This window comes from Schistocerca nitens, chromosome 1 (assembly GCF_023898315.1).
Source record: "Schistocerca nitens isolate TAMUIC-IGC-003100 chromosome 1, iqSchNite1.1, whole genome shotgun sequence".
Classification (NCBI taxonomy): Eukaryota; Metazoa; Arthropoda; class Insecta; order Orthoptera; family Acrididae; genus Schistocerca; species Schistocerca nitens.
In genome coordinates, this window is record NC_064614.1 from 585571360 (window position 1) to 585643448 (window position 72089).

Genomic DNA, 72089 nt, shown 5'->3' on the forward strand with positions numbered 1-72089 from the left:
TTGATCCATTGTAGAACTTGGAAACCCATTCAGGGAATATTTGTTCCCATTTTTGTTGAACGCAGTTGGTTTTTACCATCCTGTATTAAAACATTTCCTTTTATCAATAGTGCAACTTATAAACAATGTTTTGTGAGTAGAATAAAATTTCCAATGGTAAACTTAACTGCTTTTTCGACGTTATTTTACCAGCTAACTAAAAATAGGAAAGCCTTGAACCCCTTCCACTAAATTTAGTTAGTATTAAGATTCTTTTACAGGGAGTGCAGTGGACCTGGCGCTGAAATCATTAAGTATTTGGTTATATCATCGCTAGTCTCACTGAACTCTTCTGAATTCTACATGTCATGTGTGGTCTGACGTCTCCTTACCAGCAACAGGTCCCAGGTTCAAACTAGTCAATTCCCTAAAAAAACACGGTCAGAGTGTCGTTGCGCAAAAGTGGTAGGGAGACACGGTATAGAACCAAGCGAAAGCAGGTCCGAAAAGTGAACTCATATTTTGAGTGTTATAGTATCCAGTCAGTCGCCTAGTGGAGCAAAACATAGAACTTGCCGTTGTAACGAGGAGTGTATTTTCGTTTGGTACAATAGAGACTCCGAGGAGAAGAAACATTGAAAATAAGCATTTCTCATAGTAATACTGGAGCAGAATCTGGCATCACGAATTGGGGTTTCATTACGTACATAGTAGAGTTCTCTCTGGTTCGCGTGGCCTGTAATATGGACAGCAACTGTTACATTTTTGACTTGTTACGAGCCGGGGCTGTGCCCTGTCAGTGATGTAAGTGTGACGTCACCTTCCAACAGGATAACACAATACCTCATGTTGTCCTTCCTGTCTTTGCCTACTTCGATACAGCGCGTGTTCGATTGTTGCCTAGGACAGAAGATTCTCCATACGTCTAACACGCTGAAAACATCTGGACTGGATTCATCGAGAGACTGGCATGGCATCATGACTAATGACCCCAAGCACAGATTTTACGTACCATCAAATGTTGTACCTGTATTTTTCCTCCAAGCTCATTTCGACTTGGTTCCCAGTTGGATTAAGGAGGTTGGTGTTGCCACAGGTGGCAAATATGTTTCCCGAAGTTAATATTGTGTTTTTCCTGCTATGCTGTAAACGCATAATGACTAAATTTTCCTTGCTCCCATCGTTTCTCGTGTTGCAATTTTAACAGCGAGGAATGTATTTACTACATTGCAAACATTTTTCGATTCAGACTACAGAAAGTTGTTTAATCGTTGCAGCGCGGGATTAGCAGAGCGGTCGCAGGCGCTGCAGTCATGGACTGTGCGGCTGATCCCGGCGGAGGTTCGAGTCCTCCCTCGGGCATGGGTGTGTGTGTTTGTCCTTAGGATAATTTAGGTTAAGTAGTGTGTAAGCTTAGGGACTGATGACCTTAGCAATTAAGTCCCATAAGATTTCACACACATTTGAACATTTGTTTAATCGTCTGTTAGTTGGAGGAGTGACCCATACTGAGGGAATCTGAGAAGTTTCTGAGAACATTCTTCGGTTGTAAGAGAAAAGAAAAAAGTTCTATCTCCTTCCTCAGACAGGCCAATTGGCACCGACCGACCGCCGTGTCATCCTCTGCCGGTGGCGACATTCGGATGCAGTATGGAGGGCCTGGGGTAACCACATCCCTCTCCCGACCATTGTCAGCTTTCTTGACCTTGGAACCGCTACCTGTCTTTGAAGCAGCTCCTCCGTTGGGATCAAGAGGCTGAGTGCACCAGGTTCCAGTTCTCCCACAAAGGAAAAATTCCTGACTGTGCTGGGAATCGAGCCCGGACCCTCCAGAAAGCTACCAGAAAGGTTAGCTATTGTGCTACGGAAGAGGAATGTTTCAAAATTTGTGAAGATGTGTTTTTGTTGTCTCTCTATCCAGCTTGTAATACGACAGCCTATTGTAAAGAGACGCACAGGCGGCGGCGGCTAAGATTGGGTTATAATCGTTTTGACGGCTGAAATCAGCTTGACAGGAGCACCTGGAGGGCCAGTAACACACTATGCTCTGGCCGCTAAGGTGACCGGAAAACACGTCTGTTGGGCAGCGCAGTGGCGGCTCGTTTCTCATGGCCGCTTTTCGCGTCCAGTGAAAAATTAAAGCTTAGTCCAAAGTTTAAAAAAAAAATATTAGACCACACGTGTCACTGAAGAGCCAGTAGACCCATCTGAAGCGGGAAATATGGACGATTACGCCTGTGAAGACGTGCCTTCGATATCTACATTAGTTTACAAGTTATTTTGAGTTAAAATATTATAAATAATTCCAGAACTGTAAAAGTGTATAAGTCGTTAACGCATTATCCGATTGCAACAAACGAGATGTCTTCTGATACATCTCGTAGAACTGTATCGGACTGTGATAGTAGATTTACCGAAATTATTCACATATTTAAATGAGAGGCCGAAAAGTGGATTTCGAACAATTAAAAACAGCTTTTCTTACAAAATAAATAGAGAAACATTAAAAGTAGCAGCAGTGCTGTAAACTTTAGATATATAGGAAATTATTTAATGTTAATTTAAATTGTTTGTTAATATTTGCACTTATAAATCCGAAAACGGAGAAAATCGTAGAAATTATTGTTTATAAATATGCCATGATAAATAAAAGAAAACTGATAACAGCATGACATTTCTCGGAAAATTTACGTGTGATTTGATGCATCATATGTGTATAAAACTTCCCCTCATGAACCATGGACCTTGCCGTTGGTGGGGAGGCTTGCGTGCCTCAGCGATACAGATAGCCGTACCGTAGGTACAACCACAACGGAGGGGTATCTGTTGAGAGGCCAGACAAACGTGTGGTTCCTGAAGAGGGGCAGCAGCCTTTTCAGTATTTGCAAGGGCAACAGTCTGGATGATTGACTGATCTGGCCTTGTAACAATAACCAAAACGGCCTTGCTGTGCTGGTACTGCGAACGGCTGAAATCAAGGGGAAACTACGGCCGTAATTTTTCCCGAGGGCATGCAGCTTTACTGTATGATTAAATGATGATGGCGTCCTCTTGGGTAAAATATTCCGGAGGTAAAATAGTCCCCCATTCGGATCTCCGGGCGGGGACTACTCAAGAGGATGTCGTTATCAGGAGAAAGAAAACTGGCGTTCTACGGATCGGAGCGTGGAATGTCAGATCCCTTAATCGGGCAGGTAGGTTAGAAAATTTGAAAAGGGAAATGGATAGGTTAAAGTTAGATATAGTGGGAATTAGTGAAGTTCGGTGGCAGGAGGAACAAGACTTCTGGTCAGGTGACCACAGGGTTATAAACACAAAGTCAAATAGGGGTAATGCAGGAGTAGGTTTAATAATGAATAGGAAAATAGGAACGCGGGTAAGCTACTACAAACAGCTTAGTGAACGCATTATTGTGGCCAAGATAGATACGAAGCCCACACCTACTTCAGTAGTACAAGTTTATATGCCAACTAGCTCTGCAGATGACGAAGAAATTGAAGAAATGTATGATGAAATAAAAGAAATTATTGAGATAGTGAAGGGAGACGAAAATTTAATAGTCATGGGTGACTGGAATTCGAGTGTAGGAAAAGGGAGAGAAGGAAACGTAGTAGGTGAATATGGATTGGGGCTAAGAAATGAAAGAGGAAGCCGCCTGGTAGAATTTTGCACAGAGCACAACTTAATCATAGCTAACACTTGGTTTAAGAATCATGATAGAAGGTTGTATACATGGAAGAACCCTGGAGATACTAAAAGGTATCAGATAGATTATATAATGGTAAGACAGAGATTTAGGAACCAGGTTTTAAATTGAAAGACATTTCCAGGGGCAGATGTGGACTCTGACCACAATCTATTGGTTATGACCTGTAGATTAAAACTGAAGAAACTGCAAAAAGGTGGGAATTTAAGGAGATGGGACCTGGATAAACTGAAAGAACCAAAGGTTGTACAGAGTTTCAGGGAGAGCATAAGGGAACAATTGACAGGAATGGGGGAAAGAAATACAGTAGAAGAAGAATGGGTAGCTTTGAGGGATGAAGTAGTGGAGGCAGCAAAGTAGGTAAAAAGACGAGGGCTAGTAGAAATCCTTGGGTAACAGAAGAAATATTGAATTTAATTGATGAAAGGAGAAAATATAAAAATGCAGTAAATGAAGCAGGCAAAAAGGAATACAAACGTCTCAAAAATGAGATCGACAGGAAGTGCAAAATGGCTAAGCAGGGATGGCTAGAGGACAAATGTAAGGATGTAGAGGCTTGTCTCACTAGGGCTAAGATAGATACTGCCTACAGGAAAATTAAAGAGACCTTTGGAGAAAAGAGAACCACTTGCATTAAATCAAGAGCTCAGATGGAAACCCAGTTCTAAGCAAAGAAGGGAAAGCAGAAAGGTGGAAGGAGTATACAGAGGGACTATACAAGGGCGATGTACTTGAGGATAATATTATGGAAATGGAAGAGGATGTAGATGAAGATGAAATGGGAGATATGATACTGCGTGAAGAGTTTGACAGAGCACTGAAAGACCTGAGTCGAAACAAGGCCCCCGGAGTAGACAACATTCCATTGGAACTACTGACGGCCTTGGGAGAGCCAGTCCTGACAAAACTCTACCATCTGGTGAGCAAGATGTATGAAACAGGCGAAATACCCTCAGACTTCAAGAAGAATATAATAATTCCAATCCCAAAGAAAGCAGGTGTTGACAGATGTGAGAATTACCGAACAATCAGTTTAATAAGCCACACCTGCAAAATACTAACACGAATTCTTTACAGACGAATGGAAAAACTAGTAGAAGCCGACCTCGGGGAAGATCAGTTTGGATTCCGTAGAAATGTTGGAACACGTGAGGCAATACTGACCTTACGACTTATCTTAGAAGAAAGATTAAGGAAAGGCAAACCTACGTTTCTAGCATTTGTAGACTTAGAGAAAGCTTTTGACAATGTTGGCTGGAATACTCTCTTTCAAATTCTAAAGGTGGCAGGGGTAAAATACAAGGAGCGAAAGGCTATTTACAATTTGTACAGAAACCAGATGGCAGTTATAAGAGTCGAGGGACATGAAAGGGAAGCAGTGGTTGGGAAGGGAGTAAGACAGGGTTGTAGCCTCTCCCCGATGTTATTCAATCTGTATATTGAGCAAGCAGTAAAGGAAACAAAATAAAAATCCGGAGTAGGTATTAAAATCCATGGAGAAGAAATAAAAACTTTGAGGTTCGCCGATGACATTGTAATTCTGTCAGAGACAGCAAAGGACTTGGAAGAGCAGTTGAACGGAATGGATGGTGTCTTGAAGGGAGGATATAAGATGAACATCAACAAAAGCAAAACGAGGATAATGGAATGTAGTCGAATTAAGTCGGGTGATGTTGAGGGTATTAGATTAGGAAATGAGACACTTAAAGTAGTAAAGGAGTTTTGCTATTTGGGGAGCAAAATAACTGATGATGGTCGAAGTAGAGAGGATATAAAATGTAGACTGGCAATGGCAAGGAAATCGTTTCTGAAGAATAGAAATTTGTTAACATCGAGTATAGATTTAAGTGTCAGGAAGTCATTTCTGAAAGTATTTGTATGGAGTGTAGCCATGTATGGAAGTGAAACATGGACGGTAAATAGTTTGGACAAGAAGAGAATAGAAGCTTTCGAAATGTGGTGCTACAGAAGAATGCTGAAGATTAGATGGGTAGATCACATAACTAATGAGGAGGTACTGAATAGGATTGCCCGCATCTCGTGGTCGTGCGGTAGCGTCCTTAGGTTAGTTAGGTTTAAGTAGTTCTAAGTTCTAGGGGACTTATGACCACAGCAGTTGAGTCCCATAGTGCTCAGAGCCATTTGAACCATTTTTTACTGAATAGGATTGGGGAGAAGAGAAGTTTGTGGCACAACTTGACCAGAAGAAGGGATCGGTTTGTAGGACATGTTCTGAGGCATCAAGGGATCACCAATTTAGTATTGGAGGGCAGCGTGGAGGGTAAAAATCGTAGGGGGAGACCAAGAGATGAATACACTAAGCAGATTCAGAAGGATGTAGGTTGCAGTAGGTACTGGGAGATGAAGAAGCTTGCACAGGATAGAGTAGCATGGAGAGCTGCATCAAACCAGTCTCAGGGCTGAAGACCACAACAACAACAAAATGTGTATAAAAGGTTAAAATTAAGAATTTCAGCAATTTTCGTCTTCAGTAGTTTTACTGACTTCAGTGGTGCTTGACCGAGTTTTCCTGGGTGAACAGCAGCAATTTGGAATGGAGGCTAGGTTCGGACGCCGAGGGAGGTGGTCAAACTGTGTTAGTCTGTGTTAGGAGAAAGTTTCATATGAAGACCGGTGAAATAATCACTAATTCGCGTGTGTGAATTATTCAGAGTTTCTTCTTTCACACGTAGATATTTTTCGGCTTCTGGTGAACTTGTTATGTGATACAGTACGCACTTATAATGTTTCAGTGTGGAATTTATAGTTTGATATGCTGTGGAGCTCTAACGATTATCTAAAGATAACTCACGCAGTTAATCGTTGTTTATTCAGCCGCGTCCAAGATCGTAAAAAAGTCGCTCAGGCTCTGAAATTAAATTTTTACGAGATGTGACTTCCGATTTTTCTTTGTTCTTATTGGAAATAAACTGGAATTTGTGGAACTTTAAAAAATACGTGAACGAGTATGAGATTTTTGCATAGTAAATCCTGCTTGCGGAACATTGGGTACATTGCGACAAATGTGAGTTTGCGAACTATAGACGAAACGTAGCCACACTTATAAGTCCAACCACATCTACCGTGGCCTGTTGAAGTCTTTGTGTTGTGTAATGTGTGGGTAAATCTTTTCATGCAGTGGCACGTGTGGACTCCGAGCTCATATAAAACTTGGTGAATATTTTAGAACTTTGATTTTCGGCTAGTTGATGAGAGAGAGTGTATTTTATTTAGTCATCCACACCACATTTCCGTACAACCCTTACAGTCGCAAACTTCATCGAAGAAGCGGTCATCTGTTCAGAAAAAATTGCTACATACCAGAAGATACTGTAATTGACACGCCATGTGCGATTTTATGAAATTTACAGTAGCATTCTGCTAACATCAAAACGAAATTTTGAGTCACATTATTCAAGGTGATTAGCTTGGTCATTCCCGACAAGGACTGAGTCGTCTCGTAAATTTCGGAACCCCGAACGTTCTCGTTCAGTGAGGCTATAAAGTTCCTAGTTGCCGGGACAAGCCAGTAGTCTCGCTCTGTATGAGCAGGTATTCACGAAGCAGAACTGTTTCTTTCATTGGGATAAATGCTCCATGGCAATGGGATTTCTACTGGCGAGTTGATGGAACGAACATTTCGTGCGTTCGTATTGAATATCAGAAGGGGAGGTTCCAGGGATATGATCGACTTTTTTAAACTATTGTAACGGAACTGAAATGATGGTAGGCCGCCAGTAATTTGGAGCCCGCGCGTCGGAAACGGGCGCGCTGGTGTGAGACTGCCAGGGAGTGCACCCTGATGCCATCTATTGGCGAAACCGGGAGTTAGCGCTACCTGTCAGACAATGCACCAAGCTCTCGGAGTCAAATGTATTCTTTTTCTTGGTAATTATAAGTTATTACTGTATAATTTAATGTTGTAAAGCGCTAGTAGTAAATTATTATGACTGGTATGAACTCCAGGGTAATAAATATAAATTTTCTTAAATACTAAATGATTTCAGTAAAAAGGTGGTAGGGGAACGCCCCCACTCTTGGTGATACGAGCGTAGCTAGTGGTAGCTGGAGACACAGCGTCTGAACAATAGAATGGCCTGGGGAGTGTTGACGTGATCGGACGTGTGTAACTGTGCTCACGCAAAAGTGATTGTGCAACACCAAAGAGGCGAATATCGTCGCCGTTTGTGGAGTAAAACGCGACGAATGGTTATCGAAGCCGCCTCTATGCCACTGGGGCTGATTGTAAGAGTTCCTGCGCCCAGATTTTATGGCGGGCGTGCAGTAGCTTATACGAGTGCTACGGCTCGTAGTTCCAACCGCCATTAAGGACATGAGGCGTGAAGAGCTGCGTTAGCCACATGCATCTCACCACCAGCACCGACACGTCTACCCAAGGCAAGACTCCTTGCAATTGTTAATTCGAACTTTGTGGAAATGTAAAAGGAGAATACCAGTTTTCTTTTATGCAAGTGCATAGGACAGAATATAGTAATGAGTAAAATTACGACACATGTTGTTCATTGTAAAGTGTAGTAACCTCAAACATAGTATAGTGAAATCAGACTGAGGCCACCATCGCCTCGCTATGGTCACACCAGAATGAGTCGCCTATTTATAGTTAACTTAAATTATTCTGAGTAACCTATCAAGTAACGTCACTTAAGTAATTCTATATCAATTGTCCAAAGAGTAATATCCAAAATCATAACATAAAGTTGAAGGATAGAATTTTGTTAACCCAAGTTGCATAAATAGTCTTGGTAGTAATTACCAAGCCAACACACAGAAATTGAAAGAGTATTTGCTTTGTAGAATCACCTTGAATGATCAGAAATAGTAATATTCAGCATTAAGTTTAAATTCAACTGAAGCCATTTCACTTTGAAACGAGCCAAAAATTGATTTATTCTTTTGCTCCTTCAGAGCTGGCGACCGTAGTTATAAGTATTTTCAGGAGGATTCGACGGTAAGTCTGCTGCTTTCGTCGTGCTGATAGGATTATCCACTGCTGCTAGCAGTGATGATTGGATACATAAGCTCACTACCAAGTTAAGTGGGTCTGGTAGGCAGTGTTACCGTGTGAACTGTAAGGCACTATAGGCCGTGGATCGAACCTGTTCAATCATCACAGCTCTTTGGGAAATAGTCCGATTAGGAGTGTGCTAATTATTAGGTAAATACTGGCGAGTAACGGTCAAAATGTACACGCAAGTGAATTTAATAGCTTAGCAAGGTCCACGTAGCACATAGTTAATGTGGTGCAATGGCGAGGGTAGGAGTGGAGTAAAAGTGAACTGAGCTTGTGGCAGCTGTGCTGTATTCAAATATTAACAACGTGAATTCACTGCTACCTCTTCCCATTAGCACTGAGCCATTTACTGTTAAAATACGTAGCAGTAAGCGCAAAGGCATGACAGCTACAAGTTCGTATTGGTTTTGTACATACGGAATTAGGAAGTGGGTCATTCCGTCGGTGGAGGGGGTTAAAACAACCGAGTCAGTTGAGATCATACCCCATTTACTGATGGAAAGATTCGGCGGTTCGGTCGCATGTGGCGACCATGACAGGACTTACCAAGTTTGCAGAATAATGGCTGCAATAAAAGTGTTTTATATAAACTTGTAGTTTCAAGAAAATTTTAAATTTAAAATTCTGTTGTAGACAAATATACCACAATTTGTAAGTTCAAGACGACAACCTGCAAAGCAGCAAAAGAAAGTCCAATAGTAAGAGTTAAACAAGTTATACTTGATTTAATAAACATTTGTATTAGGTACGAAATACAGGAGCATAAGATGGAGTCGAATATTAACAAGCAAGACGAAAACATTACAAGGTCAGACCCAGAATTAGGGACCTTAGATACTGTTGTAGGGTTGGAAAATCTTATAGATGAATCCACACCCATAAGACAGGAGGAAGTTGAAGTGAAAGCGAAGGTAGTGAAAAGTGAACCCAATATATCTGTGGATGCAAGTCAAAAGGGGGAGGATATGGAATTAACAAGTTTGTTAAATAGGATGATGGCACAAATTCGAGAAGGGAATGCTAGTTTGAAAGCAGAAATGGCTAGTCATATATCTCAATTGGATGAAAACCTATCTGGAAAAATAAAAGCAAATTTAGATATTTTGAATACGCAAACCAACGTATCATGGAGGTAAACAAATCAGTAAATACCATTAGGGCTGAAATAACAAATGTTCAGAGAAAGGGCACAGAAATAGAGAAAAGATTTGATACCGAAATTCAGAGAATAAAGAAATCAGTGGAACCTTTGGCTAGTGAAAAATTAGAACCGATAATTGAAAGTAAATTACAGGTAATAGTACCAGTTGTAAAGAAAGAGATTGTTAAAGAAACGGCAGCTGATACTGAAACACTGTGCAATACCATGTTGAGTTTAGATGCATGTGTGCAGGAGCAGGAAAATACACTGCGTAATGAGATAAAATTGTTAAGTCAGCAAGTTCAGAATCAGACGTTCCTTAACTGTAGTGGTATCCCATTGGTAATGCAAAAATCAGAAATACTGAGTAGGGAGGAAAAGTACGATCCTCAAAAGAAACAAGGTGGATGGCATCCAATGGATTTTATAAAAAATTGTGAATGTGTCTTACCAACAGACATGTCGGATAAAGAAAAAATTAATTTAGTAATAGCAGGTCATGCTAAACGTTGGGGACTGAATTTGGATATCGACAATTTGAAGTTTACAGACTTCAAAGAAAAGTTCCTTGAGGAATTCTGGGGCACACAACAGAGAGATAGGTTGTGGAGAGAATTCGTTGTCGCCAGAATGCCAGAACATGGGCGTGGGCTCATGAAAGAATACAGTGAAGGATGGTTCAAGCATTTGGAGTATCTTAAAGATCGTAGATCAGAATCGGAGATAGTGTGGGAGCTGTGGAAAAAGCTACCTGACGATTCAAAGCGTTATATAGGAGGCACTCATCGAACATTCGATGAATTTTTGGAAAAAATCGAGAATGAAGATAGGTGGCGTGAAACTAGAGAGTTTCGAGGTTTCAGAAATCAGAATGGAATAGTAAAAGGTGGTAGGAATGAACCGCAAATTAACATGATGAGAGGAAGAGGTCAAGGAGGTAACTCTCAGCGAGGGAGAGGAAACTATCAGGGAAACAGGATGCAATATCAAAATCAGGAAAACTAAATGCCGCGCATGTCAAGGGCCTAACGCGCGCGGAAAGAAAGAAATAGCCCAAATATAGGGAAGATCGGAGTATTCAGTACTGTTGTAGGATAGCGCATCGTTCGCCTGAAGAGCAGTTTCATAAACGAAACTTTGCGAAGTATAATGCAGGGATACAAACAGAGGAGAGAGAGCAGGGAGGGATTATTAAGGGAAATTAGGTAGGAAAAGAATATCGGTCGGATGTGAAGGCTCAGGTGAATGGAATATGTACAATTCGAGGTCAGAGTGACGAATTAATGAGGGAAGAGTCAAAGAAGGCGTTGTTTGTCGGTAGGGATGGCAACTGTGCAGAGAGGCAGGGGCAAGGGAGGAGTGATGTTACTTATGGTAAAAGGTTCATACGAATAGTCGACGAATCACATCGAGAAGTAATTAAAGAGGAAAGGGTGGATAAGAAAAAGGGGCATAGTGCAGAGACGCATGCCGATTCAGAAATTACCTCGTATGCAGAATATGTACATCAGCTCAAAAGCCAGCCAGCACAATTAGAAAGATCTTCTGCTCAAGTGATTAATTCGGACCCGAATATGACAGTGTTAGAGAGCCATACCGATTATGATGTGTACCTAGTGACAGCAAGAGTACATGACTGTGATGAAGATTCTTTTAAAGAAATTAGAGAAAGTGTATCTAACCAAGAGAAAGAGTGTTGTGATCCCTGTAGTACTGAAGCAAATGAGTTGAGTGAGACTGGAATTCCATTAGTAGGGGAAAATAATGAAAGTAAGAGTGGCGGATGTACTATCCAACTAAGGGAATGTAGAGAAATGGATTATAATTTGCGAGAATTATTTGAATCCGAAGAAGGTCATATTTCTAAAGAGGAAGAATTATCGTCAGAGTCATCAGAAACCATCCAGGGAGAAAAAGAAGTAGAGGAAGTTCCCGATTCCGCAACTGAGAGTTCAGGCATTACAGATTCGGATGAGAAAGAGACAGCATTAAAGAGCCTAGACGAAGGACTATTGGAAAAAGCGGTGAAAGAATTTAGGATGAAAAGGAGAAAGAAACGTCCGGATGGAATGGTCAGTATAAAAACCAGAAAAATAATATAGCAAGACTTGGCAGTGGAAAAGGATTTATTATGGGACGATAAAGAAAGTATGAAAGAGTACAATAGGATGCAAACAATCATACCCATTAATGTATGTGGGTACAATTTATATGTATTGTTGGACACGGGTGCTCAAATAAGTGCTATTTCGCACGCATTTTTTGAAATGATCAAAGAGCAACGAGGAGTAGTCATGATGCCAGTAACAGGTGTTAAAGTGATAGGGGCGACAGGGAAGTGTAGTAAACCTGTTAAGCATCAAGTGATGATGGAATTTAAGATAAGAAACAAGCTATTTTCGAATGCATTTTTAGTAGTTCCAGAGCTCAGTGCCGAAATCATTTTAGGCACTGACTGGTTAATAAAACAGAAAGTAATTATAGATTGTGACAAAGGGATAATAGTTTGTCAAGTTGATAGTGCGGTATTAGAAATACCATTTGAGTCATCTAGTGTAATGGAAGAGAACCAGCTGAGATGGGTAGAATTTAGAGTGGTCATGACTCGGGAATAGGTCAAAAATTTGATTGGTTTCTGGTGAGGCAGATACTTGAAGATGGAGATAAGGGGACAATCCTTCAAAAGGTAGTGGATAAAACGGAAGGACTATCTGATGCCCAAAGGGAGGATCTATGGCAAATTCTGAAAGAAAATCAGGAGGTATTTTCGGACAAATCGGGTCGAGTGATAAATTATGAGTACCACATGGAGGTAGAGGAACATGAACCTTTCTTTAAACCACCATATAATGTACCTTTGTCTAAGAAAGAAGCAGTTCAAAAAGAAATAGATAAAATAGTTTCATGTGGGGTCATTGAACGGAGTTCTAGCCCATATAATAACCCATTGGTGATAGTAGGAAAGAAGGATGGAAGTGTACGAATAGTGATAGATGCTCGTACTCTGAATAAAATAGTGAAGAGGGAGTTGGATCGTCCAGAGAACATAGATAATTTATTGCAGAAGTTTAATGGTGTAAAGTACATGACTAGTTTAGACCTAACTGCAGGATACTGGCAAATCCGATTAAGTGAGGAGTCTAGGAAGTACACGGCATTTTTGTTCAATGGCAAATGCTACCATTACACAGTGGTACCATTTGGCATAAATACTTCCGTTTCAGTGTTCATTCGGGCTTTAGACAAAATTTTAGGGAGTGAACTTAGTTCGTTAATCACGGTTTACATAGATGACCTGTTAATTGCTACAAGGGCATGGGAAGAGCACATGGAGTTATGCGACAGGGTGTTCAAAGCTTTAATTAAAGGAGGAATGACGCTGAACCTGAAAAAATACGAGTTTGTGAAGAAACAAATAAAGTTTTTAGGTCACATAGTAACACCAGAGGGAATTGAAAAGTATCCTGATAAAGTCAAAGCAATAAGAAATTGTCCGGCTCCCAAGAATAAAAAACAACTAAAGTCGTTTATAGGACTTTGTTCCTTTTATCGTAAGTATGTGGATGATCAGGTGTTCAATAGCCCACATCTGAACAACCTACTTAAGAAGAACAGTGTGTATATATGGACTGAGGAATGTGAAACAGCATTCAACTGGCTAAAAACATAAAGTTATGGCACCCTAACCTGTGTGAACCATTCCAAATGGCAACAGATAGTTCAGATTATGGACTGGGAGTATCCATATTTCAGGAGGTAATGATGGGTGGGGAAAAAACTCATAGATAGCATTTGCGAGTAGAACCATGTCTAAGTACGAAAGAAACTATACGGTTTCAGAGAAGGAGGCTTTAGCTATAGTATGGGGTTTTAGGAAATTTCAACTTTTCTTATGGGGACATAAGACTGTGGTCCATACAGACCACAAAGCTTTAATACTTTTGAAGGACTGCAGATTGTTACATAACAGGTTGACCAGATGGGCGCTGTTTCTAAAACAATTTGATATAGAGATCAAGAATGTTAAAGGGAAAGAACATGCAGTACCGGATGCTTTGTGGAGATTACCGGAAGGATGTGAGACACTAGAAAGTGTAAAGAACAGGGAAGATGTTTTTCAGGTGAATTACTTCAAAAAAGTGGAAGGAAGAGAAAAAATTAGGGAAATATGTCGGAATATGCGAAGGTATCAAAGTGATGATGACGCACTCAAGTCGGTAAAGGTCAAGTTTGACAATCCGGATGCAACTAACATAAGGGCTTCATGTAAAATACATAAAGGTGTACTGTATCTTCAAAGATTAAATAATCCAGGGAAGTGGAGAGTATGTTGGCCGGGACAACACACTGAAGTGCTGATAGATTATGTTCACTTGGCATATGTCCATTGTGGTGCACGGAAGTGTACCGATAAGTTAGATGAATGCATTACCTTTAACAACATGGCACGAAGGGTAGCACAGAGGATAAGATCTTGCGATCTATGCCAAAAGGCGAAAGTAACAAATGCAACTAATCAAGGGCCCATGCAATCAATAAGACCTGATGAAGTATTAGAAATAGTAGCAGTTGATATCTTTGCACCATTACCGAAAACCATGGGGGGTTTTGTGTACATATTTGTAGCAGTTGAACTTTTCTCAAAGTATATAAAGCTATATCCCTTGAGAAAAGCTACTGCCAGAGCTGTGTATGATAAAATTGTGTGTGATTATTTTGTGAAAGTAGGGAAGCCAAAGAGAATACTATCAGATAATGGTGTTCAGTTTTGCTCAAAAATGTGGAAGGATGGGATGACTGAGAAACAGGTAGAAGTGGTACATATTTCAGCTTATCACCCATCAAGCAATCCGGCAGAAAGATATATGCACGAGATAGGTCGGTTATTTAGGACGTACTGCCATAGTAACCACAAGAAGTGGGGCATGTATGTGAGTGAATTCGAAGAAATCATGCATTCATTAACAAACGAGAGCACTGGATTTACTCCAGAAGAAATCCTGAAAAAGACAAGAAGTCTAGTAGAAGACCTACTAGAATTTCCAGATAGAGTTGAATTAGATTGTGATGGTAAAAAGAACTTAGTAAAAGACAAGATGAGAAAACAAGCAGATGTGAGAATTCGTCGTCACGACGAAAAAGTAAGGAATCCTAAATTCAAAATAGGTGATCTCGTTCTTGTAAAAACACATGAAAAGTAAAGTGAAATTAATAATGAGATCAGCAAATTTAAATATATATATATAATGGACCATTTAAAATAGAGTCCATACCCAATGTGACTGCTTATTATTTAGAGTATCCATTAACAGGCCAACGCCTGGGAGTAAGAAACATAGTGGATCTCAAAAGGTATGAACCACGAATTCTACCGGATTGAAAATAAATATATAAATAAATATTAAAGTAAACCAATATGTAAATAGTTTTGTTTCTTTTGTTCTATGTGAAAGGTAAATGTTCACTAAAATATGTTGCAGTATTCTAATGAAACTTCTAGTTTAAATAGAGACTAAACAGAAAGGGAAAGACTGAGCTTCTAAGAAAGCCGGAATAGATGTGTAAATAAGTGTTGTGGAAGAGATAGAAAAGTGAGGCGGTAAAGTGAAAAGGACGGGCTATAAAGTAATAGGCGCATAATGTGTGTTTTAATTGCCTGAGATAAAAGAAGTGTATTTAAAATTTTGTAAAAAAGATGTTTAAAGTGTACTGTGTATAGAAGTAAGACAATTGGAAAGAATATATGTAAATCATTTATGTAAGGTTTACCAGTAAAGAGAGAAAGAATTGGTGTTTGATTTTAAATATGTAATATAAGTATGGAGGTGTACCAGTAAGAAAGGGAAAAACCCTTGGAAAAAGCTTAACGAACATTTCAGATTCATTATAGGAGAGACTTCTTATTGAATTATCACTGTTAGATACTTCAATAAGAAGTGGGGCATGTGTAACGGAACTGAAATGATGGTAGGCTGCCAGTAATTTGGAGCCCGCGCGTCGGAAACGGGCGCGCTGGTGTGAGACTGCCAGGGAGTGCACCCTGATGCCTTCTATTGGCGAAACCGGGAATTAGCGCTACCTGTCAGACAATGCACTAAGCTCTCGGAGTCAAATGTATTCTTTTTCTTGGTAATTATAAGTTATTACTGTATAATTTAATGTTGTAAAGCGCTAGTAGTAAATTATTATGACTGGTATGAACTCCAGGGTAATAAATATAAATTTTCTTAAATACTAAATGATTTCAGTAAAAAGGTGGTAGGGGAACGCCCCCACTCTTGGTGATACGAGCGTAGCTAGTGGTAGCTGGAGACACAGCGTCTGAACAATAGAATGGCCTGGGGAGTGTTGACGTGATCGGACGTGTGTAACTGTGCTCACGCAAAAGTGATTGTGCAACAGCAAAGAGGCGAATATCGTCGCTGTTTGTGGAGTAAAACGCGACGAATGGTTATTGAAGCCGCCTCTATGCCACTGGAGCTGATTGTAAGAGTTCCTGCGCCCAGATTTTATGGCGGACATGCAATAGCTTATACAAGTGCTACGGCTCGTAGTTCCAGCCGCCATTAAGGACATGAGGTGTGAAGAGCTGCGTTAGCCACATGCATCTCACCACCAGCACCGACACGTCTACCCAAGGCAAGACTCCTTGCAATTGTTAATTCGAACTTTGTAGAAATGTAAAAGGAGAATACCAGTTTTCTTTTATGCAAGTGCAGAGGACAGAATATAGTAATGAGTAAAATTACGACACATGTTGTTCATTGTAAAGTGTAGTAACCTCAAACATAGTATAGCGAAATCAGACTGAGGCCACCATCGCCTCGCTATGGTCACACTAGAATGAGTCGCCTATTTATAGTTAACTTAAATTATTCTGAGTAACCTATCAAGTAACGTCACTTAAGTAATTCTATATCAATTGTCCAAAGAGTAATATCCAAAATCATTACATAAAGTTGAAGTATAGAATTTTGTTAACCCAAGTTGCATAAATAGTCTTGGTAGTAATTACCAAGCCAACACACAGAAATTGAAAGAGTATTTGCTTTGTAGAATCACCTTGAATGATCAGAAATAGTAATATTCAGCATTAAGTTTAAATTCAACTGAAGCCATTTCACTTTGAAACGAGCCAAAAATTGATTTATTCTTTTGCTCCTTCAGAGCTGGCGACCGTAGTTATAAGTATTTTCAGGAGGATTCGACGGTAAGTCTGCTGCTCTCGTCATGCTGATAGGATTATCCACTGCTGCTAGCAGTGATGATTGGATACATAAGCTCACTACCAAGTTAAGTGGGTCAGGTAGGCAGTGTTACCGTGTAAACTGTAGGGCACTGTAGGCCGTGGATCGAACCTGTTCAATCATCACAGCTCTTTGGGAAATAGTCCGATTAGGAGTGTGCTAATTGTTAGGTAAATACTGGCGAGTAACGGTCAAAATGTACACGCAAGTGAATTTAATAGCTTAGCAAAGTCCACGTAGCACATAGTTAATGTGGTGCAATGGCGAGGGTAGGAGTGGAGTAAAAGTGAACTGAGCTTGTGGCAGCTGTGCTGTATTCAAATATTAACAACGTGAATTCACTACTACCTCTTCCCATTAGCACTGAGCCATTTACTGTTAAAATACGTAGCAGTAAGCGCAAAGGCGTGACAGCTACAAGTCCGTATTGGTTTTGTACATACGGAATGAGGAAGCGAGTCATTCCGTCAGTGGAGGGGGTTAAAACAACCGAGTCAGTTGAGAACATACCCCATTTACTGATGGAAAGATTCGGCGGTTCGGTCGCACTATCTATACGGTGATGTAGGTTAGGCCCCAGCCATCACACCCTGCAGCCATTTACCTTGATAGGTCCTCGTTTACGATTAATCAACGAAAAAAGAAAAAAAAATATTCGAAATTTCGTGTGATGTCCTAGAGCCTTAAAACTGATAGCAATACATTTAAAGGGGTTGTGGTGTAGTGGTTAAGGTATGTTTCTAGCAACCAGAAGATTGTGCGTTCAGGTCTTTTCGGGTGGTTTAAAATTTATTTACAAATTTTATCGAAATGACTGTGATCATTATTTTCATTCAGTTAATTAAATGTATTTTTTTAATATCCTTTGTCAACTCATTTTAATCATCGTATTATTTATTTCATTTGCTGTTATTTTGTCTTTGGATAATCCTTTTTTCACTTGCAATTTTCGTGCATATGATTTTGCTTATTTTTATGTATGAATTTTGATTTAATTTCTTCCATTTTAGTATTTTATAATTACGTCCATCTTTATGCCATAATCATTGCTACTCCACACGTTTCTTGAATTTCCTTTTATCTATAATCGCTTCTTTAGTCTAAATCTTCACCTGCATTATTTTGTCCGTAGTGCAGCAAGAATTTGTGTTTTAAATGTTTTTATGACGACTACCATCCAAAAAATGTACATCTTGTAAAGAAAAACACATTTTAAGACCACTGCACAACCAATATGAATGGACCATTTCGTCTTTTGTTTTTTAACTGATAGATCGGCATTTTCAATCGTTTAAATATTATAATATATACTGTATATATATGTAAGTAAAATCACATGCATAAAGTTTCCAAACCTTCCTTTTTTAAACACAAAAGAAGAGCACACGAAATAATTAATACGATGATTAAAACGACATGACAAAAGGTTAGAAATTTAAAAAAATGCATTTAAACCAGTTAACTGAATAAAAATAATGATCAGTCTATTCGATAAGCATTTGAATATAAAAAAATTGTAAAGTACCTGACGAAATCTGAATCTTTTGTAGATCAGGTACGTATCTCAAGCACTATGTCAACTGTGACTCTATGTGTACTGCAGTCATTTCTTGGGAGTCTAGAATATCAGGCAAAATTTAGAACTTTTTCCCCTGACAATTAGTCGCAAACAAGGGGCCACCTGTCTGAATGACTGCAGCGTGTTATACCTGGAGTGTTGACCTGAATCACCGTGTAGATGGTTTCAGAAACTCGGTGCTATCCCTAGCTCTCATTGTCACAACAGCGAACGGCGTCACTGTTAATGTGTACCACACGTTAGAATTCGCACTGCAAGTAAACAATTTCATCAGTTCAACGTTCGATGGATAAGTCTGAATCAAAGTTTTCACCTTTAATTGTAATCAGGAACTTTAGCCTCGTGAACTTCCATTTTTCAGTGCAGTAATCTTAAATTTACAGCGGGTTGCCTCAGAGAAGCGTCGTGTGAAAAAGTTCTGAATAAATTTATGAACTGCTCAGGGGAAGTTGTTCGAGAGTTGTTTGAGATATCAGAATATAGCGTAGTTTTACTTGGAAGCTGACTTGAATTATTTAGTAGTTGTTAGCACACCTTGAGTTTCATACTGAAAAGTTCAGAGCAGCTGTATCGAGAAGTATTCAGCAGAGCAAGCAAAATAGTGGGCAGCCTAACGTGACTAATGATGACAGTATTTTGCTAGCCATCAAGATAGTTCGCCGAACTACCCCTGTCAAGCGGAAAGTATCACAAAGCATTAGTTAAAACCAGCAGGCTGAGAGGCCGTGGTCGATCTGTAAAACTTCTTCTTCCTGACGTTTCGTTGCCAACTGCGGGCAACATTTTCTGAGGTGAATCAACGATATCTGAAAGCAATTCTACACAGAATTTTACGGCAGCGTTTGGCGGCAGTAGCGTTGCCGTCAACACTGCTGCAATGTGGCTGCAAAGACGGCAATTTTGCGCTATGGTTGGGCAGTATTAGTGCTGCAAGCTGTTGCAGATAGCTGCCGACGTACTGGAGAGGACTCCTGGAAGTGCCTCCCTCTCGCTCTCACCCTTTGTTTCCTACGTCTCTCAGCGAAAGAGCTGTAATCACTTGTCTAAGCGAAAACAACATCGCTTCACTTCTGTTGGGATGTTTGTGAGCGTACAGTAATGAGGCAATGAAGTAGTGGACAAACGAGAGCTATGAATTTTATAAATGCAGTCCATCTGCTACCAGACGTCGGTATTAATGTATGCTATACAAAGATCGCATTCTGAAAAAAAAAAAAGTTTGTAAGCGTTGACGATGAGTTGGGAATCTCGCTTAATGAAGCATACAAAGAAAAAAAAATCCAGTCTTCGAACCTACACCAAACGCGAATCAAAACAGAGGCATAGCAGAAGTGGAAGCGCAGATGGTTATCCATCCATATAATTTGCATCCGGTGTCATGAGTTTCATACTATCTCGAGATGTAACTGAAGCAAGAATTGATAGTGTTAACAATGGTATATGCTGGTGAACAAAAATAAAATAAAAATTCTATTCTTATTGCAAACTATTCTTAATGAACCCCCTCAGTTTTTATACAGAAGCATTGCGTACTTCCGGTGCCATGAATTAATAATAAACTTTAAAAATGTGGATTATATTTCTATACTAACCGCGAGCAGCTGAAATCTGAACAGTGATCGTCAATTGGGTTATTTCTGGTGTAAACTCTCTCATATTTGTAACAGTTTTAGCTGTTCTCGTACAGATTGTATGAGATATTCTGAATTGTTTCGAAATTCTGGTAAAATTCTGGTACGGGTATGTATCCAGCATCAGTTCACCAGTTAAATTTTCTTAAGAATTTCGCTTACTTAAAAAAGAACGCATCCACAAAGCCGATTTCTCTTGTTCTTTCTCTTGATTCCATGTGTGATGTAAAAACAATAAAACCGCACCACTGCCACCAGTTCGCGTTCGTCTGTAAAAGCTTTTTGCCCGGGGAGGTATTGCCGCAAAAGCTGCTGAGCAGTGGTGGCCGGTGATGCTGTAGTACATGTGGCTGCCATTTGCGTGGCCTCAGTGTTATTAGACAACATTGGCGGGAATACAGCCGTGATATTCAATTTTTATCGCTCATGTAAACGTGGTTTAATAGACGCTTCGGCCCTCTCTACCTTACAGTTCTGTGTCGATATCGCTGATTATTTTCTAGTAACAAGAAAAATCTTAATTTTGATTTTGGTGAAATGTACCATAGATACGTTGATTAAGTGTCGTTTCTCATCACAATATTCTCCAATACTTGATTACGTCTTGAAAGTGTATCTGTAACTTCTGCTTGTTCAAAGAAAATAGGCAAAAATGTTATTTCCAAATGTTGTGTTTATGCACCATCTACTTAATGCCAAATTTCAATGACTTTTGCGTTCTCAGCTAGAGGATTTGTTCTTTTATTTATTTTATGTGAATAAACTTGTCGACAGATCACAAACTTAAGTTGTAGACGTAACTAGCACATTCAAAAATATCGAGCAACACCAAGCGCCTTGAATAAGTTAAGGATTTTCCGTAGCAATCACCTCCCCCCTCTCCCCCACGAAAGCAATCGTATTGGCACCCATGCCTGTAGATTTAGGCTCCAAACAATAACTTCCTCATCACATACACGAGACACTGCTTCAAACTACTGTAACTCTTGTTGTCTCACGGAGGGTACGTAAATAATCAATGAAACATTGCTTTATTTTGCCTGTCAATACTATTATAATATGTTTTGTTTTACTGTTATTCTACAGTACATAATATATTGCCTGATATTGACTTCAGGAAGCGTTTACTACGAAGCAATGGTATACGAAGTAGTTTCACTTCAAATGCCAAAACGTATTAGTGCCGTTCAGGGGAGTTAGGAAGTATCAATAATGTAGTCTAAATGATGTTTTCTATGGGTCTTACTTTCAGAACATTTTCTGCAGCTATTTGCACGGAATTAACCATTTTTGCGGATTTGCCGATTTGTAATATACCATTAGCAGCTCTACTACTCAGTCAATACATCCATAACATCAATAATTCTAACTGTTGCCAGGCAGTCCGTACTGATGTAGGCCAAATTTCATCCATTGTAAAAGACGTGTTCCTAAACCGTGCAACTGCGTAAATAAATATTTAAATAATAAGTCAGAACGCTTTGCAGGGGAGTTTAAAGAGGTATTGAAGGTAATGTTGGCACAGAGTTGGCGGCAGCGTTTCCGGTGCCAGACAGAAAGAAATAATTTGGCGCCCCCAGGTACAAATCAGTAGGTAATACAACCCTCGTATGTATTGCAATATTAACTGTGTCATAAATTTGCAATGTAGTAACTTCGGGTGCAAATGAATAATTAGTTTAGTGATGTATCGAGTGCTCAGCTTCCAGATACGGCCGACTCGTGTGTATCGGAGGAAAATTAATTTAAATTTTAAGGTCTTATGATTGCAGTGATATCGTTAGACGACGGCAGGGAAATAGACAGAACGAGCAAACGTCATACCCAGTACCTACGTAAATTTCAACATCACTTGAAAACGGGAGCAAATTCCTGAAACCGAATTCCTGCTCATGAAAAACATAACCGGTGCAATATTTAATTGTGTAAACCAAGATTTAATTACTTAGCTTTTCCATTATTTCCACTAATCGTGGTAAAATGCTGCGATTAAAAGGCAACGGTTAATTTCTTCGTTGATAATTACCCGATTCGAGCCCATGCACTGCCCCTAATCATCTTATTGTTGACGAGCATTAAACAGTAATTCATATTTAAAAAAAAGAATCCTTATAAGAAACATGAACTTACATACACAACTTGATTATTAGCATTAAGAAGGTCTACATAACATGCAGCATCGGTGGTTCAGTGGTAGAATGCTCGCCTGCCACGCGGGCGGCCCGGGTTCGATTCCCGGCCGATGCAAATATTTTGTTTCATCCATTTCACGTCATCATATGTTCTTGTATCATAATTCAACCAAAAATTCACTTATAAGTCAAAACTGTTATGAATGAAAGAATTTAAGCCTTATCACAAAGATAACGAAACTATTTTTTGCAGCGGGGACCACGATAAACAACACAAACTAAAAAATATATCGGAAAGAAAAAAGGCCGATTAATCGACGAAACATTGGAATCCACGCCGAAACACATGAGAGAATATGTTGTCTCTCATACACAGCAGTGACTACAAAATAATTTATCCCGAAGCCAATGAAAATCTGATGGTGGTATAAAGAAATTAAATTTAAATTTTGATAAGAATTAACGTCACATCAGCCATTACCATTACGTTATTGGTCAAAGCCGACGACTAGTGTCGCAAATTCCTCTTGACCTACATTTTTATTATAGAATTCAAAAAACCATTATGGTTTTTCCTTATATATTTCCAAAGATTATAGTCTTAACGTAACGTGGCCTTTAGACGGGGATAATATTGTACAATATTATTGAAGTAGCGCAGTAAAACTGCACAATATTATTGAGGCTTGGAGTGTTCACAATGATGGATGATAAAGACACTGCTACTGTGATAATTGCTTAACTTTGTTGCAATCCGAAAGAGAAAGGAACATGGATGAAAAATTGGTACAAAAAGCATGAAAGATTTACTCACGAAAACTTGTTGAGGGGAAAGAGGCTGAATGAAAAACAAGATAATCATTATTTTTTACAATTGAGCAATAGTATTGAGAACATCAAAAATTCTGAAATATTTGTTGTTTCCTGGAAACATTGTACCGTGTTTGGGTCATATTTAGAGCATCCGTGACAGTGTTTCGCTTGCTACAATCTCTGGGCACATTTTTATTTTCAGTTTAGTGTTTTATCATCGACGTTAAAAAGAAAAGAAAACGGGAAAGCATTTTTATTGGTGTGCACAGAGCTCTACAAATCGATGCCCGCCGTGGGGGAAGTAAAAAACGTTACAAAACCAGAAACATGAAGAATCAGTGTTATAGGGTTTTACTAAACGAAAAGCAGAGAACGGTATCGCCCAGCCACAAAGGAATATGTGGTAAAAAGTTTAATTATTGAAGGAAAAATTTCTCGAAAGAGGTGAGAACAATACAGGATTCTAGAAAAAGTGGTGCTGGCACGGATGAAGTATTAGAACCCACTTTGTGATGTTTGGATGAAAAACGTTTTCTTCTCGACCAAGAGGTAGTGAGCTCGGTCAACGCAATGGAATCGTAAATGAACTGGATGAATCAGTCAATTGCGTAAGTATTTTTTCAGTTGATTTATATATACTCCTTTGAAATGCACATTAATCGATGATAATACTGATGTCAGGTTATTAAATTCGTATGTGATGCTGTCAAGAGCCATTCAAATACGAGAGTTGGAACTTTAATAGCGGCAACTATTTATTTACAGCTCGTACAAAATAGGTATGTGTTTCAAAGTTTTACTGAACAACGCAGTCACCAGCACTGTGTATAACCCGTTACCAGGAATGTGGAAGTCGTAGGATACTGTTAGCAGTGCCGCCGTGCGGTTAAAGGCGCTGCAGTCTGGAACCGCAAGACCGCTACGGTCGCAGGTTCGAATCCTGCCTCGGGCATGGATGTTTGTGATGTCCTTAGGTTAGTTAGGTTTAACTAGTTCTAAGTTCTAGGGGACTAATGACCTCAGCAGTTGAGTCCCATCGTGCTCAGAGCCATTTGACCCATTTGTTAGCAGTGCCAGTTGTGTTAGTTCGAGCGGCGCCGTCTGTCGCCCGACGAATTTGCAGCAGTTCTGAAGTGAATGCTGTGAAGTGTTTACTTCAGTTTAAAAATCGAGTTGAACTCACGAGGGCTTAAGTCAGGGGAGTGCAGTAGGTGGTTTAGCACTTAGCAGCCCCATCAGTCAAACGAATCAGTAACGGCTTGCACTGTACGTGCTTGAGCATTGTCCTGCTAAATGATGGTCAGGTCCTGCAGAAAGGGTCATCACTTCTGTCTCTAAGCTGGTCTTAGGTTGTGTTCCAAAAATGAACAGCATAGAGACAGAAGTGATGGCACTTTCTGCAGGACCTGACCATCATTTAGCAGGACAATGCTCAAGCACGTACAGTGCAAGCTGTTACTGATTTGTTTGACTGATGGGGCTGCTAAGTGCTATACCACCTACTGCCCTCCCCTGGCTTAAGCCCTCGTGAGTTCAACTCGATTTTTAAACTGAAGGAAACACTTCACAGCATTCGCTTCAGAACTGCTACAAATTCGCCGGGCGATAGACATCGCCGCTCGCACTGTCAACACAACTGGCACTGCTAAGAGTATCCTACGACTTCCACATCGCTGGCATCGGGTTATACACAATGCTGGTGACTACTTTGAAGGTCAGTAAAACTTTGAAACACGTATCTATTTTGTTCGAGCTGTAAATAAATAGTAGCCACTATTAATGTTCCAATCCTCGTAATACTAACAAGGTTTATCTTTCCATTATACATTACCCTCTTTCTTAAGCAACATATAAGAGAAATTACTTTGTTTAGGCTTTCAATTTAGCGTCATTCTAATTACCAATAAATTTCGTTGTAGGTTAATGAAAGTGAGGCCGCAGGTTGTGCATTGCCTCCAGTCAAAAAGAAGAAGTTGTTAAGCGGGAGTTAGACCGTCAGCTCTTGCTTACTACAGAAAGCGACTAGACACAGATTGCCAAAGCTTGGACTGTGGAGCTGGGCACAATGACTACACAACACTAGATACAAGTCAGAAAAGAAGTTAATGAAATATTCTCTGAAAGGCAACTTAGAAATTTGTACAGAAACTGTGTAGAGATGCACCCCACATCCCACAGTCACAGTTTTTGTTTCTGCATCTACTTCTGCGTATATTTATGTCTCACCAGCATCGAGTCCACAGGAGACTTGTAACAATCTGTGCAGCAGTTACGGTCCCGTATTTTCCGCAGTTTGAGTAGTACATCCTTGTTATTTTCGTCGAAATACCATAAGGTGAGTTCTAATGGCTCTGAGCACTATGGGACTTAACATCTGAGGTCATCAGTCCCCTAGAACTTAGAACTACTTAAACCTAACTAACCTAAGGACATCACACACATCCATGCCCGAGGCAGGATTCGAACCTGCGACCGTAGCAGTCGCGCGGTTCCAGACTGAAGCGCCTAGAACCGCTCCCACAACGGCCGGCGGTGAGTTCTAATAATTCATCGGACCCTCCATCTGTTTCCATGGAATCTTTTATTCTTTTCACTACTTTCTGAAAATTTGGCGTTAAATAATTACATTTTTTAACTCATCTTCCTTTGCGGCTCTGTGATATCGTCCCTTGAATTTTGTTAGTAAAACCTCAAAGTAAGTGTTCCTTACGTTTTTGTAACAATGTAGGGTTTATATATACAGGGTGACGATTATTGAACTATATGAAATAAAATCGTCATTACTTCTGAACGTTTTGCGTTAGGACACTCAAACTCCACGGTTGGCTGGTGGCATAATGGGCACTAGTATGTGCATGCACGAATGGTTTAGCTATGAAGCCCACTTTCATTTGGATGTGTTCGTCAATAAGCAAAACTGGCGCATTTGCGGGACTGAGAATTCGCATTTCACGATCGTGAAGTCTCTTCACCCTCAACAGGTGACAGTGTGGTGTGCAATGCCCAGTCACGGAATAATTGGTGCGATATTCGTTGATGGCACGGTGACTACAGAACGGTACGTGAAGGTTTTGGAAGATGATTTCATTCCCTTTATCCAAAGTGACACTGATTTCGACAAGATGTGGCTCGTGCAAAACGAACCTCGATCCCATCGAAGCAGGGCAGTGTTTGATGTCCTGGAGGAGCACTTTGGAGACCGCATTCTGGTTCTGGGGTACCCAAGGGTCATTGACATGGGCCGTGATTGGCCGCTATATTCTCCGGGTCTGAACATATGCGATTCCTTTCTGTGGGGCTAAGTTAAAGACAAAGTGTACAGCATCATCGCTGAGATGAAAAAGAGTCATTTAGAAGGTCATCGGCAACATCGATGTTCCGACACATCAGCGAATCATGCAGAATTTCGCTATTCGTCTGCGCCACATCATCGCCAATGATGGCAGGCACATCGAACATGGTATAACCTAAATCCGAATATCTAAAGTGACTTTTACATGTGCACGGCGTAGTTTGTACGTAATTTACGTTTTTTCATGTAGTTGAATAATTATCACAGTGTATGTGTGTGAATGTGTGGTGTCTGTTCTTTCGGACACGCCTGAAAGAACAGACACCATACATTCATACAATTTATTCGCCTCTATGGACAATGAATTCACAAACTTCAACACGGATGCACAATTAAGTTCAATCTCTAGCGGGAAACTAAAATTAGCGGGCTTGGAGGACTTTGGACGAGGAATGCGCATAGATGGCGCTGGGTGTGAATGAGAGTAGGTCGGGGAGCGCGCCGAGATAGTTCGTGCATTTGCGATAAACGCTGTGTCCGGGTGGCGCAGCGGTTAACACAGCTGCGTAGCAAACAGACCTCGGGTTCGAGCTCAAATCCGGTACATATTTTTCACTCGCTGCCGCTGATTCGGCATAAAGTCCCAATGCAGCTGATACCATTGGTTCCCTCCCTTCCCTTTCCTTTCACCCTCCTCCGCCGTCATTTTGCATTGTATACATTACTTACCCCAATACAGTCCTTTAGTGCATCTATTATTCCACGGCAGGTTCGCATAACTATTTATGCAATACTGTGTTGTCACTGAGTATTATGTGCATGATTGGGAATGGCCGGCCGCGGTGGCCGAGAGGTTCTAGGCGCTCAGTCCGGAACCGCGCTATTGCTACGGTCACAGGTTCGAATCCTGCCTCGGGCGTGGATGTGTGTGATGTCCTTAGGTTAGTTAGGTTTAAGTAGTTCTAAGTTCTAGGGAGCTGATGACCACAGATGTTAAGTCCCATAGTGCTCAGAGCCACCATTTCTGGTTAGGAATGAGTAGCAAACAAGGCGAAAGAGCCTTTTCATTGGAAATAAGATCATTGCGGGCTTTGTTGGATCTGAGGGCAGAACACCACGAAAGAATTTCTGTAAATAATTTTGTTATTGATTTATTGTATTTATGTGAAACGCACATTAATTAATGAGAATACATGTAAGGTACATATGATAACTGGGTAATACGTATCAGGTTATTAAAATGGTTTCAAATTCAACTAACACACTTTATATTGCCACGATACTTTCCCCTCGTTACTAAGTGTCTCTGACTATTTTCCTGCTTTCACGTGGGTTTGTTGTTTATGTCGCTTGGTTCAAATGATTCAAACGGCTCTGAGCACTATGGGACTTAACATCTGAGGTCATCAGTCCCCTAGAACTTAGAACTACTTAAACCTAACTAACCCAAGGACATCACACACATCCATGCCCGAGGCTGGATTCGAACCTGCCACCGTAGCGGTCGCGCAGTTCCAGACTGTAGCGCCTAGAACCGCTCGGCCACCCTGGCCGGCTATGTCGTTTGAGGACAAACTAAATCGCCTCTTTCTCTCCATGAGCCTGTATCGTCTGTCCCTCCTCATTTGGCCTGTATGACAGGAAGATACAGATTTCCTCCTTCTGAAGTACATAATTGTGGAAATAACAACATGCCATGATTATTAATACCTTATCCTATGCAGACAGAGCAACAGACCTTTGAAACACACCAGATTTTGAATTTAACATTCCGTAAGCACTTTCACAATCCCGCACGCACGACAGAGACGATAGTTGAAAATTATTTGTTCCTGGTCAGTCCTGCCTGACTATATGGTTTCAACAAACTGTCATTGCAAAAGTGTCACCCACGACAAATACAAAAGTATCAAAGATGTCGCTGTTTGGCTTGCCTTCTTCTGGTGGGATGTTCAGATTATTCGAGCTAAGCAAGTCCCCAAACTTAGAGTAATAATGAACTCAGCCATCTGATACACGACCATTCATTCCGACATCCACCATTAAAGAACTCAATGGGCACTTATAACTCCCAGCGTAACAATACTGAAAAAGTGTTTATAAGTGTAGGAAAAGGATCCAGAGGCAGGTAGTTTCTTGATGGCTACGTGGTCCCTTGTGCAGTGGCGAGACAGTGCGGAAAATTCCACTGTAGCTCAAACTCTTCTGCAGTTTCTTTCCATACTTCTTGTGTACCAGACAACTGTAACATATCAGAACGTTAAGTTGCTCAGTTCGAATACAATAACAAAAAACTTCATCTGTGCTACTGAATGCATAGATGTAAATAAAAGTGTACATATAGTTATTTTTGTCTGTGTATACGTTACTTACCGAATATAGTCGTTCAGTGGACGTATTATTGCGTGACACGTTTGCATAAGTATGTATCCAGTATTCTGAGGTCAAACTGCACTTGTAAACTTCAGGTCTTCGAATGAATTGTCTGTAATAAGGTATCGTAGCATAAGATATAAGCGCTTACTTGGTGAAGCTGCGTCTCTCATTGTAGTGTCTTGGTTTTGGATCGTGGGAGCAACAATTTCCATTGCTGCATCAAACGTTGGACCATCAACAGGTAAACACTTAGGATAACCATGTTTTCCGTACAACATCAATCCCCTCAACAAGTTTTCGTGAGTGAATCTTTCACGCTCCTTGCGCTAAATTTTCATCCTTCTTCTTTTTTTTTTCGGACTGCCACAAATTAGCGCAATTACCACAGCAGCAGCGTCTTTATCGACTGTTGTTCAGAACACTTCAAGCCTCACTAATACTGTACAAAATTATTGTGCAACATTATTGAACAGTTTAGGGACAACAGTAATATTGCAAAGTATTACTGTACAATATTATTGCCCGTCGAGGGGCTGCTTTATCCATCAGCTGATTTTATCTGCTGTTTGTTTCACAAAACACCGTTGTGCAGAAAGATGAGGTTCTTGAAGGGACAGAAAGACGCGATGGGTGTTTCGCACGCACAGAGAAATAGATTGCATCTCGGCTGACGTAACTCTCACTCTCTCTCCGATCCGGCTTTTCCTTCCGTTGTAGAGAAAAATGTAAGTAGTCTGATATTATTTAAAAATAGTATTTCTAATCACACAGTGAGTAAATAAGTATAAAAGTAATGGATTATGTTCCACTGCATGGAAGATGGAGACTGTAGGTCTTTAAATATTTCCACGAAAAAACCTTAGGAATAACGCAAAAAACATAACGCACTTGATTGGACACTTAAAATTGCACTATATTCCTGGTAATGAATTATCGTTAACTGTAGATATACAATCTCGGGCTTTTATCTATGAAACTAATGCAAACTATTCACGTAAGATTTTTGTTTCATTTGAACAAGGCAAAGCATTTGAGAGTAATATGGATATAAATTTCAAGCAGCAGTGAGGTCGGATTCTGTACTAAATGCTAATCCAGCATTCGAAGTTTTGAAATCTACAATCGCGAGCAGTTCACAATATGTATATATCTATACTAAGATGGTATCTGTTCTTTCGGACATCTCCGAAAGAACAGATACCATCTTAGTATATATATATATATATATATAGTTAAGGCTCACCGGCCACTTGACCATCTTCTTCTTCTGTGCGAATGCACAAATAGTGCCCGAACTCTTACGGGAATCGACAACGCGCCGCGAGTAATGAGTATAATGTTAGGGGGCACTACCAATGTAGTGCGGGACAATACGTTGAGAATGTGGGCTTCGCGGGAGGCGTGTCAGAAATAAATCCCTGCAGTCGCACTATCCTCTGTGTCTTCGGTGGCTCAGATGGATAGCCGGCACGGTAGCTCAGTGTGTTCGCTCAGAGAGCTGGTTGGCCTCTGTAATAAAAAAAACGGAGTGGAAGGATCAACAGAAAGAAAATACGGATGTCATGTGACGTCCGCAACGACCAAACACAACGATCAACAACGAACAAAGTGAAAAAAAAAGATGGATAAAGCGTGTGCCATGTAAGCAGGGGATCCTGGGTTCGAGTCCTGGTCGGGGCACGCATTTTCATCTGTCATCGTTGACGTATGTCAACGCCTATAAGCAGCTAAGGGTGTTCATTTCATTGTAAAGTATATATCTTACATCGATTTGGGTCGACTTGGTAAAAGCGGAACAAAGTATCTTTCCATATTTTTCTCCGCTAACGAAAATAATGTAAATTGACTAATTTATGTGATTGTCCCTTCTGTAAGTTGTTCGACGGAAGTTTTTCTTAAAAATCTTTTAAAATTTTATTTATGGAACCACTTTTTGCGCCGCAGCACTTTGTTTTGTTGTGACGATTAGGGTATAACATATCATAGATAAACAGGGCACTAGAGACGGAGCAAAAGTGCAGATTGGACAAAAATGGGGAAGGGATTTAGCCACGTCACTTTCATAAAAATCATCTCGGCATTCGTCTTTTTCGAACAGGGAAACACGGAAAATCTAAACCTTAACCGTCACTCTTCCCCAACAGATGTTCAAAGAGCGCAGAACTACCACCGTTTCCTTTATGTGGAAGAAATCCCATCGTTAATTTAGTGTATTTATTTCTAGCCTCTTAGCGCAGAGCTGAAGGGTGTACTTCAACTGCCGTTAACTGAATACGAGTTTTGTTTGTATGTATAAGCTATGACTTCAAAGCGGTTTCTTCTGGAATTACTGTTTTCCGTCATTCATAGTGACTTCTGAGTTAAATTCATTTGCTTTCTCTAGCAATAATGCACTAACATTCCCCCCCCCCCCCTTTCGCACCGGGCGACACAATGAAGATTCATCACTTTCCTCATTACGTAAAGAAATCCCTATCTATATTACTAACTGTACAAAAGCTGTATTCTTTTTCATGTTACCAATAAAATTATTCCAAAATTATTTATTTATTGACCCAAATTTTCTCTGTCAATCCAGCTAGTAGTGTCGTTAGATCCCTCCACAAGATTGGAATTGTACAAAACTGTTAGACGCATCATAACGTTCGAAGTAATTTAACCTCACTGCTATATCGAACACATAACATAATCTCCTTTACGTTTTCCATTTTCCAGCGAGAACGGTTCTACGAAAGAGCATGTATTGAAGTGGTAGTATCAGTAATACGACTTTAAGTACAAGCTTAACTAAAATGTTTGTTTATGTGGTTCACATATCAAACAAACGATGCCCGTATGAGTCGTCAGAAATTTCCATCGTATGGTTCATGTTGGACCTGCTGTATGTTGGTATTGTCACCATTAACCTCCTTTTACCGCATTACAATCAGTCATTGACATCATTCTGTGTTCATTCAAAACTAAAATATCCACGCTGAATGCATTTGAAGCAGGTATTATCAGAAACATTGAACGCGTTTATCTCCGAAACATTGTTTTTCTGGAGCACTTGAAATACTCTGCGTTAAGAAATTACTTGATAAGCTTTAAGAACAGCGATTCATATTTTTTGACGATTATTCTCTAGCTGTTGAACTTGAGTAACTAACATGTAATCATGATAAACATATTTCACAATCACAAGAGAGTTTAAATGAGCTACTTATCAACACATTTCCCTTTCTTAAACGTTATTGGACGTCATTTACACAATGTTATAGGTTTCTTTAAGATTAATATTCCTACCACGCTGAAGAAAAATATTAGCTGTTTAGCCAAAATATTCTGATACGTAGCTAAAGAGAATATTGTGTGCTTGGTAGTTTAAAGAACAATCACTTGGTACTACTATTTTTCATCGGATGATAAAGGAGATAATGTTTGTATCGGTAACGAGAATAAGTAAAACAATATAAGCTGTCAGTTAAGTGGTAAATGTCAAACACGGGAACACGGTACGGTCATCTACGAGTAACTACAACCAGAGACGATACTTACTCTTGATCGCAGCTCATTAGCATACATGAACAAATGAAACTAAACACTAATATTCATAAATCGCAATATTATAAATGCGATGATGATGTTGGTTTGTAAGGCGCTCAATATCGTGGTCGTCAGCACCCGTGCAAGTTCCCAATCTTTCCATTTCCAGTCTCGCCACTGCCCGAATGATGATGAGATAATGACAACACAAATACCTTGTCCCCAGGTGGAGAAAATCCTCGACCCGGCCGGGAATCAAACCCGGGATCCAGAGGTAGCAACGCTAGCCACCACGCCACGATCTGCAGACTATTATTAATGCGAAAGTAAATCTGTTGCTTTTTCACGAGAAAACCGCTGAACCGATTTCGACGAAATTTTTTATGGAGGTAGTGTGGATCCTGAGCAAAGACTTAGGCTACTTTAGGAAGGGTGTAGTAGATGATGTTTTATTGGCCTGAAGAATATAACAAGAATTAGAGAAAAAAATTCTACTCTTCGAAAAAGCTATTTAATCTTTGACTTTCAAACTTTATAATATTTGTGAAAATGCTTTTATTGATTGATATGTTCTCTGGGTCTATGCAGTATGATTCAGCTTAATGAATATAGTGCTTTTACAATCCTCAACATGATTAATCCAGACTTCCATACTCATTTAATTAAATGCGAAAGTAGCACTGCATGTTGTTTTTTTCACGATTAAACCACTAAACCGATTTCGATGAAATTTGGTATGAAGAAAACTCGAACACTGAGGAAAAACATAGACTACACAAAAAGAAAAAATAAGCAGAAATCAACGTCTAAGAGGGTGAAGTATGGAATGGAACAACTTTTTTACGTCAGTGATGCGAACGATGTTAAAAATTATTAAAACTGTTGAATAATGTACACGATGTATAATGTGTAGCTACACTAATACCACGTCGCATATATACGCGATTCTGGCCACTCACTTCCGCACGCACTGCTTGGCAGCGACACGTGCTGCGGTGTCGTGTGTTGGGGCACCTGGGGAGATGGGAGGCCGCACATCAGCAGCTAAGCGTCTCCAAACAGGCAGATACGTGACGGCAGCTGACGTTATTGCACGCACAGCTGCTTACTTACTCACCGTCATTCACTGTAACATAACTACTGATATGAGAGTGCAGCACTCAATAATATTCAGCAACATGGCACGAATGATCATTCGAAGCAAGACAGACTAGTAAACACGAGTTCTGAAATGCATACCTTAAGAGATATGAGCACTTTTTCACATTCGATATTGCGAAACATATCTCTTGTACTGAATAAGTGCTCGTAATTGTTAAGGTATGCATATTACAACCCATGTTTACTAGACAATTTTTTTCTTCTTTTTGTCCATATCACCTCCTTTCAAACTATGGAAAGCAAAGAAGTTGCAGTAGACTAGATTCGTTTTCTAGTATCCAAGATGAAGTGGTGCTCTTAGCTCTTAAGGTATTAATTTTGGATCCCGCGTTAACTTCACATTTTTGCTTCGAATAACTGTTCCTGTCATATCTCTGCATATTGACCATTCCTCCTGTAACGCCGTGTATATGTAACCACACGCATATCTGCGAATGTGTGTAGGCTTGAAGTTAAAGAGAGCGGATAATCAAAGAATAAATCTTATTAAGTAAAACGAATGTACACTACTGGCCATTAAAATTGCTACACCGCGAAGATGATGTGATACAGACGCGAAATTTAACCGACGGGAAGAAGATGCTGTGATATGCAAATGATTAGCTTTTCAGAGCATTCACACAAGGTTTACGCCGGTGGCGACATCTACAACGTGCTGACATGAGGAAATTTTCCAACCGATTTCTCATACACAAACAGCAGTTTACCGGCGTTGCCTGGTGAAACGTTGTTGTGATGCCTCGTGTAAGGAGGCGAAATGCGTACCATCACGTTTCCGACTTTGATAAAGGTCGGATTGTAGCCTATCGCGATTGCGGTTTATCGTATCACGACATTCCTGCCCGCGTTGGTCGAGATCCAATGACTATTAGCAGAATATGGAATCGGTGGGTTCAGGAGGGTAATACGGAACGCTGTGCTGGATCGAAACGGCCCCGTATCACTAGCAGTCGAGATGACAGGCATCTTATCCGCATGGCTGTAACGGATCGTGCAGCCACGTCTCGATCCCTGAGTCAACAGATGGGGACGTTTGCAAGACAATAAGCATCTTCACGAACAGTTCGACGACGTTTGCACCAGCATGGACTATCATCTCGGAGACTATGGCTGCGGTTACCCTTGACGCTGCATCACTGACAGGAGCGCCTACGATGGTGTACTCAGTGACGAACCTGGGGTACACGAATGGCAAAACGTCATTTTTTCGGATGAATCGAGGTTCTGTTTACAGCATCATGATGGTCGCATCCGTGTTTGGCGACATCGTGGTGAACGCACATTGGAAGCGTGTATTCGTCATCGCCATACTGGCGAATCACCCGGCGTGATGGTATGGGATGCTATTGGTTACACGTCTCGGTCACCTCTTGTGCGCATTGGCGGCACTTTGAACAGTGGACGTTACATTTTAGATGTGTTACGACCCGTGGCCGTTATTACGGCAGGAGGTGGTTGTTCTGGGTACTGATTTCTCAGGATCTATGCACCCAATTTGCGTGAAAATGTAATCACATGTCAGTTCTAGTACAATATATTTGTCCAATGAATACCCGTTTATCATCTGCATTTCTTCTTGGTGTAGCAATTTTAATGGCCAGTAGTGTAACTTTACTATGAAATAAAAACAAAGCAATAACCAAGATGAAGGCAATTCATACGAAGGTGCACACCTGTGGAATCAAAAATTGCTGCTGTGTGAAATGCAACCCCGCGATTAACAACAGTCTTGTATTTTCCTTGTCATTCTTTCCGTAGAACTGTCGAGAGTTTGATCAATGTGTGAGAAGGATTCCTGCGATGACACACTGCAAATCTGAACTGGTTACAGATGGGATTCATGTTAGCAGATTTCACAAACCACTCCATTTGGATGATTTCTGGAAAATAGTTTGGAAGGTCCTATTCCGATAGTGCATATGCCTCAAATTATCATCGACAGCAGTTACTGACATCCGACATCCGTTCGTGATTTTTTTTATTTTTTTGAGTCATCAGTCTTCTAACTGGTTTGTGCGGCCCGCCAATAATTCCTTTCTTGCGAGAACCTCTTCTTTTCATTCGAATAACTGAGTCCCTCTACAGTTTTTATCCTTTGCAACTCACTATAGTACAAGAGAGGTTATTCCCTGATGCCTTAAGACATATCTTATCATCCTGCCTCTTCTTCTTGTCAGTGTTTTCCATACGTTCTTTCTTCGCCGATTGTGCGGGGAACCACCTAATTTCTTGTCTTACAATCCATCTGATATTCAACGTTCTTCCGTAGCACCACATCTCAAACGCTTCGATTCTTTTCTGTGCCGGTTTTCTCACTCTCGCCGACCGCGGTGGTCTAGCGGTTCTAGGCGCTCAGTCCGGAACCGCGCGACTGCTACGGTCGCAGGTTCGAATCCTGCCTCGGGCATGGATGTGTGTGATGTCCTTAGGTTAGTTAGGGTTAAGTAGTTCTAAGTTCTAGGGGACTGATGACCACAGATTTTAAGTCCCATAGTGCTCAGAGCCATTTGAACCATTTTTTCTCACTCTCCATGGTTCACTACCATGCAATGCTGTGCTCGAAACGTACATTCTCATACACCTCTTCGCCAAATTAATGTTGTTTGACACCAATAAACCTCTCTTGGCCAGGAATGTCTTCTTTGCTGTGCTATGCAGTTTTTTATCTTCTGCTTGCTTCGTCTGTCATGGGTTATTTTGCAACCAAGGTCACAGTTTTCCCTAACTTCGTCCGTATCGTGGCCACTGATTTTGATGTTAAATTATCGCTTTTTTCATTTCCACTACATCTCATTGCCTTTGTCTTCTTCTGCACCACTCTCAGTCCATATTCTGTAGTCATTAGACTGTTCATTCCGTCCAACAGATCCTGTAATTCTTCTTCACATCTACTGAGAATGGCAACGTCATCAACGAATCTCATCAGTGATATGCTTTCACTTTGAAATTTAGTCCCACTCTTGAAACTTCCTTTTATTTCTGTCATTACTTCTTCGATGTACATCCTCATGTGCAGTAGAGGCGAAAGACTGCATGCCTGCATCACAGCCTTTTTGACCCTAGCACTTCGTTTTTCCACTCTTATTGTTCCTTGTTGATTCTTGTTCATATTGTGTATCACTTGTCTCTCTCAGTAATTTACTTTCTATTCTCCTCCGAATTTCGAAGATCTTGCACCACTTTAGACTGTCGAACGCTGATTCGTCGGAATCCTACGAGCCTCTCTTGATTTTTCTTCAACCTCGCTTCCATTATCAAGCACAACGTGAGTGACTGCGTCCTTGGTACTTTTACCTTTCCTAAACCAAAACTGATCGTCATCTAACCGATCCTCAGTATTCTTTTCCATTCTTATATATTTTATTCTTGTCAGCAAACTGGATGCACGAACTGTTAAGCTGATTGCGCGATAATTCTGGCACTTGACGGCCCTTGCTATTTTCGGCATTGTATGGATGATATTTCTCCGAAAGCCTGATGGTACATCACCAGTCTCATACATTGTACACACCAACGTCAATAGTCGTTTTGTTGTCACTTCTCCCAATGATTTTAGAAATTCCGATGGAATATTCTGTCATATTTGATCTCAAGTCTTCCAGAGCCCTTTTAATGCGACTCTAAATTGGATCACCTATGTCATCCATATAGACTCCAATTTCTTCTCCTATCATGTCATCACACAAGCCTTTCCTCTCATAGAGGCCTTAAATGTACTCTTTCCACCTCCCCACTCTCTCTTATGCGTCTAACAGCGAATTCCCATTGCACTCTTAACGTTGCCACCCTTGGTTTTAACTTCACCAAAGTTTGTTTTGTCTTTTCTCTATGCTAAGTCAGTCGTCCGGACGATCATTTCTTTTTCGATTTCTTCACTTCTACCCTGCAGCCACATCACCTTGACTGCCCTGTAATTTCTATTTATTTCATTGTAAGTGATTTATGTCGTTGTGTTTCTGTCTTGGCCTGAACATTTTTACGCTTTCTTCTTTCGTCGATCAATTGAAGTATTTAATCTGTTACCCACGGTTTTTTCGCAGCTACCTCCCGTATACCTATGATTGTCTGTCCAACATGTGTGACTGCTGTTTTTAAGGATGTCCAGTCCCCTTCGGCTGAACTCTCTGCTCTAGTGTTTCTTGTCGCAGCATCCACATCTTAAAGAACTTCAAACACGTCTCGTCATTTCTCAGTACTTCAGTGTCCGACTTTCTTCCACAGTGAATAGCCTGGACGATTCTCTTAAACCTCAGTTTACTCTTCATCATTACTACATTGTGATCTGAGTCTATATCTGGACCAGGGTACGCCTTACAATCCGATATCACATTTCGGAATCACTGTCTGACCATGATATAAACCAACTGGAACCTTCCCGTGTCTTTGGATATTTTCCAAACTTACTTCCTGCTCTTATGATTCTTGAACCGAGTATTCGCTATTGTCATCTGATATTTGTTGCAGAACTCAAATAGCCTTTCTCCTTTCTCATTCCTGCTGCCAAGTCCATATTATCCTGTGACCCTTTCTTCTATTCCTTCTCCTACACCGGCCTTCCAATCTTCCATGGCTGTTAGATTTTCATCTCCCTTTACATTCTGAGTTACCCAGTGGATATTATCACACTTACTTTCTTTCTCTCTTCACCTGAACTATTGTTGCTGGCGTTCGTTTGCTATCGAATCTAATAAGAACAACGGAACTGTCACAATAGGTCACTCTCTCCCTTACTTCACTATTCATGACGAATTCTACTCCGGTCATACCGTTTTCTGCTGCTGTTGATATTATCCTGTAGTCGTCTGACCAGAAATCTGTCTTCTTTCAATGTCACTTCACTGACCCACTACATTTAGACTGAGCCTTTACATTTCCCTTTTCACATGTTATGGGTTTACTACTATGTTAAAACTTCTGACATTCATGCTCTGACTTATAGCATGTTATCCCGTTGTTGCTTATGTCATCTTTCTCTCATGGTCACCTTCCCCCTGGCAGTCCCCTCCCGGAGATTCGAATGGGTGACTAATGCGGAATATTTTGCCACCAGAGAGATTATCATGACAGTTCTAACTATAAGCGACATGCCCTGTGCGTACAACGTATTTGTCTTTAATGCAGTGGCTTCCATTGCCTTCTGTATCCTCATGTCATTGACCATTGCTGATTCTTCCACCTTTCCCAGCCCAAGTGCAACAGAGTGCCCTGAACCTCTGTCCGCTCGTCTGCCTTCTTTGACAAGGCCGTTGGAAGAATATGAGTGACTTCCTATGCCAGAAGTCTTTGGCCACCATTGCTGATGACTTTTATTGAAAACTTAAGGAGTGGTTGGGTTCGAACATGGGATCTAGGACGTTTCGATTAATAGTCAAAGAGTGTCCCCCTACACCAGATAAATTACGACCTGTACATGATACTAACCCAAAATAGTCTGATCACTTCCCTGCTTCCCCTTTGGGACTGAATCTCTTGTACTCTGGCACCTCAACAGTCTTCTACGACAGTAATGAGGTGCCGGACATATTCTGCACTCAACAGCGAAGAGAACCTGATGCCATTAACCTAAGTTGCATTCTGAGAGTTCTGTTGGCACCTTATTCATGCAACACAGCCTTGGGCTAGTTGTAGCACTGTTCATAATGTTCAGTCAGCCAACTGGGTTGACTATGAACGTGTTGTCGACGGTCTTCCCTTTGTTAACTGCAACTGATTTCCTTTTTGGTGGATAACTACATTTAGTTTTCTCGCACACTGGGGTCAAAACTCCTTCTCTCTTTCCGTCTCCTTCTTCCCCAGACTCTCCATCCATATCCTCCTTCCTCTCTGTCATCTTCTCCATCCCCTCTCTCTGTCCATCTCCTCCTCTCACTATCCATTTCCTTCTTCATCATCTCTGTCCATCGTCTCCCCCTCTTTCTGTCCATCTACTCCTCCCCCTCACTCGGTCCATCTCCTCCTCCCCTCTCTCTGTCCATCCCCTCCTCCCACCTCTCTCCTTCCTACCTCCTGTCTCTGCCCATGTCCTGCTCCAACCTCAATCTGTCCATATCCTCTCCCCTTCCTTTCCCCATCTATCTCATCTGCGCCCTCTAACTATCCTTGTCCCCCTCTTTCTGCTCAGCCACACCCATCTGCACCCTGAAATGCATTCCAATACTACCCACACAACACACCACTTGTGCAGGGCAGCCTAGTTGTCAGGCATTACCAACCGATTTTCTACCCCAACCCCTGTGGGAGCTAGGTGGTACCTAACCCCACAGCATTTATTTCCAGACAATAAGTAAAATCTATACGAAATTTGGTTGAAGTCTGTCTAGTGGTTTAGAAGGAGATGTGGGAAATACATACAGACATACACAGACACATTTTCACACGCACACATACAGGGTGATTCACGAAGATATGCAAATATTTTTATATGTTATTCTACAAATAAAACTAAAGAAAAAAGGTCAAGTAAATGTAGGTCCACAAATGTTTAGTTATGGAGTTATGGCTAATAAAAGATTTTGCCTGAAATTTAGCAACTTCGCTATTATGAAGCCATCACAAAAGGGTATGAGGTTAAAGTAAAGCACTTTTTCCATTTCTTTTGTTGTTATTGATCTGGTGAATGTAATAAAACATGTTCCAGACGTGTATCTGCAGTAGTTTTCCAGAACATCCAGAGACGCAAAGACGTAATTTCCTAAAATTTTTAATTTATTTACTACTTGGCTACCCTCAGTCTTCAAGAAGAACATAATAATTCCAAATAATTTGGGGAGCAAAATAACTGATGACTGTCGCAGTAGAGAGGATATAAAATGCAGACTGGCAATGGCAAGGAAAGCGTTTCTGAAGAAGAGAAATTTGTCAGGAAGTCGTTACTGAAAGTATTTGTATGGAGTGTAGCCATGTATGGAAGTGAAACATGGACGATAAATAGTTTAGACAAGAAGAAAATAGAAGCTATCGAAATGTGGAGCTACAGAACAATGCTGAAGATTAGATGGGTAGATCACATAACTAATAAGGAGGTATTGAATAGAATTGGAGAGAAGAGAAATTTGTGGTACAACTTGACAAGAAGAAGGGATCGGTTGGTAGGGCATATTCTGAGGCATCAAGGGATCACCAGTTTAGTATTGGAACGCAGCGTGGAGGGTAAAAATCGTAGAGGCAGACCAAGAGATGAATACACTAAACAGATTCAGAAGGATGTAGGTTGCAGTAGGTACTGGGAGATGAAGAAGCTTGCACAGGATAGAGTAGCATGGAGAGCTACATCAAACCAGTCTCTGGACTGAAGACCACAACAACAACAACTACTTGGCCCAAATTGTTTTTAAATTCCAGACAATTGCACAAAGTTTTCAACAGAAGTTGTAGAGAATTTAATTTTAGAAAAATGATGGTAATAACGTTAACTGAAACTGTGTGAATGTCTTAGGTAATCTGCTTTTATTAATACCACTGCACACATGAACTCATGTTAAACCGGAAAAAACAAAGCTCAATGTTAAGGAAGTTGTACAGTGTACACACGATTTCACAATACATTCACATTAAATGTTCAAAAATGTCTGAAATAACTCGCTAACGGTTGCCAATAATGATACAGACGTTTCTGCATTCTTAATGGGAAGTAAACAAATTTACTTATATAATAATCTTCGCTTCTGTGGATATTCTGGAAAACTACTGCAGATGCACGTCTGGGACATTTTTTATTGGATTCACCAAACCAATAACAACAAAATAAATGGAAATCGTACTTTAAAATGTATGTGATTGTGTGTGTGTGTGTGTGTGTGTGTGTGTGAATGTGTGTGTGTGTGTGTATATGTGTGTGTGTGTATGTGTGTGTGTGCGCGTGCGTATTTTCCGCACCTCCTCCTAAACCACTTTCAACCAAATAGATCCTGCTTATTGTCTGGAAAGAGATGCTGTAGGGGTAGGTACCACCAGCATAGGTATCTCTCCAGGTGTATTTTTCCCTCATTTTTCTATAGATATCTGCAATTTCATTTATGTCATATGTGGATATAGGTAACAAAAGACAGCCTGTCAAGTGTTTCATCTGACACCCAGCATCAACAGAATGAGATACATGTCCTTCTCGTTACAAATAAAAAGAATGTCAGTATAAAGTACCCGTTCGATTAGTAGCTCCAAATTAGCGTGATGTTAGATTTAGCTACGAATATTAACAGGGACAGCAAAACGCAAAGAATAATAAGTACTGCGGTCGTGTCTGAGTACCGCTGCTGAATCGTAGTGCACGAACAGCGTCGTGGGTGGACTACTAGATATGTTGAAAACACTTCGCAAAACGTCTTGAAAGTGACGACTACTCTGTGACCTTCTAGGTAAGGCAATGATGTGATTAAGAAAGAGAATCGAACACTACAGGTGTGAGAATATTCCTTAGACCACTGTCGAAAGCAGCGATACACTATATATATGTGCATATGTGCTGTCAACATATGAAATTTGAAACTGTGGGACTTTCGAACTAGGGATAAGGACGAAAAAAGGGAGGGTATTTTTTGGCATATTGACTTAGAACAAGTAAGCTTTTTTGAACGTTTTCACTTGACGTATTTCGTTTGCAGTTTCTCCTTAAAAATTTGTTTTGACATTTTTACTTACCCCGATATTTTTCAACAAATATAACATAGTTAAATGCGATATTACAACTGGTTATGTTATTTATCGCCGGCAGGAGTGGCCAAGCTGTTCTAGGCGCTGCAGTCTGGAACCGCGGGACCTCTACGGTCGCAGGTTCGAATCCTGCCTCGGGCATGGATGTGTGTGATGTCCTTAGGTTAGTTAGGTTTGAGTAGTTCTAAGTTCTAGGGGACTGATGACCACAGCAGTTAAGTGCCATAGTGCTCAGAGCCATTTGAACCATTTTTTTTATATTTATCACCAGAAATCTGACAACAATGTACGTGAAAAGGAATGGCAGAAGAGAAAATCTGACAAAAATGCAGAACTCCATACATGCGCTAACTGGTTAGTATTGAGAGAGAAGTTACAGGTCTGTTTCTGTGCGATCCTTAACACTTTATTAAGGACAATGAAGTTATAAAGGATGAATAGTTTACAGAAGATGCATATACACGCTTCTCACCAGTTATGTGGCCGTGTGTGTAAACGATAAACTCGATTTATTTGTCAGCCTTATACAGATCTCAAACAATGTTCCAGGAAAGGTGTTATTCGTATTTGCAAGCTATCTGCCACGACTTATCAATCAAATACTTAGGTTCACGTCTTGTTAATAGCTCAGTACACAAAATATTGCCCGCATCCCGTGGTCGTGCGGTAGCGTTCTCGTTTCCCACGCCCGGGTTCCCGGGTTCGATTCCCGGCGGGGTCAGGGATTTTCTCTGCCTCGTGATGGCTGGGTGTTGTGTGCTGTCCTTAGGTTAGTTAGGTTTAAGTAGTTCTAAGTTCTAGGGGACTTATGACCACAGCTGTTGAGTCCCATAGTGCTCAGAGCCATTTTTGAACCACAAATTATTATTCACGTAACGTCTCACCATACAGAGTTTCGTCATATGCAGAAATTTTGAGGGTATGACTGTTACCTGCTACGTTACTGAAATGTGGTATGAAAGCGAGTACTTCAATTACACTCACATACATGATGATCAGTGTTATTTGTGTACCTGTGGAATACTCTTTTGTCACGCTTATCCTATCGGCGCCACTATCGTGTGATTTCCCTGAATAGCCGAAGTGAAGGAAGGAAGGAAGGAAGGAAGGAAGGTTACAGCTTAAAGTCCCATCGATATCGAGGTCATTAGAGACGTAGCTCAAGCTCGAACTAACGAAGGAAGGGAAGGGAAATCGGCAGTGCCATTTTCAAAGGAACCATCCGGACTTAGACAGCCACGTACCTTTCTTTGAAAGTGTAACAGTCCAATCTTCCATCCTCCAGTTTAGACGGAACTACACATCCGGAAAGAGATGGCTCTGAGCACTATGGGACTTAACATCTGAGGTGATCAGTCCCCTAGAACTTCGAAATACTTAAACCTAACTAACCTAAGGACATCACACATATCCATGCCCGAGGCAGGATTCGAACCTGCGACCGTAGCGGTCGCGCGGTTCCAGACTGTAGCGCCTAGAACCGCTCGGCCACACAGGCCGGCGGGAAAGAGATGCTACATCATCACTGACAAGGTCATTTTATTGACAAGTGAGGTGACTTGTGGTTGATCAATGTAGGAGTATATGATAACAAACTCAGACCAAATGAAGCTCACATGTCACAGTAAATTGTGCCCAAACAGTCGCATAAATAGATAGTCTACGCGTCTCTTGCAGCAACGCAGCTGTATATTCTCGCACGGAAACGGTCATAAAGATGCCGAATGGTATCCTGCGATAGATTATCTCAAGCATCATCACCATTTTGTTGCAGTTCGTCAATGGTTCTTGCAGCGCATCGAGAACGAGGAAGTTCCAGCTTCACCATGTCCCAAACGTGTTAAATTTGCGAGAGATCTGGTGGTCTTCCTGGCCAGGGCAGTTGTTTAATGAAGAGTATGTTGCGTCACAGCAGGCGTGTGTTAGCTTGTACTGTCCTGCTGAAAAAGCACATCACCTAACTGTCGAATAAATGGCAGCAGACAGGGATAACAATCTTTGCTATGTACCGGGCACAGGTTACTTAACCCTGCAGAAACATCAAATATGACCCTGAGCTGAAGTGATGGCCCCTCACACCATGAAGTCTGTGATGGGACCTGTGTGTCGTGAGCGAATGCATTCTGGAGCAGACAGCTCACCAGGTCTACGCCATACACGTGTATATCCGTTCCTCGCATACAGACAGAACCTAGTTTCATCACTGAAAACAACAGAGCGCTTTTCCACTCTTGAGCCAACTATTTCACGACACATCTACATCTACATTTATACTCCACAAGCCACCCTACGGTGTGTGGCGGAGGGCACTTTAAGTGCCACTGTCATTACCTCCCTTTCCTGTTCGAGTCGCGTATGGTTTGCGGGAAGAACGACTGCCGGAAAGCCTCAGTGCGCGCTCAAAGCTCTCTAATTTTACATTAGTGATCTCCTCCGGAGGTATAAGTAGCGGGAAGCAATATATTCGATGCCTCATCCAGAAACGCACTCTCTCGAAACCTGGACAGCAAGCTGCACCGCGATGCAGAGCGCTTCTCCTGCAGAGTCTGCCATTTAACATCTCCGTAACGCTATGACGCTTACCAAATAACCCTGTGACGAAACGCGCCGCTCTTCTTTGGATCTTCTCCATCTCCTCTGTCAACCCGACCTGGTACGGATCCCACACTGATGAGCAATACTCAAGTATAGGTCGAACGAGTGTTTTGTAAGCCACCTACTTTGTTGATGGACTACATTTTCTAGGGACTCTCCCAATAAATCTCAACCTGGCACCCGCTTTAGCAACAATTAGTTTTATATGATCATTCCACTTCAAATCATTCCTTTCGCATTCCCCCAGATATCTTACAGAAGTAACTGCTACCAGTGTTTGCTCTGATATCATGTAAGCATAGAATAAAGGATCCTTCTTTCTATGTATTCGCAATGCATTACATTTGACTATGTTAAGAGTCAGTTGCCACTCCCTGCACCAAGTGCCTATCCGCTGCAGATCTTCCTGCATTTCGCTGCAATTTTCTAATGCTGCCACTTCTCTGTAAACTACAGCATCATCCACGAAAAACCGCATGGAACTTCCGACACTATCTACTAGGTAATTTATATATATTGTGAAAAGCAATGGTCCCATAACACTCCCTTGTGGCACGCCAGGGGTTACTTTAACGTCTATAGACGTCTCTCCATTGAGAACAACATGCTGTGTTCTGTTTGCTAAAAACTCTTCAGTCCAGCGACACAGCTGGTCTGATATTCCATAGGCTCTTACTTTGTTTCAGGCGCTAGTGCGGAACTGTATCGAACGCCTTCCGGACGTCAAGGAAAATGGCATCTACCTGGGAGCCTGTATCTAATATTTTTTGGGTCTCATGGACAAATAAAGCGAGTTGGGTCTCACACGATCGCTGTTTCCGGAATCCATGTTGATTCCTACATAGTAGATTCTGTGTGTCCAGAAGTGACATGATACACGAGCAGAAGACATGTTCTAAAATTCTACAGCAGATCGATGTCAGATGCATATAGTTTTGCGCATCTGCTCGACGACCCTTCTTGAAACCTGGAACTACCTGTGCTCTTTTCCAATCATTTGGAACCGTCCGTTCCTCTAGATACTTGCGGTACACGGCTGTTAGAAGGGGGGCAAGTTCTTTCGCGTAATCTGTGTAGAATCGAACTGGTATCCCGTCAGGTCTAGTGGACTTTCCTCTGTTGAGTGATTTCAGTTGCTTTTCTGTTCCTTGGACCCTTATTTCGATGTCAGCCATTTTTTCGTTCGTGCGAGGACTTAGAGTAGGAACTGCAGTGCAGTCTTCCTCTGTGAAACAGCTCTGGAAAAAGGTGTTTAGTATTTCAGCTTTACGCGTGTCATCCTCTGTTTCAATGCCATGCTTGTGTCGAACTTGACTTGCGTCTGTACTACATTGAAGGCTAGAACCTGGTCAGTATGTATGAGAATATTCCTCAGACCACTGTTGATAACAGCGGCAAACCAGGCCTTTTGAGCGCCATCTGATCGCTGATGACCGCCACAAATGTATCACTAACACTACAGCCCCTCAATAAGCATGTGCTATCCCTTCATACTACTGAAAATAGTCTTTGAGGGTGTTACATTTTTTTCCGGCACTGTGTTTGCTCACCCTGCTTGGTTATCATTCTTCATAGATAGATATTTCTTCCTAGGTAGGATTGAACTTACGGGATTGATTGTCGAGTATGGAGAAGGTTGGTGAAGACTGTTTCTTTTTTCTTGGAATATATACGCAAGATGACGTGCTACAGACGCGAAATTTAACCGTCAGGAGGAAGATGCTGTGATATGCAAATGATTAGCTTTTCAGAGCATTCACACTAGGTTGGCGCCGTTGGCGACGCCTACAACGCGCTGATATGAGGAAAGTTTCCAACCGATTTCTCGTACACAAACTGCAGTTGACCGGCGTTGCCTGGTGAAACGTTGTTGTGATGCCTCGTGTAAGGAGGAGAAATGCGTACCATCACGTTTCCGACTTTGATAAGGGTCGGATTGTAGCCTATCGCGATTGCGGTTTATCGTATCGCGACATTGCTGCTCGCGTTGGTCGAGATCCAATAATTGTTAGCAGAATATGGAATCGGTGGGTTCGGGAGGGTAATACGGAACGCCGTGCTGTATCCCAAGGGCCTCGTATCACTAGCAGTCGAGATGACAGGCATCTTATCCGCATGGCTGTAACGGATCGTGCAGCCACGTCTCGATCCCTGAGTCAACAGATGGGGACGGTTGCAAGACAACAACCATCTGCACGAACAGTTCGACGACGTTTGCAGCAGCATGGACTATCAGCTCGGAGACTATGGCTGCGGTTACCCTTGACGCCGCATCACAGACAGGAGCTCCTGCGGTGGTGTACTCAACGACGAACCTGGGTGCACGAATGGCTAAACGTCATTTCTTCGGATGAATCCAGGTTCTGTTTACAGCATCATGATGGTCGCATCCGCATTTGGCGACGTCGCGGTGAACGCAGATTGGAAGCGTGTATTCGTCATCGCCATAATGGCGTATCACCCGGCGTGATGGTATGGGGTGCCATTGGTTACACGTCTCGTTTCGCATTGACTTTGAACAGTGGACGTTACATTTCAGATGTGTTACGACCCATGGCTCTACCCTTCATTCGATCCCTGCGAAACCGTACATTTCTGCAGGATAATGCACGACCGCATGTTGCAGGTCCTGTCCGGGCCTTTCTGGATACAGAAAATATTCGACTGCTGCCCTGGCCAGCACAATCTACAGATCTCTCACCAATTGAAAATGTCTGGTCAATGGTGGCCGAGCAACTGGCTCGTCGCCACAATACGCCAGTCACTACTCTTCACAAACTGTAGTATTGTGTTGAAGCTGCATGGGCAGCTGCACATGTACACGCCATCCAAGCTCTGTTTGACTCAATGCCCAGGCGTATGAAGGCCGTTATTACGGCCAGAGGTGGTTGTTCTGGGTACTGATTCCTCAGGATCTATGCACCCAAATTGCGTGAAAATGTAATCACATGTCAGTTCTAGTATAATATATTTATCTAATGAATACCCGTTTATCATCTGCATTTCTTCTTGGTGTCGCAATTTTAATGGCCAGTAGTGTACGACGAGCACGTTTGAAGGCTTGGCAGGTTTTCATGTTGGAGTTCTGTTCGAGCATCCTGTTAATCTTTTTGTAATTGGAGACACAATAAATAAACTGCTGACAATCACGCAGGGTTTTCGGAAATTCCCATTACAAACTTCTAGGACTTCCAGACGGGAGTGAGCAGGTAACATTTTGAATGGTAACACGTGTCAGGTATTGTAACGTTTCCGTGCCACAGCCTTTTGAAAACATGTCTGCTAGGTAAGTATGCAACAGGATAGCCATGGTAGGGAGTGGTTACGTCGGATAATCTTATGTTATTTGACGTCAGTCCTACCTCCCCGACCTGCTTCGAACCTCATTCTCGTGTCTGTGTGTGTCAGAGCAACATGGCTGAATACACGTTTGCGGAATATACCGACATGATCCTTCTGAATGGCGGAGCTCACGGTAACGGAAGAGGTGCTCATCCACTTTATCAAGAGCGTTCACCATACCTACACTTACATCTACATTTATACTCCGCAAGCCACCCAACGGTGTGTGGCGGAGTGCTCATTACGTGCCACTGTCATTACCTCCCTTTCCTGTTCCAGTCGCGTATGGTTCGCGGGAAGAACGACTGCCGGAAAGCCTGCATGCGCGCTCGAATCTCTCTAATTTTACATTCGTGATCTCCTCGGGAGGTATAAGTAGAGGGAAGCAATATATTCGATACTTCATCCAGAAACGCACCCTCTCAGAACCTGGACAGCAAGCTACACCGCGATGCAGAGCGCCTCTCTTGCAGAGTCTGCCACTTGAGTTTGCTAAACATCTTCGTAACGCTATGACGCTTACTAAATAACCCTGTGACGAAACGCGCCGCTCTTCTTTGGATCTTCTCTATCTCCTCTGTCAACCTGACCTGGTACGGATCCCACACTGATGAGCAATACTCAAGTATAGGTCGAACGAGTGTTTTGTAAGCCACCTCCTTTGTTGATGGACTACAATGTCTAAGGACTCTCCCAATGAATCTCAACCTGGCACCCGCCTTACCAACAATTAATTTTATATGATCACGGCTTCGAGAAAGGAGTACTTTCACGGTCAGCAGGCGTGACTATGGTGCTCCAAGGAGACGCCGCACATCCGAATTGGAAGAGGCCGTACTGCTTCACATAGAACAGAACCCATCAACGAGTACACGATAAGTTTATTTGGATGTTAGTGAGTGGAACTGTAAAACAAGTGATGTGCTGCTTCACGCCTAATCAATTACTTGTTAAAGTGATAGAGTTACCAACATGTTTTCCAACATCGGTTCCAATACAAGATATTATCTACTCAGTCCCTTCTACAAGTACTAGAAGTCTGTAACGAGAAGTTCACGAACGGGAATTTCCTAACACCCTGTATAAGTCAGTTATCTAGAAAATAAAGCAGACTGTACATTTCCATCGTGGTAACTTTTTTCAGAGAGACAACCATTTCCAGCTGTTTCACTACTTACTAACTACATATATTAAGATACTAACTACATACCAATTAAGACGTCGGACACTTATTAATTGCTCTGAAATACGGAAGAGCATTACCAGGCTAAATAGTTTCTAATCCGGTAACTACAGTAAGACTTTAAATGTTTTCACTGATCTGCAGTACGTCGTTACTGCAGCACGCTGTGCTGACATCAAAACCCTACGTCTTCCGTCTCTGCAGTTGCGTCCGTTTGGTAACGACTTTCCTTTGGCGGTTGTACAGCAACATCTCGCGGACCACAGCTCCTTGGTCCACAGAAGTAACTCCTGGCGCTCAAAATGCCTGTCACACCACCATATTCAGCTCAAGACTTTCATACACCGCACTTTTCGGGGTGTAAAGCTAGTTCGCGTCCGTAGTTGAAACCTATACGTGCACCCTGGGTAACGCTAAATGAACTAGCACCGTACTGGCGACCAGACAATCGGTAAACGATCTCCTGGTCATAATCAAATCACGATGACTCACAGAAAACGGAATTCTGAGTGTCCTTCTGAGGGCAACTTGATTAGACAGCTCGGACCGATCGTATGAGTCTGCCAACTTAATATTGAAGGCACAAGTAAAGCCAAATGCCAATACATGCATAAAATTTTAACATTGTACATTGACATAGTTGCAATCCAGGAGACCCATACAGAAAACGATGAGCAGCTAAGATCAAGAGGTAAAATAACGGGCTATGACCTGATAGGTGCTACACATCACAGGCATTATGGTACAGCAACGTACGTTAGAAAGGACACAGAGGATGCAGTCCTTATTTCTACGTCTACCACATGTGATATCCACGAAGTTACTGTAAAAGTAGGTGAACTAACAGTAAACAACATCTACAAACCTCCAGGCCACTCGTGGCCTCCACAAGTTCTACAACCCCTGCCTCACCCCACAATATATGTGGGTGACTTCAACAGCCACCACGAACTGTGGAAATACCGCACATCTGACCAGAATGGTGAAGACTTGGTGAAATGGGCTGAAGATTGCAATACACAGCTAATATTTGACGCCAAAGACCAAAGTACATTTAAGTCAGCTGCATGGGGAACTGAAACCCACCCTGATCTATGCTTTGCCGCGGCTGACACTAATAACAAACCTATACCAGCCTCCCGCAGAATACTTGAGGACTTCCCTCACTCCCAACATCGTCCGGTGCTCATAGAAATAGGCCTTAATATCTCCCTAATTTCCTCGTATCCTCGGCCCAGATGGAACTTTGGGAAAGCGGACTGGGCTACTTTCTCAGAAAAACTTGATAAACGCCTTGGATGGATACCTCCAACTTATAAAAATTACAAAAGATTTGTGGGAGCAGTCATCAGTTCAGCTAAGAACAACATTCCCCGGGGATTTAGAAAAGAATACGTGCCGGAGTGGAACGAAGAGAGTGAGCGCCTCTATAAACAGTTCCTAGAGCATGGGGATAGGGAGATTGCAGATGACTTATTGCACAGTCTGGACGCTGCCAGGCGCAGTAAATGGATAGAGATTGTTGAGGAAATGGACTTCACAAAATGAAGCAGAAAGGCGTGGTCGCTACTTTGGAAGCTTGGTGGCAGTAGCAGGAACCAACGACCAACCAGCTCTATTTCTCCAAACACAGTTGCGGCGCACATCAGTAAAACCTCTAGAGCTCCAGGACATCGAGCTCATACCATAAAAGTTAAAAAGGAACTTAAAAAGTTGATATCTTTAGTAGGAAACAATTCACTACACTCGCAGCCCTTCTCAATCGAAGAGATAACACTGGCTCTGAGAGACATGAAGCCACGGAAAGCCCCAGGTTTTGATGGAATTCGTCCAGAGTTTCTGATTCACTGGGGTCAATTTGCAAAATTATGGCTTGCACAGTTCTTCTCCAGCATGATGGAAACTGGAAGAATACCAAATACCCTTAAGAAAGCAAAAATCATAGCGATACTGAAACCAGGTAAACCGAATGACCAACCAAACAGCTACCGCCCAGTTGCCCTTCTTAGCATGATCTACAAACTACTGGAGAGACTTATATGTAACAGAATAAGTCCAGATATCCTAAAGTGTATCCCTGTGGAACAAGCAGGCTTCCTGCCAAACGGGAGCTGCACAGATCAAGTCCTCTCACTAACTTCCTAAATCGAGGCAGGCTTCCAAAGACAAGAAAAAACATCCGTGGTATTTATAGACCTGACAGCGGCTTATGATACTGTGTGGAGGCAAGGCCTGATTTACAAACTACTCCGCATCGTGCCATGTTTGAAAATGGCTAACCTTACCAACGAGATGCTCTGCAACAGACCATTCCAGGTGATAGTTGGAAATTATAGGAGCAAGAAAATGAAGCTCAATAATGGCTTGCCCCAAGGATCAGTCCTGGCACCGCTACTTTTCAGCATGTATATAGCCGATATGCCTAATACTAAATCTGAAAAGTTTGGATATGCAGATGACTGGGCCACAGCTACACAACATCGAGATATGGAGCATACTGAGACTGTCCTGACAAGCGACTTGTCCTTGCTGGGAACGTACTTTCGTGAATGGAGACTACAACCTAGTCCAACTAAAACTGAGGCTATGTGTTTCCACCTGAATAATAAATTGGCTAACAGACGCCTTAAGATATATTTTGATAATATTCTGCCTTATAATAAAAATCCAAAATACCTGGGAGTGACATTAGATAGAACCCTGAGCTACAAACAACACCTCATCAACACTGCTGCAAAAATCCGTACTAAGAACAATATCATTCAGAAACTATGTGGTACCAGCTGGGGCTCCTCCGCCTCTACCTTGTGATGCTCTGCTTTGGGACTTGTCTACTCTGCGGCAGAGTACTGTTCTCCTGTTTGGCTAAAGAGCGCTCACAGCAAGATGGTGGACACAGTACTGAACCAAACTATGAGGATTATTTCAGGTACAATAAAATCAACCTCCATTCACTGGCTACCTGTACTGAGCCACATACCGCCACCTCACTTACGAAGAGAACATGCGCTTCTCAGAGAATTTAAAAAAAATACAAGACAACCCCCAACTTCCGATTCACGCTTTGAGCAATGGCATTGACAAGGATAGATTGCGCTCTAGACATCCACCTCTTATAAGGGCCAAAGATCTGGAGGAAAATGGTTTCTGTCTTGAAGAACACTGGAAAGTGGAATGGGAAGAATCAGCACCACCACAGGTAAACACCTTACTGAAACCGTCGAACAGACCTCCAGGCTTTGGTTTACCACGTAAAACCTGGACCATCCTCAACAGGATCAGGACGGGCCACGGTCGGTGTGCGGACTCTCTACACAAATGGGGAAGAGCACCATCCCCAAAGTGCGACTGCGGCGCTGAGAAGCAGACGATCCGGCACATCATAGCAGAGTGCCCTCTGAGAGCCTACTCAGGTCAAACAACGGACTTCCTGGATGTGACTCGAAGTGCAGTTCAATATATTAAAAGCCTAAATGTTAATTTGTAATTATATATGTTGTTCATGACATAACTGTATTTAATTCTTTATGTCTTGTTTTTAATGCCAAAGTTATAAAGTTATTGTAGCAGCTTATTTCTCTATAAACGTGATTTGTACTTGCCATACGCTAAATAAATAACCGCACTTTTCACTTATACAGTTATTTATGTAATTAATTATTCTTAGCGGGTTAGCGTCACTCACCTCTTGCCTTTGAAGATAAATCTTCAGGTGTCTCCTGGATAATACAATATTGGCCATTAAAATTGCTACACCACGAAGATGACGTGCTACAGACGCGAAATTTAACTGACGGGAAGAAGATGCTGTGATATGCAAATGATTAGCTTTTCAGAGCATTCACACAAGGTTGGCGCCGGTGGCGACACCTACAACGTGCTGACATGAGGAAAGTTTCCAACCGATTTCTCATACACAAACAGCAGTTGATCGGCGTAACGTGGTGAAACGTTGTTGTGATGCCTCGTGTAAGGAGGAGAAATGCGTTCCATCACGTTGCCGACTTTGATAAAGGTCGGATTGTAGCCTATCGCGATTGCGGTTTATCATATCGCGACATTGCTGCTCGCGTAGGTCGAGATACAATAATTGCTAGCAGAATATGGAATCGGTGGGTTCAGGAGGGTAATATGGAACGCCGTGCTGGATCCCAATGGCCTTGTATCACTAGCAGTCGAGATGACAGGCATCTTATAAGCATGGCTGAAACGGATCGTGCAGCGACGTCTCGATCCCTGAGTCAACAGATGGGGACGTTTGCAAGACAACAACCATCTGGACGAACAGTTCGACGACGTTTGCAGCAGCATGGGCTATGAAAGGTGGCTACACTGAGCCACAGCGCCAGAGATCGCGCTAGAGAGTATTGTTCCGCCGCCTCCACTGGCAGTGATTATTGAGATGTCGTAGTGGGCAGTGCTTGTCGAGGACTCGTAGTAGTCAGTTCGTATTGAGATGTGCTAGTGGGCAAGGCTTGTCGAGATGTTGTAGTAAGGAGTGCTTGTTCCATGTTTTATGCAGTTGTTTGATGGGATAGACAGCAGATGGTTCGAATGGAAATACTGTAATGATCGGAGTGCTTTTCGTCAATATATATGAAGGTAAAATATTCCGTATTTTTTTTTTCATTATTTCCATGTTTTAAATAATGCGTCATTACAGGTTCAGTCAACAAAGCATCTGGCTTGTGTTCTTGTATTAGAGTGTAATTCTGGTTTTCTTGAGTAATTATGGTATTTCTATTTCCTTTAATTAATTCAGTATAAATGATATTTAAAATTTCCTGTGTTGTTGAAGAAGAACCGTGCCAGATGCGTACGTTGAGTCATACTCCCACACACAGAACAGTTACACTTGTGCTTTGGTTTCGTAGGTTTTATAGTTGCTGGGGACTTAATTAATTAATTGTGTTAATGAAAATTTCCATTTCATTCTTTGTTGTTGTTCTATGCAGTCAGATTGCGTAATAATACTAGTCAGGGCCAACCGTTTACGATACATAGCGTAATCGGACATACAGCTACCAAAAATTTAAAAATTATTTTCATTGCATTTAATTAAGCCCCCATGCACGTGGCGACCGCTGCTTCGGATCGTCCCTTGGAATCTTCTGATTGTAAAAATAGTAGACAGTAGTATTGTTGTAGTAATTTGTAGTTTAGTAATTGTAATCTATTTTGCATGTGTAGATTTGGTAATTGTCATTCTTCTAATGGTATTTTTTTTTCAGAATTTAATTTTGTTGTCTTGTATACGGGTTTGACAATTTAGTGCAATTATTTCAATTGTTCGATTAATCGTGTTTGAGGGAAACATTTCGTGTGAATGGTATTGTTGGAGATAAAGTGTCATTGTGTGTAATTTTCATATAGTGACGAGTTTTGTATGTTTTGTAAATGATTACGCGATCGATGAAAAAGGCAAAAATGATGGATAGTGAGAATGACGAAATTGTTAACATGGCGAACTCGCCAACAGAGGAAAACAGTATCATGAATAATGAAGTGGAAAACAATTTAATAAGTCGGGAAAATAGTCCGGAACCATTTCAAAATTTTTCTCAATCAGAAAATTCACAGAATACGAGATTAACGATAGAAGATTCTGAAATAGTATCGAACACAGATAGCTTTACAGCTATGACGAAGGAAACTGGTTTTGCGGGAAATGTTAGGGGCGAAAGGAGTTTCGAATCAGTTACTATGGAGCAGTTGATGAGTGCTATATTAAAAATGGAAACACGGTTTGGATCTGAATTAAAAACAAATAGGGTAACAATGGAAACACGGTTAGACTCACAAATGGGAACAATGGAGCAGTTACGAGACTCACTTGGATCACAAATAGGAACAATTAAAACCGAGATGGGAACTTTGGGATCTGAATTAAAAACAGTGGGATCACAAATAGGAACAATTAAAATAGAGATGGAAACAATGGAAACACGGTTAGATTCACGAATAGGGACATGTTTCAAAAACATGAAAGATGAATTAAAGAAAGAAATTAGAGAAGAAGTACAACCGATTTTGAATTCTCACAATAATAGATTAATTGCAGTAGAGATTAGACAAAGGGAACAGGATAGAGAACAGGAAGAAAGAGATTGCGTGATAGTACAAAAATTTTCAGAGCTAAATTTACAATGTGCACATGATAAGGAAGAGATATTTGAGAGAATCGAGGAATCCGTACCAAATGAAAGAATAAATAATCTAACACAACAATATGAACAGTTAACTACCAAATGTGTCAACACTGAAACCCGAGTCGCGACACTTACGGAAGACGTAAATAAACAGAGAGAAAAAATAGGTGACTTATCGGAAAGAGTTGAGGAAATTTTAGATAAATTGACAAGTCTTAGTTTACATGGGGGCAGAGATTCGGATGATACAGCTCCATTACCATTTGCAGAAACCGAAGAGTACCAGAACATAAATAAGTATGTTGAAAATCAGGGAAAATTTAATGAACGTGTTAAAAGTGAAGTTGAGGCATTACAAAAGCAAGACAAATATATTAAAAGCGAAATCGTAGGAAAAGACAGCAGACGAATTTTAGTATCACAGATAGCAGAGGGCTTTGAAGAAAGTAATTTGTTTCATTTACGTGATGCAACAAGAGAGCGCCAGGCGCGTGAACTTGACAATAATCGACATTCGGACTGGAACAGACGCGGTAGGTCTTTGTCGCCGCGAGGCGGAAGCTTTGACTGTAAACACTTCTTGACTGTTCGGAAATTTAAGATCTTTTGCAATTCTAGGAATGACATACGTCCATGTTCATGGTTGGATCGATTCACGTACGCACTTCCGCCAAATTTCCCACTAGGTCATAAACTGAAATTTATGTGCAGTTATTGAAGTCCTCAGGGAATTCACTATACTAAGTGAATATGTGCCGTAGCGTTCACAGGGCCCCGAGCTGTAGTGGTGCTATTTCCCTTTTAGTTTTCTGCACCGCTGCCTACTCTCTCACTATTCTTTGCATCTAAAAAAAAAAAAAAAACTCTTCTACTATTAATCTATCTAGACTGTAGGTAAAGAATAACCGGATTTGACTGTTTTACCCAAAAGTGACTTTGGAAATTACCGTTTGGGCTTACTATATTTTCTGCAGCATTCATTCGTAGTTTAAATGAAATTTTACCTGTTTATCTTCGTGACAATATTACTTCTTATGTTGACGATATTCTTATTGCTAAACGTTCTTGGAGTGAGCACAACAAAATTTTGGATTCATTATTACGTATTTTTGCAAGAGTTGGCATTACAGTGAACTTGGAAAAATCTGAATTTGGTCGTTCACAGGTGAAATTTCTCGGTCACATTATTTCTACAGAAGGTATTTTTCCTGATCCAGAGGAACTAGATGCTATTCGTAATTATGCTGTTCCTTCCACAAAACGTGATGTTCGTAGTTTCCTTGGTGTCTGTAATTTTCTTAGACGCTTTGTTAGATTGGATGATTTGGCCACACCTCGTTTACACATTTTAGTTATGCACATTTTGGTCCCAGAAAATGTTTTCATAAATTACGAGAAAATTGCAACTTCAGTAATATGGGAAAACGTATTCGATCTGTTCTTGCCAAATGCAAATTATGTCAACAGGCTAAGCCGCCAACTATTTCTCACAGAGCACCGTTGTTTCCTATCATTCCAGCGGAATTAAAGGACATGGCTGCAGTCGATTTGTTCGGTCCAGTGGTTCGTTCTACTAATGGTTTTGCGTACATTTTCGTAGTAGTGGAATTGACATCAAAATATGTGTGTTTTACACCTTTACGAAAAGCAACAGCTCGTTCAGTATCTAATGCTTTCATCAAACATTTTCTTAAAGAAGTTGGTCATGTTGATAAGGTTATATCAGATAATGGATCACAGTTTCGCTCTAAAATTTGGCTTCGTACTCTACGGCGTCGTAAGATTAAACCAATTTTTATTTCACTTTTTCACCCTCAATCTAATGCTTCAGAGAGATGGATGAAGGAAATCAATAAACTGTGCCGTCTTTATTGTCATCAGAATCACAGAACTTGGGATCAGTATCTTCATATTTTTCAAAACATTCTGAATGAACTCCCTAATGATTCAACTTCTTCACTACCTATACTGATATTAAAAAATAAAGCACCGACAAATCGCATTTCTGAAATTGTTCCTTTTCCGCCTACACGGAAACTGCGGCATTCTGAAGTTGTCAACCTGGCTCTACGAAATATTGCATCTGCGGCTGCAAGAAGAGAGAAATCAGCTAAACGTCCTGGTCGTTTAAAAATTTTGTCAGTTGGTCAAAAGGTGTTAATTAAGTCCCACCGTTTGTCTCACAAAGGAAAAGGCTTGTGTCGCAAATTTTTTCTGCTTTATAACGGTCCATATAGAGTTCGCAAAATCATTCATGATAACACTGTTGAAGTAGAAACTCTTAAATCTCGACGCTCTAAGGGAATACATCATATATCTAACGTTAAAATTTTTGTGGAATGATATAATTTAAAAAAATTTTTGTGGAATGACATACTTTAGAGAAACTAACAGCTACATGTAAACATGCAGAGAATACAGGGATACCGCGCCGTGTTCCGGCGGCGGCGCGTACTCAAAGCAACAGTGAAGTCTGCGCGCCGCACAAGGCTGTCGTTGACCGCAAACAATCACCTTCTACGTCACGCGTCTACAGCTGATCGAGCGCTCAGTGCGAATGCACTGACAGCCGTAAACAAATACACAGTCTAATTTCTCCGACTAAATTCTGTATAAAGCTATAGTGACCTGATGAATTACGTTATTAACATTCAGTATTTTTCAGGAATACGGTTGTATAAAATATTTAAGAACTTCAGGTAAATTCTGTGCGTGTCCGACGTTAAGACGACTTGCTATCGAGAAAATTTCAGGAAGAATGTAATTTCGAAGAAAAAAGTAATAAACTAAAAAGGGTAACTATTAATTGAGTTTATTTTTCAGGTAACATATTTCCACTTAGGTACGTACTTTAGACGTAATTTGCTGCTTGCGATTACGTGACTCATACTTTGTGCTAAATTTCATGTTCTATGAATTTACTTGTGAAGCGACGTGCTTGTGTACATTTGCTGATTTTGACAATTATTGATTAATGAACAGGGTTGTTACTTATGTATATTATGCATCGCTTGGCTGCACTGCTTTTTCACTTATGTCATATTTTTTTATTATGTGCCTGCTGTGCTTATTTATTTAAATTGTAATTGTCAACTGATTAATTGTGCTGACTGTGGATATGTATGTAAGTTATACTTTGTGATTTATCTGCTTGCGCCTTCAGGTTTACTTATTAAGATTACGTATGAACATTTATTTGCTTATGCTGATATGATGCTAATGACCTGTTTATTGTGTGAGATATATATTTGCTGCTTTGCGTATGGATTGCATATTTACACATGTCTGTTTTGTTGTCATAACTACTCTTTAATTTCGTATATAGAAATGCTGATATGCGGAGTACGAACATAGAGTTTAGGTCACATTATGGTATTAATTATAGATTGTTCGCTTGGCGGAGCCTCGTTGTAGGAATTGTGCTGCATCCACTTGTTGACATTCTGTTCGCTACTGGTATATTTACTCGCTATTGCATGTTTTGCTTACGCTCAGTGCCTGATATTTTTAAGATAAGAAAATGAACTGCTATAATGCTACGAACGACATTAGTACAAGAAACTTCATAGAAGTCACATGAGCTGGAGGTTTTATGGAAGCTGTATAAATTTATGCTAATAGGAAGGAAGCTAACGACATGACATACCAACACTAGGTTAGACCATTGACAGTTATTACACTGCATTCTTCGTGAGCAATTGAAATAGGAAGTGACACTCGACACAAAAAATACTCCACATGTTTGTTTCTGCCATGATTCTTGAAGTGGTGTACACACTGTGAAATATTATGATCATTCACACTCCGTAATCGTACTTAATTACTGAGAGTTATTCGAACTAAAGTCTGTTAGAGGTCATGTATGCATTTCTTTTATTTAATGATGGACAAGGAACCAAAATGTATCTTATAATTTATAATGAGTAGAAAATTTGGGTCAGATGGATTACACAGAGGTTGTGTGTGGACACTGTGTCTTCGGATTGTATGGGATGATGAACTGAAGTTTGAACTAGGATTTTGTCTGTACTTGTTCGAGGAGACTGACTAGAGGAAAGAGTTCTTATGAAAGTGAAATGATATTGATGATAAGGTTTTTATGTATCGACGTATTGAAGAGGTATTATTGAGGTATTGAGATTATGTGAAGTTGATGATTATTGGAGTTTTAGTGGACAAGAGGTAAGGTAAATTATTGATGATAAGGTTTATATGTATCGACGTATGAGGTATTATTGAAGTATTGAGATTATGTGAAGTGATGATTATTGGAGTTTTCGTGGACAAGAGGTAAGGTAAATGATATTGATGATAAGGTTTATATGTATCGACGTATTGAAGAGGTATTATTGAAGTATTGAGATTATGTGATGCTGATGATTATTGGAGTTCTGGTGGATAAGAGGTGAAGTAAGTGAGGAGCATATTTTTTTGTTGGTCTATATGGAACAAGGAGGATGAAGATGACAGACTAGAACACTCAAGTAGAAGGAAGATTGTCTACACACACACTTTGTTAAATCACTAAGCAGTACATACTTTTTTTTGAGAGAGGAAGTAATTGCATATCTTGGCTCACTGACAGTTGTTCAGCAACCGTACATTTTGATCTGGCTTGGCAAACATTCGTCTTGACATGATGACTATGACGTTGACTAACTATTATTGACTGTTATACATTGCTGCCACTACTACTTGATACACATGATGAACATAAAATTTTGACAGAATTGCATTTACACAGTTAACACTATTCAACTACACAGTAGCACTAAATGTGGATGAAAGATGAGTGAGTGTGTTTTGTGTGTTTTCCTTTTATAATCCCAGAGAAGTGATCCCAACCTATCTGCTAAATATTATTTTACTTGTTTGTTGTGGCTTGCACTGACACCCATAAATATTATAGGTTTACTGCTATTTGTGTATGGTAATAGTTAATATGACTACCTGATATCATTTGTGCATTTATTATGATTTGTATGTTTAGTGTAAGAGCATTGATAATAATTTTGTTAATTGTGTGTGCACTCAAACTATTGTTCATGACTGAACTGTCTCATTAGTGATAGGGAATATTATGGACTGTTATTTGCACTTTTTCTACATGATTGGTGCAACTAGGACATGTTTAATTTCTGCTGATGAACAGTGTGATTAGTGATAGTGAATTTTATGGACTGCGGTCAGCACCTGGTCAACACTACTGGGTGCCACTGATGGACTGCTTCTACCGAAATGATGTCACTTGTTGCTGTGTGCACCTGCTCAACATTGCTGGTGCCACTAATGGAACGGCTTATACTGAAATGATGTCACTTGTTGGTGTCGGCACCTGCTCAACATTGCTGGGTGCCACTGATGGACTGCTTCTACTGAAAAGATGTCACCTGTTGATGTCTGCACCTGCTCAACATTGCTGGGTGCCACTGATGGACTGCTTCTACTGGAAAGATGTCACCTGTTGATGGCTGCACCTGTTCAACATTGCTGGTGCCACTGATGGACTGCTTCTACTGGAAAGATGTCACCTGTTGATGGCTGCACCTGTTCAACATTGCTGGTGCCACTGATGGAACTGCTTATACTGAAATGGTGTTACTTGTTGGTGTCGGCACCTGCTCAACATTGCTGGGTGCCACTGATGGACTGCTTCTACCGAAATGATGTCACTTGTTGGTATCTGCACCTGCTCAACATTGCTGGGTGCCACTGATGGAGCCCGCATCTCGTGGTCGTGCGGTAGCGTTCTCGCTTCCCACGCCCGGGTTCCCGGGTTCGATTCCCGGCGGGGTCAGGGATTTTCTCTGCCTCGTGATGGCTGGGTGTTGTGTGATGTCCTTAGGTTAGTTAGGTTTAAGTAGTTCTAAGTTCTAGGGGACTGATGACCATAGATGTTAAGTCCCATAGTGCTCAGAGCCATTTGAACCATTTTGAGCCACTGATGGACTGCTGCTAGTGAAAAGATGTCACCTGTTGATGTCTGCACCTGCTCAACATTGCTGGGTGCCACTGATGGACTGCTTCTACTGAAAAGATGTCACCTGTTGCTGTGTGCACCTGCTCAACATTGCTGGTGCCACTAATGGAACTGCTTATACTGAAATGGTGTTACTTGTTGGTGTCTGCACCTGTTTAACATTGCTGGGTGCCACTGATGGACTGCTTCTATTGAAATAATGTTACTTGTTGGTATCTGCACCTGTTGACCATTGCTGGGTGCTATTGCTGGAACTGTCAACTACTTGTTTCTTGGGCTATGGAAAGCGTTTATGTGAATATTTGTGTAAACAGATTTTTTTTGTGTATTACTGTTTGTGAAAAGTTATGAGACTCTTACCTGCACATATTCGTCATTGCTGACGCTATTGATTGAACTGTTTAACCACATAATACTTGTGTAAACTGTTATGTAAAGTCACATGTATGAAAGAATTTGTATTGCTTACTGTATTCTATATATTAGGTTATTGAAAGGTCAGTGCAAAGCCAAAATTTTATCTAGTTATATGATATTTACGCATTAATATTATCTTTTATTTTTGTCTGTATTTTTTTTGACGAATTTGGTGGTATTTTCACCACCAATGCTGGCAAAAATACCATCAAATTCTAGCCCGTGGAGGAAGGGCATATGAAAGGTGGCTACACTGAGCCACAGCGCCAGAGATCGCGCTAGAGAGTATTGTTCCGCCGCCTCCACTGGCAGTGATTATTGAGATGTCGTAGTGGGCAGTGCTTGTCGAGGACTCGTAGTAGTCAGTTCGTGTTGAGATGTGCTAGTGGGCAAGGCTTGTCGAGATGTTGTAGTAAGGAGTGCTTGTTCCATGTTTTATGCAGTTGTTTGATGGGATAGACAGCAGATGGTTCGAATGGAAACACTGTAATGATCAGAGTGCTTTTCGTCAATATATATGAAGGTAAAATATTCCGTGTTTTTTTTTTCATTATTTCCATGTTTTAAATAATGCGTCATTACAGGTTCAGTCAACAAAGCATCTGGCTTGTGTTCTTGTATTAGAGTGTAATTCTGGTTTTCTTGAGTAATTATGGTATTTCTATTTCCTTTAATTAATTCAGTATAAATGATATTTAAAATTTCTTGTGTTGTTGAAGAAGAACCGTGCCAGATGCGTACGTTGAGTCATACTCCCACACACAGAACAGTTACACTTGTGCTTTGGTTTCGTAGGTTTTATAGTTGCTGGGGACTTAATTAATTAATTGTGTTAATGAAAATTTCCATTTCATTCTTTGTTGTTGTTCTATGCAGTCAGATTGCGTAATAATACTAGTCAGGGCCAACCGTTTACGAGACTCCGTAATCGGACAAACAGCTACGAAAAAAATAAAATTATTTGCATTCTATTTTAATTAAGCCCCCATGCAACTATCAGCTCGGAGACTATGGCTGCAGTTACCCTTGACGCCGCATCACAGACAGGAGCGCCTGCGATGGTGTACTCAACGACGAACCTGGGTGCACGAACGGCAAAACGTCATTTTTTCGGATGAATCCAGGTTCTGTTTACAACATCATGATGTTCGCATCCGTGTTTGGCGACATCGCGGTGAACGCACATTGGAAGTGTGATGGTATGGGGTGCCATTGGTTACACGTCTCGGTCACCTCTTGTTCGCGTTGACGGCACTTTGAACAGTGGACGTTACATTTCAGATGTCTTACGACCCGTGGCTCTACCCTTCATTCGATCCCTGCAAAACCCTACATTTCAGCAGGATAATGCACGACCGCATGTTGCAGGTCCTGTACGGGACTTTCTGGATACAGAAAATATTCGACTGCTGCCCTGGCCAGCACATTCTCCAGATCTCTCACCAATTGAAAATGTCTGGTCAATGGTGGCCGAGCAACTGGCTCGTCACAATACGCCAGTCACTACTCTTGATGAACTGTGGTATCGTGTTCAAGCTGCATGGGCTGCTGTACCTGTACACGCCGTCCAAGCTCTGTTTGACGCAATGCCCAGGCGTATCAAGGCCGTTATTACGGCCAGAGGTGGTTGTTCTGAGTACCGATTTCTCAGTATCCGTACACCTAAATTGCGTGAAAATGTAATCACACGTCAGTTCTAGTATAATATATTTGTCCAATGAATACCCGTTTATCATCTGCATTTCTTCTTGGTGCAGCAATTTTAATGGCCAGTAGTATATTTTGGCTATTTCGGTTAAGTTGAGGCACTTTGCTCAGCTCCTCATGAGGTTGTGACCTGTTGCATCCGCCATGTTTCACACTGGTAGTGCCAGATGCCGTGCTTTTTAAGGATGTGTCGACTACAGCCGCTGTCTCCGCCTTGCAGGCCAGTTCCCGTACCAGGTGTCGCTGCAGTGGGTGATGTTCGGCATCGCCTCCCATACGCGCGGCGGCTCCATCGTGTCCACCAATGTTGTCGTCACGGCCGGACACGGCGTCGACCCGAAAGCCTTAGGATACTACGAGGTGAGCGGCTCGCACAGCGCTCAGCTGTGACAACTAGTCTGCCAAGTCGGTCACGTAATCTCAGGCAAGAGAGAGAACCGCAGGCCATTCAAATGTTAACCTTTCATGGCTCATTATGAGCGTTTCCTGCATTATTAGCTGACAGAAGCGCAGAACACTTCACTCGAGAATGGATTTCCAAAAAGAAGAAGCGACTGATAGATGTGGACTTACTGCTAACTTCATTAAGCATCTGCTTAATGTCTCTATATTGGGCACAGACGCGGCTCCAGGATTAGGCTCTGGAGGAGGGCTCACAGTGTGCACTGGCACGCTCTCCACTTGCTACCACCCTCACTTTCAACGTGAAACTGATGCCTAGGATTTAAACAATAATATTAACGATGGCATGTTGTAAATGTTTTAAGTACGAAGGCTGCTTTTTTTCAACCTCCAATCAGTCGCAAAACGGAGATAAATCTAGATCACAGTGATAATCGGAAACATTTTATTTGCAACATTTAGCTAACATTCCAGCCATTTCTTTACACAGTCGCTGCTCCGACTTAGCTGTTTCTTGCAGCGTGGCACAGACATTCCAATACGTTCGTTTTACAAAAGTAGCCGCCTGTGCTTTCTGCCAATTCCTTACGCTGGTCTGCAGCTCGCTGTCTGTGCCCAAAATCCTGCCCTCACAGCCAGTGGTTCATGACAGCGAAGAGATGAAAATCAGAGGGCTCCAAGTCAGGACTGTAGTATGCGGCCGAAAATTCTAATGAAAAACGATATTTATCACGGTTTCGTTACGTGGGGTGCATGAAATCAGGCGAAACGCCTCATCGTGCACTTTATTCTTGACGGGAGACACCATTGTTCTAGGTATCTTCACGTACATGCAGGGCGCTCAGAGGTGAAAAGTGCGACGTGAGGCAATAGACGAGCGCAACACATCTGCATAAAGCTTCGCTAGATTTTCATTTTAGTGTTAATTTCGAAACCGATCGGAGGTTGGAAAAAAAATAGGGATCATAAAATATTTATTTGTTTACATTGCTTATTAATACCGAGCGAGGTGGTGCAGTGGATAGCACACTGGACTCGCATTCTGGGGGACGACGGTTCAATCCCGCGTCCAGCCATCCTGATTTAGGTTTTCCGTGATTTACATAACTCGCCCCAGGCAAATGCTGGGATGGTTCCTTTGAAAGGGCACGGCCGGCTTAGAATTACTGAAACCTAAGTAACCTAAGGACATTACACACAGTCACGCCCGAGACAGGATTCGAACCTGCGACCATAGCAACAGCGCGTTTCCGGACTGAAGCGCCTAGAAGCGCTCGGTCACAGCGGCCGGCACATAATTTGGATAGGATTCATCTGAACACTTGGCATTTACATTTTCCATGGAATTGTTTACTTCCAACAAACTCTCACTACTCCGACAACGTCATAATCTGCACAATATAAAATCTAAGGGTGCAATCATCATTAGCAGTGTTTCACTTAGCAGTCCGTGTGCAAACGCTAGCCTAGTACAAGAGCTGTAGAGTAAATGAGAGGAACACGGGTTTATTCAGTTTGTTCTGCTTAAGATCGCAAAAAATTGTCTTTTCCTTTCTGTCCTGCGTTACGCAGTTTTCCTCTGGTTTACCGGTTCTACCTGTGGACTGACAAACTGTGTCGGATTTGTTGTTGCAATAATCTATGGTCAGGTCATGAATAGGCCATTTTTCCTGGCCTGGCTACGAAATGAAGGGTCCCCTTTGTCAAACATAGTTTATGATTTTATACACTTCCTTGCGATCTTCGAAATTCCTCGTTCCCATGATACTTTACTCTAAGTAAGTTGGCTAAGAAATTTGCAAACTAGTGTATATGAGAGTATTACATCGATTCATTTGGGTTGGGAGGGGGGGCGAGGGGGAAGGGGGGTTTGGCAGGGATGTTTTGACCTCAATAACATTACCCTCCCTGGGTGCAGACTTGACTGGATTGTCGTCATGCAGGATATTAGTTAATTCTTTACTTGTCAGTGAAAAGTGTCCTGATCATTTTTGTTTTACCTGTGGTAGTAAGAGGGCGTCGATTAACTTCTCTGGTTATCTAGCTGTAGGAAGTCCCACGTTAAACCCTAAAAAGTAACTGTTGTCTTTTCGGTGTAGAGTGTGAGCCAATGTTCATGGCAGTGACACTGCCAATTTGTCTTTGTGTCACCTGCTTGTTCGTTGAGCAAAACGAATTTCACATAGTTGCTCAGAAGACAGATATGTTTCAGATAGGTTCCCAGAAATTTGGTGTCGTCAGTATATTCGAAAATAACGACAGCTAAAACTTTTGTAAGAAATGGGAAGAGCTCTCTGTGATGGTGTATTGTCTTGTGTGTTTCAGGTCGTGGCTGGTATCAACTCCCTGACGAATGACTAGGCCATCGAGCAGAGGGTGCAAGTGGCCCAGCAGATAAGGCATCCATCCTACCGGGAAGATTTGTAAGTGATGCAGACACTGTTTGCATTCGGCGTGTTCGAAACTTGTAACAGCTTTAGTAACGTGTCGCCAATAATTACACACACGTTCTCTTTTATTGAGGTTTGATTGACAAGTATTACCAATGTCTGTTACCGATTGCTGCACACTGAAGTAGGTCATGAGGAAAGTACAACTACGATCGGTGTCAATGAAAACGTTGAAAACGTAACATGAGATATTTGAAATTTTCTTCCAGTGGTTGGATGGACGCTAACGACGAGATCTCTGGAATATAATTATACTTAAATATCGACATCTGAGCTGTTTGATAATGCAGAGCATGTGTGACGAATGTTTACTTTTTGTTCTTATGACCCAGGACTAGCTTGCATTGTAAACTTAAGAATGTGATAAATGAATACTCCTGAAAGCGAAAATCTGTTCCGTACTATAAAGCAACTACATTAGTTTCATCTGTTTAAAATTGGTGTCCATTTACGTACAAGAAGAACAGCAGTGGACTATGTAGTGAACCCTGCGGAGCACCACTAGTTAACTCCTCTTATTGACAAAATAACATATTATGAAAACAGCGTGGAGTTTTTAACATGAATGCTTCCTATTAGTTAAATTTTAAGTTAAAGAAGTGCGCATTGTCTCTTGAGAACCATAAATTTTAAGTTTCTCTGTGGTACGATTACCACAGATAAAGGTCATATCCACATCACAAATAGTTGTAGTGTGTGGAATTTAATCATTAAAATATTTTGATACTGATCTGTGATATCGTAGAAGGTATGATCAGTGGCAAATCTCTTCTAGAACCGAAACTCTGAGAGAGGTACACTGCCCGAAACTGTCAAGTGCTTGAATAACCGTATTCAGCAGTGAGGACCACTGCGAGACGTGCACGAGGGGAGTCACTGAGGTTCTGAAAGGTACCGACAGGGATTTGGAGCCATGCCGACTCCACTGCCGTGATCAGCTGCGTGATGTTTCTTGGCTGAGAATCCCTGGCGCGAACGGCCCTATAGAGGAGGTACCACAGATCCTGGTAGCTTGATAGACTGCAAGTTGCGTGAAACGTTACATTGTCCTTCTAGTAGATGCTATCGTACCGAGGAAAAATAAACTGCATGTAGGATCGACATGGTCTATAAGCATAGATGGACATACACTGATCCATTGTACTATACAGAATGACGAGATCATCCAGTAAATGGTAAGAAATCATTTCGCAGACCACGTTCCTTCCTCGGGCCTGAACCCTTCTGACGATTATTGCAGGGACTTAGCTTTCAGACGTTTCACTCCGTACACGCCAAGGGCCATCTGTCTGATGGAGCATAAAACGTGATTCATCTGGAAAGTCCACCTGTCACCCCTCAGTGGATGTCCAGTTGCCGTAATGGCGTGCATATTCCAGCCTTCGTCTCCCATTAACAGCAGTCAGCATAAATGCATGAATCAGGTGTCTGCTGCTTCAGTTTGACCCGAAAGCCAATGATAATGCTCTTTTGGACGTCAGATGAATCGCTCCGTTTCTGCATCACGGCAACAACTGCACTATTTTCAGTATCCTCGTGACACGCTTCATATACTCTCAACTGCTAGTGGTGCCACTTGCTGTCTGCGAATGGTTATTGCACGTTGACGCAGAATAGTGGCGTTGATCCATTAATGTGAGTGGACCGTGTATTTTCAGTAGTGTTCAACCAATCGGAAGAACATATTTTGCAAAACTTTTGAGGAACATGGTAATCATGAACGGGTAGATCGTTATTTGTATCTATCCAAATATGTCTCTATTGTTATGGTTTCTGGACCACTTGTTAGCAGCAGACACCGTGGCTGCGCCAAGGACTGAGATGGCGTGGAGTTTTACAATTATTTATTGAACTTTCTTTACAATTTTTCCTTCATGGTCGCTGCCCAGCCCTGCGGATCCCTCCGCCTGTCTGCTGTTGTGTAGATTCTCCGCCGCTGACCGCACTCGGGAGCTTCAGGCCACCAGTGCTCCACTGAAGCCAGGATGCCCTGTGGTTGAGATGAACTCGTCGCCGCTTGGCGCCCCCAGTACAGGCATGCCCACGGAGCCGCGTCGCCGTGGGGACAGCTGCTGACGCCTGCTGCGCCGGTGGCTGGGAAGCCGTCAGTCGCGATGTCCGCGAGGTCCCGTCTTGGACGGACCATGCTCCGTTGGGGCCGGGTTGCCGTGAAGTCCGGGCGTCAGTCCCCAGCGGCGCCTGTGACCAAGACCGCGCTGCGGCCAGTCCTGCTGGAAGTTCTCGCTGTAGTTAGTCAGCCACGGTGCCGACCGAACTTGGCCCGACCTGCAGAGCTGAAGTTGACATCTGGTGGCGAACGGATGATTCCTGTGAGCTGGAACAGACTTCCGGAATCGTCACTTACGAAGATTGAATATTCGGACACGGACCACGTCCGTCCTCAGATCCGAGCTGCTTTCTAATGCCTTCTGTCTGTTGCTGCCTGCGCTCCACTATTTATATCCGGCAGGAGGACGTTTTTTACTCTCGGTGGTAACTTTTTGTTATTACTCCCGCAGTATATTGCAGCGTAACTAGCGTGCTGGCCGCACTTCCCCTTACTCAACACTCTCCAGGCTTCGCTCGGCGCTCGGTCTGTGTGTTCCCTTGCATCAGTCTGTTGGTAGACTGCTGCTGTCAGCAAGGCTATCTGTGCCACGCTTACTTCGCAACGCCTCGGTCGCCGGCTGCCTCTGTTTTGCCATTCTCCACTGTGTGAAGCAATGCTTACTACATGTGGCCGCAACACTATTAATATCTATACCAATATGGTCCTAAAAAAGGGAAGCATGCCTGGAAGAATTTCTTTCCAACATAATGTGTTACTTATTTCGACGTTTTAACATTTTTCTTGGCAGAGTACTAACCTCTATTGTAATATTTACTTTAAAGACAGTCAGTTATTCTGTTTATTCCCCTGAAAATGTTGGGAATTCTTCAAATAGACTGAATGCTTGTGTACTCATTCTTATAAATACCGCGCTATTTAATTGGAGCTGAATACACGAAGTAATGTGACAAGTAGCATTTGATCAGAATAAAACTGGGTACTGAACCGAGACTCGAACTCAGGTCCTTGGCCTTACGCGGGCAACTGCCCTGCCGACTGAGCTACCCAAGCACGATTCACGATCCGTCCTCTCAGCTTCAATTCTGCCAGTACGTCGTCTCCTACCTTTCAAATTTCACAAAAGCTCTCCTGAGAACCAGTCCCGAGTTCGAGTCTCGGTTCTGCACACAGTTTTAAGCCACCAGGAAGTTTCACATCAGCGCACACTCTGCTGCAGAGTGAAGGTATCATTCCAGCATTTGATCAGCTTCATTGACTAATAAGTCGACATTATCCTTACTGACTTCCCGGGTAATTTGATGATGACTTGGACTCTGTAGTTTTAGTATGTTAGAATAAGTATACAAGTATCTTTCATTCTTCTGATGATTCAAATGGTTCAAATGGCTCTGAGCACTATGGGACTTAACAGCTATGGTCATCAGTCCCCTAGAACTTAGAACTACTTAAACCTAACTAACCTAAGGACATCACACAACACCCAGCCATCACGAGGCAGAGAAAATCCCTGACCCCGCCGGGAATCGAACCCGGGAACCCGGGCGTGGGAAGCGAGAACGCTACCGCACGACCACGAGATGCGGGCATTCTTCTGATGAATTTGGCTCTCTGTGGTAGCGACAGAACAACAAGAATGGTCATTGATTTAACCTGTTAATAACGTGGGTATTAGTGCACTGTGAAGATGGTCGTTCCGTCTTTCAGCACACAGGGACAATGTTTGTGGTAGACCTCTCTGACTAGATGTTAGATGTCCGTATGGACTGAGGCACAGATATATGCAACTGTACCAACATTACTTTTTCAAAATGAATATGGATGTTAAGGTACTCTGATGTTGTTCGTTCTACAGTAACGTCGCAATCAACGACGTCGCCATCTTCCAGCTGAAGACCAGTTTATCCCTGGGCGGCAACGTACAGGCCATACCGCTGCCTACCGCTGGATCCGTCCCAAGTGGTTAGTCAGTTAACAGTGACAAGTGTTCTTTTCATGAGTACCTATCTCTAGAATGGTCTCACTACTAGCAACTTATGATTGTTTTACTCATTGTGTCAGTACTTTTACTGGCCACTAATTGTTTTCTTCACATGATCTGAATTTTTCTTTTGGTTCGCACTACTGGTAATTCAGATTACACTGCAACCCCTCGTACAGCCACACAGCCTGTAAGTCCAGTGTTTCCAGCTAGACCTGACTTTCCTTGCAGCTGGATCGTCGGCGACGCTCTCTGGCTGGGGCAGCACCAGCACCAGAATCGGCATTTTTCCGGACATGCCCTACATCCTGCAGTGGGTCGACGTCACCGTCATCAGCAACACGGAGTGCGTGCAACTGGTGCCCGACAGCCCGGTCAACGACAACAACGTCTGCACCGGCCCCGTCGACGGAAGCATCTCCGCTTGCACGGTACACAGCTACCAGGATTGTCTGTTCTGATGCGGCAGCCTGTTGTTAAGTCACTTGAACAGTGCTGGATGAGGTACCCTGTACATCTGTCGAGAACATCAGAAGACACTGGTTTATCTTAAATCATCAAACGGGAAGGATTCGAGTTTCAGTTATCTGAAATATCTAGGGCTGTCTTGCGGGTTTGTTTATACAAGGGCATATGAGGTAGATTGTCTCGCAATCGGTCAGTCACGTTCCGGCTTCAGATGCAATGAAATAAACAGACTGAGTACGGGCTTAAGGGGTATGTTGCAAATCGCACGGAATTTCTTGGTGCAACCAATACCGCAACAGATGAAACACATGTAACCATAAGATCACCGGACAAACTATTGGTGTCCCACTTTAGGTTGTGTAGAACTAGTGCCATGGCGTCATATGACCTTCCAGCATCAAAGTGAGCCAGTAAAATGGTGTGTAATTGCCAGACGGTTGGTATGGAATCACCGCAATAAAATGGTTCGATGTTGAGAATGACAGAAAGAACTGCCGTATTTGGACGTGACTATGACTACACGATGAAAAAAATGGTTCAAATGGCTCTGAGCACTATGGGAATTAACAGCGGAGGTCATCAGTCCCGCTAGAACTTAGAACTAATTAAACCTAACCAACCTAAGGACATCACACACATACATGCCCGAGGCCGGATTCGAACCTGCGACCGTAGCGGTCGCTCGGCTCCAGACTGCAGCACCTAGAACCGCACGGCCACTCCTGCCAGCACACCTTCATGGTGAGTATGGTGTGGACACTCCCATTTTCCAAGATGACAATGTTCGCAGGTCTGCAGGCATAAGTTCCTGCTTTGACGAACACCTTGGCAGTCTGTCGAACCTCGAGTGGCATTGCACAAAGTTTCTGAGATTATCTGGAACAGCAAGTGGAAAGTAACCATCAACATCCTTGCAAGTTATTTGCTCTATGGGATGTTATCATGAATGAGTAACTTTCGTTGGATGTAGGTTACCTCAGGAAACTTATCGAACTGAGTCCACATCAAAGCTAGAGTCAGTGTTACATGATACTAGCGTCTTGTCTCCTGGTGATGACAAATTTTTTGTCCAGATCCACTGACA

At 41.7% G+C, this 72089-nt stretch overlaps 1 non-coding gene across 1 annotated transcript; it reads left to right on the forward strand.

Moving 5' to 3' along the window:
* The first annotated feature begins 22491 nt into the window (after positions 1 to 22491).
* On the forward strand, positions 22492 to 22562 carry Trnag-gcc (transfer RNA glycine (anticodon GCC)). Its single transcript has one exon. It is a non-coding gene; the product is annotated as a tRNA-Gly (tRNA).
* The last annotated feature ends 49527 nt before the right edge of the window (positions 22563 to 72089 follow it).